The sequence below is a fragment of the Prosopis cineraria genome, unplaced genomic scaffold (assembly GCF_029017545.1).
Source record: "Prosopis cineraria cultivar Desert tree isolate PC_DT_omini unplaced genomic scaffold, ASM2901754v1 PC9, whole genome shotgun sequence".
NCBI classification, from domain to species: Eukaryota; Viridiplantae; Streptophyta; class Magnoliopsida; order Fabales; family Fabaceae; genus Prosopis; species Prosopis cineraria.
Window position 1 is genome coordinate 16,757,961 of NW_026555340.1, and position 72,089 is coordinate 16,830,049.

At 30.4% G+C, this 72,089-nt stretch overlaps 5 protein-coding genes and 5 non-coding genes across 13 annotated transcripts in view; 8 read left to right on the forward strand and 2 right to left on the reverse strand.

Moving 5' to 3' along the window:
* Positions 1 to 15,282: 15,282 nt before the first annotated feature.
* LOC129319603 (auxin-binding protein ABP19b-like) lies at positions 15,283 to 18,198 on the forward strand (the record flags this gene model as incomplete). The annotated part of the gene is made up of 2 exons (XM_054964701.1): positions 15,283 to 15,679; positions 18,098 to 18,198. Coding segments are annotated over 2 exons (498 nt in total), but the record flags the coding sequence as incomplete, so codon positions are not given.
* Positions 18,199 to 20,015: 1,817 nt separating this feature from the next.
* LOC129321061 (uncharacterized) lies at positions 20,016 to 24,068 on the forward strand. The gene is made up of 6 exons (XM_054966789.1): positions 20,016 to 20,325; positions 20,827 to 21,022; positions 21,126 to 21,198; positions 23,064 to 23,113; positions 23,287 to 23,400; positions 23,560 to 24,068. Exons 1-6 carry the CDS (start codon positions 20,031 to 20,033, stop codon positions 23,690 to 23,692), a joined length of 861 nt encoding a protein of 286 aa, XP_054822764.1. The 5' UTR covers positions 20,016 to 20,030; the 3' UTR covers positions 23,693 to 24,068.
* On the forward strand, positions 21,518 to 21,608 carry LOC129321146 (small nucleolar RNA Z122). The gene has a single exon (XR_008595935.1). It is a non-coding gene; the product is annotated as a small nucleolar RNA Z122 (small nucleolar RNA).
* Positions 21,680 to 21,769, forward strand: LOC129321151 (small nucleolar RNA Z122). The gene has a single exon (XR_008595939.1). It is a non-coding gene; the product is annotated as a small nucleolar RNA Z122 (small nucleolar RNA).
* LOC129321148 (small nucleolar RNA Z122) lies at positions 22,162 to 22,251 on the forward strand. The gene has a single exon (XR_008595936.1). It is a non-coding gene; the product is annotated as a small nucleolar RNA Z122 (small nucleolar RNA).
* On the forward strand, positions 22,594 to 22,684 carry LOC129321149 (small nucleolar RNA Z122). The gene has a single exon (XR_008595937.1). It is a non-coding gene; the product is annotated as a small nucleolar RNA Z122 (small nucleolar RNA).
* On the forward strand, positions 22,755 to 22,845 carry LOC129321150 (small nucleolar RNA Z122). The gene has a single exon (XR_008595938.1). It is a non-coding gene; the product is annotated as a small nucleolar RNA Z122 (small nucleolar RNA).
* Positions 24,069 to 30,612: 6,544 nt separating the features above from the next.
* LOC129320123 (prolyl 4-hydroxylase 1-like) lies at positions 30,613 to 39,269 on the reverse strand. Of its 4 annotated transcripts, none has more exons than XM_054965329.1 (12): positions 39,191 to 39,269; positions 38,226 to 38,273; positions 37,186 to 37,254; positions 36,237 to 36,289; positions 35,455 to 35,520; positions 34,840 to 34,914; positions 34,105 to 34,179; positions 33,636 to 33,706; positions 33,497 to 33,548; positions 33,293 to 33,382; positions 32,092 to 32,184; positions 30,613 to 30,870 (listed from the first exon to the last, which is right to left on the reverse strand). In XM_054965329.1, the coding sequence occupies exons 1-12, from the start codon at positions 39,225 to 39,227 to the stop codon at positions 30,763 to 30,765; spliced, it is 837 nt and encodes a 278-aa protein (XP_054821304.1). In that variant the 5' UTR covers positions 39,228 to 39,269; the 3' UTR covers positions 30,613 to 30,762. The 4 variants fall into 4 exon arrangements, with proteins under 4 accessions (XP_054821304.1, XP_054821303.1, XP_054821306.1 ...); XM_054965328.1 differs by lacking the exon at positions 39,191 to 39,269 and adding an exon at positions 39,024 to 39,178; XM_054965331.1 differs by lacking the exon at positions 37,186 to 37,254 and having other exon boundaries at positions 39,191 to 39,250.
* Positions 39,270 to 47,156: 7,887 nt separating this feature from the next.
* On the forward strand, positions 47,157 to 50,997 carry LOC129320122 (cytochrome c oxidase assembly protein COX15-like). Its single transcript, XM_054965327.1, has 7 exons — positions 47,157 to 47,473; positions 47,720 to 48,018; positions 48,304 to 48,529; positions 48,636 to 48,881; positions 48,990 to 49,100; positions 49,459 to 49,590; positions 50,600 to 50,997. The coding sequence occupies exons 1-7, from the start codon at positions 47,300 to 47,302 to the stop codon at positions 50,768 to 50,770; spliced, it is 1,359 nt and encodes a 452-aa protein (XP_054821302.1). The 5' UTR covers positions 47,157 to 47,299; the 3' UTR covers positions 50,771 to 50,997.
* A 19,024-nt stretch (positions 50,998 to 70,021) lies between these two features.
* LOC129319604 (prolyl 4-hydroxylase 1-like) overlaps positions 70,022 to 72,089 on the reverse strand; it is a 22,487-nt gene continuing 20,419 nt past the window's right edge. The window contains exon 11 of the mRNA XM_054964702.1: positions 70,022 to 70,144. Coding sequence (XP_054820677.1) covers positions 70,022 to 70,144 — 123 coding nt within the window. The remainder of the gene's footprint in view (positions 70,145 to 72,089) is intronic.

The following is a 72,089-nucleotide window of genomic DNA, read 5'->3' on the forward strand; positions in this document are numbered from 1 at the left end:
ATATAATTTTGAATGATAAAACTACTCTGATCAAACAATGCACATAATTTAAATTAAAAATTATTCTAATAAATCAGTCAAAATTTGTAGAAAAATACAATCATCATAAATATCCCATTTTGATCCCTCATTTTCATTCTAACAATAATCCTAAGGCTACTTATATCATCTATTAGCATTCTCAAGTCAATAGCACATCAAACATTAACAATTTTCAATACCCTACAAATCCAAAATGGTCAACAAATGAGTAGAAACTTATACAAGAAAAATCAACTAATAAAACAACCCACAACATTTAATAAATCATTCCCATAACCTAGAAATCTATGGATAATGGAAGAAAATGAAGAAAAAAATAAAGAAAGCACGCCTTCAAGTAAAGAGAAATGAAACCCAAAGAGAAAGAACTCAAACAGCAAGTGAAGGTGTCGAAGGGGTCGGCTTTATGTTGGAGCAATTTACAGTGATCGACAACAACAATGGAGGAAGATTTTAAGAGTTTTTTCGATTTCATGTGCAAGTGGAGAAGAGAAGAGAAGAGAAGATGACTGGACGCGAATTGAAAAATGAACATAGAACTGTGTATTAAAAGGAAATAAATGACGGTTGTTTAAATGACAATCATTTTTTCCTAAATACATGATGAGTGTTTCAAACACCCATTATATATTTACAAAGATAGGTGTTTAAACTTTAAATGATAGGTGTTTGAAACACCCTTCATTTAAAGCCAAATAATATATAATGGTTGTTTGAAACACCCATCATTTATTTCCTAACTATCACCCACCTCTCATATGTATGGTGTATTTTCTTTTAACCATCATGGTTTTTGGCATCTTATATATAAATTTTTGTTATAGTGTAAGGTAAGCAAAGAGACTAACCCTAATCAATTATCAAGTTTGTAAAAACTACATAAGTAGGATCATAAGTTTTAAAAATGTAAAAAGCCACAATGTCATTTTATAAGTGCTCAAAGTCAAGCAAAACATGTTTACGGAAGTATAGAATACCAACTGATATCAAAGCATTTGCATAAGGAGTTCAAAACAACATTTTTCAAAAATGAATGAGATGAGCGGTGGCATACACTCAATGCGCCAAGATGTATTGCATAGTTCTAACAGCATTAAAGCTATCAAATGATAGCGCTCGAGGAGAACTTCTAATGCTCCCTTTTTCTCAGTTTGATATCCAATTGAGATGATCTAGATGTCTATATAAAGCTTTCTTCAAGCTTTAGCTAACGGTACTATTTTCATATTTAGATTATTTCCCAATCAAAAATTAGATACTAATTTCCAAACTCACTCCTTTTTCAATCAAAACACAACTTAGGTGTCCTAACTTCAACCCAAATACCATGAGCCTAAATCTCACACTAGACCACGCTCAATAAACTAAAAGGCAACTATGTAATACACCACAATACATATATAGCACACATATATCCTTTAAATGCTCAACCTATGATGCAAAAATAAAAAAGGGAAGCTTCCATTGCCTCATGCATCATACCAATTCATCATTATTCATAATTATGGTCAATCCTTGCTTGTATTAGTATTTTGGCTCTTTCTTAATACTTCACTAATTACACATGCATTTTAGGGTCCAAAATACACTACTTAACTCATATTCAAACAATGCAAGTAAGCAAAATATGGAGTCTCCTAGTTGATAAGATCAAAATAAATTATATATATATATAATTCTCAGATAAATGAGGCTTACAAATTTTTTTAGATAGATATGCTAAGATTCAAGTTATTTCCCTCGATCTTGTCCTAATAAGCTAGCCCTTGTAATTGTTAGGAAAGAGGGGTGAGTAAAACTACTTAGTAACTGAGTTACATCTATGTATATTGCTGCATATCAATTAATTTTAAAATATAAGTGGCATAACATTTCCATACTTATGTCAAATCTCCCATTTGCAAGTTCATTTTCATATTTACAATATTAATCACATAATATCACATGATTTCATCATAAGGGTCATAACACAGACAACTATGTGCCCTTAATAACGATATGCATGATCACACCTCCCTTATATCTTCCTTATACCTACTACATGAAACCATGGGTTATTACACAATGGACTTGTCCATGTCATAAAACTACCCTAGTATTTCATATGTGAGAACCTACCTAACCAATGTTACTTAACCCACTTGTGGGTCATAGTTTTTCCCAAATCTCACATTATGGGGTGTCATTCTCCCTAAACTAGCTTTCTCGTCGGACAAGTGAAAATTAAATTAGGTTCGAGTCCCTCAATAAAAGATGAGATAGTCCCTTATTAAACAAATGAGATAATAAATATGATTATGTATAAGCAAGCAATTGAGCTCTAAATGGTAGCCATACCACATGGATTTAAAATCACTACTCCTCTTCTTAAGTAAACTTCTAGCTCATCAAATCCTATAATGCACAAGTGTAGCAATTCATACTATGCATATTACTCGACATTTTTAACATGCCAAATAACTTCATTGTACTCTACACTTACTCATTTCCTAATTTATCATGGAACCCCATATATCATATACTCACACATTATCATTTCATCATAGAACTTACTCACTATCTCATTCTCTTTGATCATAGCATATACTATATAATCTAGTATATATGTATGTATGTATGTGTATATGTATATATCATTTCACAACTTACAAATTGCCAAAACAATAGTTACTCATTATAACATAGTACTTAACCTATAATACATGCCACAATTGCATTATAAACAATTTTCACAAACTACATTGATAGTTTATTAATCAAAATAATTAACACCCAAAAGCATAAGGAGATTTTTCTTAATTATCTCAAACCTTTAAAAGGTTAAAGGTTTACCCCTCAAACAAACCCTTCCAAGCTATTCCAAGCTTGAATGGTGCCAAATTATTATTAATCTATATTTAATCACATCAACAATCATCAATATCCTCATTAGGATTATTTTCAATATCTAACTCAACACTTCCAAAACTCTCAAGAACCAACTTCCTCATATACAAGGATACCCATAGGGTTTATTAGCTTTCTTTAACTTAGATTAGTTCCAATAAATCATTTAAACATCATTAATGGCCATTAAACACTCCTAACAACCTCTATAACTGCTTATTTTTAGGTATTTATTACTCTACAACTATCAAAACTCATAAAGCCATAAATGCTAAGTTCAAATAACATAAATCCTTCCTATTAACTCTACTTAAGCTAATGAATTCAAACCTATAGCCCCATAATTTCAAAAATCCATCTCTCCCTTCAAACCTTACCTTCCAAGCTCAAGAAAAGTGGAAGAGGAAGGAGGATTTAGGCATAGAGAACTTACCTCTAATATTTAGATGCTTCATAATACTTTCAATACATTAAAACCCTAAGCCTAATAGAGTTTCTTTAGTCTTCTCGTTCCCTTTTGTTCAAACTATTGAACCTTTGTTTTGGTAATTATAAAAATAGAGAAGATTGTTCTCGCAGATAAGAGCCTATAGTAAATTCAAGGAAATTGAGAAGCTATGTGTAAAATTCTCTAGCTTTCCTGATCCTCTTCTATTCTTCTATCCTTGAAATAATTGTTTGAATTATTTCTTATTCATTAATTGGTTTAGCTCAAATCAACCCTTTTTTAATCTATTACTGAACCAATTCTTGAACATACTGGTATGTCTTGATCCAATCGATATATATTCTTTCTACCTGAATGTCTTTGGCATTTGTGCACTTTTTATTCTTATTGATATGTGTGAATTTCTACTTGTATTACTGTCTCATACGCAAAGATATTACTTATACCGATATGTGTTAGCCTTTTTCACTACATGAGTTCTACTGGTATATCCTTATTCTTGTCGGTATGTCCTACTTTTACCTAAAGATTCAACTTCTACCTAAATGTCTTTATTTGCTCTTAGCCTTCTGTATTCTTGTTTCTCCTATCGGTATATCAAAGATCAACCCAAATTATCTTCTTCTTACCTAAATGTCTCTTATCCTTTCAATAGAAATCTTTTTCAATCACCACCTTTTACAAGAAGACCTTTCGATACAACTCTATCCTACCATTATGAATTTACTCTCTTTCTCTCTTTAATCATTCATACTTATACTAGTATATACACATTCCTATTAGTATATCTTTGAAGAATTCTCCTTTGTTTTTTGCTTCCAAAATAAAGTATCTCGAAACCTTCCAATCTCAACCCTTTTTTGCTTCTCTGTATTGTGCTTACTTTCTCATCTATCTAAAGTCTTATTAAACACAATTAAAGGTTAGATTAAAAGCTATCTCAACCTTTGGTTAATTCTTCCTGCTAATACATATTTTCTCTATTGGTATTTCTCTCTTTTACCTTTTGTTAGAGCATTTAATGCATAGTCATTACTTTTCTTAAAGTACCAACAACACACAAACCTGCCAAAAAAACACTGTTTTATTACCTCAAACAATGAAAGTCTTAAAGGAAACACAGATAAAGTATTTAACAACCAATACATGAGTCTAATGGATCTATTTCAAGAATCAACGATAAATAGGACTTATTTATAAAGCAGAAAATACAGAAGTGAACTAAGCTAACTACTCACATTTATTGTATAACTACTTTTTGCTACTACATTCAATATTTTAAGTGTTTTGTTAATTATATAATCACTCTGTAAGAGAGTTGTATTGCAATAGTAATTCACTATTGAATTCACTTTATACTTCTCTATATTTCTTATATGAGATAGAATTACTTAAACTTGAGGAGCTTAAGGGGGATTTAAGATCACTTTTGTAAAAGAGAGAGTTACAGACTCAAGGAAGAGTATAAATTATACTATGACAACTAAGAGCCTGAATCAATCTTGGAAAGTTAGTGAAAAATCTCATATCATGGGAGTTATAGGTAGGCTTAAGTGGTTAGAGCTAAATTAGGATGAAGACTCTGTGCAAAGCTTCTCTTCCTTCTCTCAGTTCTATTTAGTGATATCACTCATTCCTTATAATTAAATCTGCTTAAATTGTTTTAAATTATAACTAGCCCAATTCACCCCCTCCTGAGAAGATTTTACACAAACTCTTTTTCTTTCTCTCATTTTCATGTTAGGCTCACGTCTAATAAATCTAATTTTCTAGCCATGTGCTACGGTGTATGGCACAAAATGGGCCATCCTTCGTGACACATGCTACTTGCACCTTGGTATATGGCACAGAGAGCCACAATCTTGCTTGAGGAACTCATGCTACGACGGACACTACCTGTGCCATAACAAATGGCACAAAGTCCCTCCCTCCCTCACTAATTTAGCATTATGTGCCATGACATATGATATCCACACTACAGCATGTAGCACAAAGCTATACTCCACTATTTTCTCCCTCTTTTTACGCCTATTTGGCCTGAACTCGATTCCAAATCTAATTTTAAGGCTATACCTAAGCCTAAATGGTCCATTAATCCCATCTAATTGTCTTCTAATTAGTTAAACTCAATTATTCTTTGATTAATTAGGGGATTAAAAAAATTTAGGATGTTACAGTCAATGTCAAATGTAGACTTAGGTTCGAATAAAGGAGGAGATAAAGTTTGTGGTTATGCTTTAGTTTTTTGAATTTTGTTTTGAATGTTTGAAAATTGTTTTGTATACCCCACTTAATAATCACATGATTAGTTATATGATATGCATAATTGTATTTTAATTTTGATTATAGAACCTTTGTGTATCATTTCCTATGGTTAATAATTTTTACAAGAGAGGGTCCAGCTGGAGGAGCATTAAAAGCCTAGGTGGTAGGGTTGACATTACCCTTTTGTTATGCTTAGTTTATTTTTGTTAAGGATGTATATTGCCAAATTTAGAGCATATTTCATTGTATTGACCTTTGTGGTCCTATACTTTGATCAAAACTTGTTTACGACATTCTTGAGTTTGGTTTTTGGGCGCCCATGATTGCATCTTAATGATATTTTGAAATGCTTGGGTTGTATGAGAAGAAGTTTGAGAAATATGAAAGTTTTATATGTTGATTTTCTTATATCTTGTGTTGGGTGGCTATAACCTAATTGATAGATTGAAGTGCTTATAGATAAAATGGTGAAGAATATAAGTTATTTTGTGTGTTCGAAATGCGGTCAAGTGGTCCTATGTCTAATATTGGCTTTAGGGTTGATTTGTGAAGATTGTTTGAATTAGATAATATTTTATGACCACAATTATATTTTATGGATAAAATTGTCGTTGGGTAGTACTTTTATGTCAAAGCAAAGCCAATGTAGTAAGTTCTTACCATAAGATTTGTGCGGACACCTGAAGCACTAGATTTGAATGTGTGTGTGAGAAGTTATGGGATTTTAAAGTTGAATTTTACTATTTAAACTATCAAAGTGCTTATGTGAATTGGTGCACTACGATGGATACATTATTGGTTGCTATGCACAACATAGTAAGGTTTGGTAGTGGCAAACATTGCTCTTGGCTACAGCTTGTTGCCTCTGTGTTGTCCACTATAGTGTATAGTACATTAGCCACAATAGACATGTTATTTTGTACAGAATTTCCCCTTTTTGCATGTTTCTTTTTAGAGTGGTCTCTTTGAACCCTTTTACCCTTGTTAAACTTGTCGTTTGGCCAAACTTTTCGTGGATATTTTATTTAATTTTTTTCTTGCCAACACTTTATTTAAATATTATTATGAACAATTTTAATGTTTAGGGATTATAGACTCCTATAATTGCATAGGATCTTGTTTCAGTACACCTTTATTATTTAGTAAACTCCTAATTACTATATGGTAGGCTTTTTTATTAAGTTTAATTCTTTCAATTATAGTAGACTATTTTCTACCATGATAATCGGTTTGAAAATTATTTTATTAACTAAGAAAAAATCTTTGTTACCATAGTAGAGCTTTGTTTTATTAACTAAAAAAGAGGGTTAACATAGTAATAGCAAACTTAAATCTATCAATATTAGCTCATGGTCTTTATGTTTAAAATCATAGAGATTAGTGTTACGGATTGATAAAACTAAATAGACTCAAAACAATGAAATAAAATTTTAGAGACTAACAAAAAAAAATGCAATATAAGTATATATATCGATCTATTATAATATTTTTTCCATTATTTTATCAATCGAGAGAGAGCGTGGTAAAGTATTTTAATATGCTTCATCCTGTGCCTCCAAAGATTTTCTTCAGCCTCTTTACCTCAACACCATTAATGAAAGTGGTGGCTATTATGACTTTAGTGGGTAGATCACTTTTAGTCACTAAATATAATACATGTTCTAATACTACTACAAAAAAAAAACAAAGAAAATATTAGATGGTTCTTTTTGTCTATATTGGACAATTATGAACCGTTCAATATAACACCGTTATATATTGATAAAATAAATATTAGATGGTTATTAGAACCATCCAATATTATAATATTAGACAGTTTAAAGACAGATCCAATATAGTGTTCGAATGAGTGGTAAAGGGGAAGTATATATTGAACATTTATTATCAAAAACATCCAATATAAGTAACATATTAGATAGTTATCATGATAAATGATAATCGTCCAATATATGTTAAAATATTAGACGATTATGGACACAATCGTCCAATATGTTTGTTATATTAGACAGTTCTAGTGAATAATCATCCAATATATTATAATTTTTTTTACTATCTAGGCTGCATTTCTTACAGCCCCCTGCAATAGTATAATACAAAAACAAATCAGTCCAATCATCCAAAATTATACTAAACTAAATTCAATTATTGTAAACTAACAATTTTATTAAAATAAAAAAATTTGTTTCCTATACAATTGTTCTATATAATAATAAGTAAAATAAAATTATTTGCTACACTAAACTAAAATTATTTCAAATTATAAAATATCAATGAGAAAAACTAAAATAAAAATGTGCAATTCACTTATTTATTTATAAGTTATAAATAGTTTATAACATTTATTTTCATGATTTCTTTAGATATTGTATTTGAATGTGTGTATTTGTGTGTATAATCCAAACAACATTAGGGCCAATGTGTTTAAGATTAAAAAAATAATTTTTAAATACTTTAGAGATTTTGTAATAAGTGATTTATTTTGTAGAGTTTTTAAAAAAATTAAGAATTATTTTATATTAGTTACAATCATAAAAAAATCACTTTTTACTCATAATAATAAGTAAAATATATATTTCAATATTGACATTAATATATTAGCCCTACTGTTATAAAAAAAAAGTATATATCATCAATGTATAAAAGTTGCTTTCACTGAAATTTTTCATATTCAAAACAAATAAAAAAATTTGTATAACAAATTAACTTGTAATTTTTTTAAAAAAAAAAGCTTAAACAAAAGAGTCCTTGAAATACTAAACTATTAATTTTAAATGAAAATTTGGTAGCAAAATGACATAAAAATAGAACTTCCTATAGGTTTTTGCCCCCATGTCAATCATAACATCATCATCATCAGCAATATCACATGCTATTTAATGAAAGTTATATATGAGTAATAATTTTGAATAAGCTAAAAGTACTCATATACAATGTCAATCACTATGAAACTTCATATATAACTTAACCATCAATCAAAGAATCAAATGATAAAAATTTTTCAATCAAACTAGTTGAATGTTGTTCAAACCAAAAATACAACAAAAAATAGAAAATTAATTCAGATGAAAACAAAAACTAAATATAACTCCCATCTAATCATATATATAACTTAAACTTCATGTAGGTTTTGGCCAAAGGTTTTTTTTTTTTATGAAACATTTCATCGAACACCTTACATGCAATAATAACAATCCAAAATCAATATATTATAATCTAAAAACCAAAGCCTAATCAAAAATCAAACATGCCCAATGTAATCCAAACAAAACTTAAAAACAAAAACTAGGTTGAACCATTTAGAGAGCAATCAAGAGATTTGAAATAAATGAGAAGAAGAGTCTGTTGGCCTTAAGGAATGACACATGTGAAGACGAAGGAGACAAGAGGGTGTGGGGAGAGGATGAATTGAGATTTTGTGGGGTGGTTGAATTGATCTGATATTGGAGGGTTGGGATTGATATAAAATGACTATATTGGATGGTTATTTTGATAACCATCTAATATAATCAAACCTTATTGGATGGTTATTATATTTTTTTTAACAAAAAACCATCCAATAACCATCCAATATATTTTTAAAAAAAATAAATAGCAGTAAAATTTAAATATATATTGGACAATTCAAATAATTGTCATTAATTAGAGGAGTTGATTATGCTATATGATAATGGGGGGCTAAGTTTATGTATGTTTAGATTAAATGCAATAAATTAATGTAGCATTTGGTTGATAGATTTGAAATTAGATTTTAGATTTAAAATTTCATATTTAAAATTAATATATTTATAATCCTGTATTTGGATAGTTTGAAAAATTTTAAATGAAAAAGAGAAATGAGTTGAGATTCAAATTACAAAATGAAAAATTAAAAGCAATGAGTTTACATTCATTTTTAAGTTGATGAGAGATAAAAAAAAATGTATAAGAGTTATAGAGGTAATAATGAAAAAAATCATGAATAGAACTGAGGATATAAAGTGACTAGCATTTCAAAAAACTAATGTGTGTAATGGAAATTTGAAATTATAAAAAAAATGTAATAAGAAATGGATTGATTTGAAAAATTCATAAATTTTTGTATATCTTAATTAATGAGGTATATGATTCAAATCCAAATTAATCCACTTACACCATAAAATTATTTCAATTAGAAAAAGCAAAATGCATTATTGTAGGTCACTTAGGCTGTGACTTTTTGGAGGTTTGGTAAAGTTCTTAAACTCGATTGAATTTATAGGGTCCACTTGTTTAAATTATGACATTAATACCAATTAAATTAATTAGCTTGTGGACCCAATGGATATATATATATATATATATATTTAATTTTGTGCATTTAATTTACAAAAAATCCCTCGTACTTTCAAAATTATCTTATATCTATCCTTTTTAAAATTGATGCCAAGTCATCACCATAAATTATAAATAGCATAAGAATATATTATTCACAAGTTATTAATCATAATAGTTTTTCACTTAAATCAAACTTCAAACAAACACGTGGGACTCCTTCCTTTCATACATAGAGTTAGGTTAATCTTAAATTTACTGTGCATTTATATTATATAATAATGCCTACTTTGTGTCACTAGGTTACTGTTAAATTATTTCCTTTAAAAGAAAATATACTCATTATTGACTGTGGAGTTAGGCCGGTTCTCTTAAATTACTCTTTATTTATTCTATAAAGTATATATAATAATGCATGCCCTTTGTATTAGGTTACTGTTGAATTCTTTCCTTTAATAGAAAAGAGAATTTTTCTTGTATCATTAAATATTTAATTTTGATTTATCTCATTCAATTTTAAAATTAATAATGTTTCCCTTGTACTTTTTCAAAATTATCTAATTTTTCCTTTGTGTGTTGCTATTTATACATTAATGGCGAATTCCTATCATCTTTATAATGAACATAAATATAAAATACATTGTAAAATGAATTATTCGTATGCCACTCTCATGAACAAAATTTACACTACATCTGATCTCCTAACTTTACACAAAATTTCAATGCTTTAATTTTATAAAATATTTTTTCAATTCTTTTAACACCATCAATTTTATTAACAAAAAATATTAATACTATAATTTTAGATACTCACAAAGAATGATCAAATGATGGTATTACAATGTAATTATTTTTTAAAACTAAATTTAGGATAAGACTTATATACTTAACATACTATTATATTCAATCAAATCATGACAAGTAGATCTTAATGTGTTAATAAAATTAATAACACAAATTTTTTATAGAATAAATAATCTATAAAAGATTCACATGCCTTAATTTAATCAAAAACAAACATATTAAATATATAAAGTTAAGTGTATGAGTATTCCTCATAAATTTAATATATCAGTATTTGGTAATGTGTTGTAAACATTTAAAATCACGGTGTCAACATTTTTTTTTTTGTAGTAAGACTAATAGTATTAGCCTAGGGTTAGATGATTAAAAAGATGCTTTATGAAATGAAAGAATGACAATCAAATCTCATAACAGGGAATTTATGAAAGCTAGGTCTCTAACAAAGTTTCCTGAAAAATAAGCCACAAATATTTATTCAAACAATTGCAAATAGCTATCCTATAAATTGAGAGTTATATTTAAAATTTTTTAAAAAAATTACATCTAGGTCCCATGTAAGGAATTTATTACCAAGGGATCCCATAAAAATTATAAAATACCTCCAAATCTCAAATCCTACACATTGATATTTTGACTAAGGGCATTAACAACTGAGCAACAGTCATTTATAACTTATAAAAAAAATGACAACAAGTAATAACAAGTTATAAATGATCGTTGCCCAATTATCAATGCCCTTAGTCAAGTTGTCAATGTACAGGATTTGGGACTTTGAAGTATTTTGTGAATTTTATGGGACCTCTTGATAATAAATTTTTTATATGGGACTTAGATATAATTTTTTCTAAAATTTAAATGTTTTATTTGCAATTAGAACTCCTAAATTTTTAACTATCTAAATCAATATTTACAATTAATTTTTTAAAAAATTTATTAGGGACCTAAGTATCATAAATTCATCGTTTTGAGACTTTATGTCATTTTTCTTTATAAAACTAGAGAATAAAATTGAAATCTTATATAAAATTAAAGAATCAAATATACACTTTTGCCTAATTAAATACATAAATAACTTTGGGAGAATCTCATCTGGGACCTAAAATTTGCAATTAGGATCCAATGCATTTTAAAATTATTTTGTAGGCCTAAGAGCCCTTTTTGCAAATATATTTTGGAAGGGAAAAAGCATAATTGCCCTTCATGAGAAACAAAGAACTTTATGTTAACTGTCAATGAAAAATTACTTATCAATATGTAAATATAAATTTTAAATTTTGATTATAAATAAATGAACCTATATTTATAAATATTCAAACTTTAAATTGAAAATTTATTAAGTTAGTCAAGATAAACATGTCAACTCTAAATAAAAATTTCACTTTTAATAAACAATTAATTGTTAATATGTAAATTTAAAGTTATGAATTTGTAAATATATAGATGTAAAAATCTGATCTTGTACTTGTTATCTTTTTTCACTATGGGCAACTGTGTCATTTCTCACTAAAATATATTTGCAAAAGTGACTCTTGGGCTTGTAGAACCATTTTAGCATACATTAGGCCATAAATACTGTTTTTCTCTCCTAGATGAGATTCTCCCAATAACTTTTGGAGGTCAATGTAACTTCTAAATTTGTTAAATTTTTAACAAATGACATGGTAAGAGATGAAGTTTAGAGTAAAATACATTGATTTCCTTTTCATTTTGCTAAAATCACAAAAACTTTTCCTTTATTTTCAAAACCTATACTATTAGTCTAATTTTTAACAGTTAAAAATAATCCGTTAAAGATTCTAAAATAATTGTAGTTATGTTGAAAATCTATCTAATTGTCTACTTTTTCTCTCTCCCTCAATTTCAGAAACTTAAATAATTAAGTATGGAGATAATTAAATAAATAATTTTAAAATCTTGTATTAAAATTATAAATTTTCTAATAAATAAAGATAAATTATATTGACTAATTTATCTCATATTACATTAAATTTCTATTTCATTTAGTTTTTTTTCATAAGTTTTTGAAATATTACTTTACTCACCTCATATATTTAACTTTTTTAAAAAAAATACTAAATAAATAAGTTTGCATAACTAAAAAAAATTGGAATAAAAAGGTAAAAAATATCCATTAAATTTTTTTGTAATTAGTTTTAATAATTTTAGATAATATTTATTTTTTTGGTAATTATAAAAGGGAGGTGTATGTCTTGCAACCATTGATTTTAGATGTGGTTCATATGTTTTAAAAATAGAGAGGAATATTTATAATTAAGATAAAATAGAAAGGAATCAACATATTTTATTCTAAATTTTAATTTAACCTTTTTAAGAATTTCAGTTGACGGATAACAAATTCAATTTTTATAAATAAAAAAGTATTCAAATGACAGTTGTATCTGGCCTAGTTAATGCTTCTTCCTTCTAACGGGCAATTAAACTAAAAAATGGGACAAATTTTGGAAAGACACAGTACCTATAGTTTTATCAAATTTTATTTTTAGTTTCTGTAATTTTTTAAATATTTTTAATCACTATAATTTTAAAATGATTAGGTGACTTCTATTTTTCAAGTTCCTATAATTTTTATTTTTCAGCATTTTTAGTTCCTATAGAGATTTTTTTAGGCCATATCTTCATATAACCCCACTGATTAATGACTAAAAACTTTCCAGCCCATTTCTAATGTCTTAAAATTTGGACCCGTCGTTAAATTGTAAATGCCATTCAGTAAAAAAAAAAAATTGTAAAGGCATGTAGACTTCAGTTTTTATAGTTCAACTATTTAGAGTAATAGTTTAATCACTGAAGGAATTAAATCTAATAAAAAAAGCTAGTCTTTCACAAAATGTGGTGAACCAAAATTCAAATACTAATTAGGAGAAGCGTCCACATTTAATACACGACTAGATCTCGAATAAGATTATTTTTAATAAAAAAATACTTATAAACAATAAAAAAATAAGTAATCGATGACTGATGACGTAATAATTAAATAATATATATTATATAAGAAATAAACCTATAATAAGTGTAATTGTTAACATAATAACATCACACAATATGTGAAGTTCTCAATAAAATAGCACCACATAACCCCAAATCCATAACATTATAACTTTATGACTTGTCAAACATATAAAACTAAATTGCAATTAATAAATAATAAAATTTAAAAACATGATTCAAGTCTATAAATATGTTAAATAATAAAATTAAAATTATTTTAATATCTTCAAAGGTAAAACAATTTTAAAAAATATGATTCAAATACGTGAGACTTGCAATTATTTCAACAAACATATTTTAATATCTTCGGAGTTAGAACAAATTTAAAAAACATGATTCAAATATATAAATACATTAAATTAATAAAATTAAATTTATACCAAAGTACAATTTCAGGACAGTTTCGGTAATCTATTAAAAAACATGATAAACATGAAGAAACTATTTAACATTAAAGTTAATAAAATTAAATTGAAATCTTATCAAAAGGTATAAACATATTTACATCATCATCAAAGTTATTCATCATATTCTAGTTCGAGGTGGCTTATATCATTTACAATATTGAGTCATGTAAAATTTGTACAACGCACATGAGCCAATCTAGTTAGGTTCAAAACTCGTTAATTGGTTTTTCAGAAATTGAACAGTTTTAGCTCAATTTTAAGTTTTGACTCATTGGCCACTTAACTCTAATCCAACCATACGCAACCATGATAATGATTTTCTAGTACAAACCAAGTTGTCAATGAGCTGGTCAACAAGCCAATCATCTCACGCAACTCAATTGTAAAACAGCGCCATACCATCTTATAATATATGTGTGTGTGTGTGTATGTACATACATACGTACATATGTACGTATGAGATAAAGAAATTTTTTGTTCCTCAAGTTATTTTTAATTATCGATTTGATCTCTCAAACTTAATTTTTATTAATTTAATCTTTTATTTAAAAATAAAAATACTATAGTCCTTTAAGTTTTAAAACATAAATTTACTCTCAAATTAATCCAATGTGTGTAAAGCATTTTAATAACTTGATATGCATATATAGCTAAATGAAAACAAATTAGCTTTTAAATCAATTTAATTTTTATTAATATAATCTTTTATACTGTGTTTTGTTGTTTTTTTTTTTAAATTTTTGAGTTTTTTTTCCTTATTTAACCAATTACAATTCTTCTCATTAATCTATATAGTTGTCATTAATATTAATTTCATTATCTATGTTAACAGATTTTAACAATGTTATATCCTATAAAATAATATCAAATCAATAGTCGAAGCAAAAATTAAGGGATCAAATTGATAAAAAATTAAATTTGAGAGATCAAATTTGTAACTAAAGCAAACTTAAGATACTAATAAATTATTCATTATCCTTATATATATATATATATATATATTGATCAGTCTCCTCATTATAGAAACTAGACTATCTTAACAAGTCATACATGAAGATGGTTATCCCCATTATCTTCTTCATCTCATGTCTTCTCTTTTCAACTTCGTCCTCTCAAACTTCTACATTTTAATTCTGTGTTGCAGATTATACAGCTCCTACTAATCCAGCAGGATATTCTTGCAAGAATCCTGAGAATGTCACAATAAATGACTTTGTTTTCTCTGGTCTGAATGTTCCTAATGGTAACAATACAAACAGTATCTTCAAAGTTAGTTTCACAACTGTGTTTGTTGCTCAACTTCCTGGTCTTAACGGTCAAGGCCTCTCATTGGCTCGTTTAGTTAATGAAGTTGGAGCTGTTTTGCCAATCCACACACATCCTGGAGCTTCAGAAACTCTTTTGGTTCTTGAAGGAAATTTGACCGTTGGATTCATCTCAACCAACAACACTGTCTTTTTGAAACCTCTCAACCCAGGGGATGGTATCTTATTTCCTCAAGGCTTACCACACTTCCATGTCAATGAAGGTATCTACGTAGTTCTAGATTTTTTGTTTTTTGTTTTTTTAGAAAAAAAAAATATACCTATTTGTCCCTATAGTTTTATCGTGTTTTTGTTATGGGCCGGTCTTTATACTTTTTTTATTGTTACGAATCTTATAATTTTTTTGTCTACAATGTTAGTCGCTCCATTTTTAAATATTTTTATAAAGATAACTAATGTCATTTTACTGTGCATCAAATGGATGTTAGGTTTTATTTTGTTCATTTTTATAGACTTTGAATTCATCTTTTCACCTTTGCTTTGGTTTCATTAGCAACATCAAGATACTATATGTTGACATTAGGAGTTCAATTATTTTGTCTTCATGTAATTGAGTATAGTTTTTCAGTTTCTTCCGTTTGATATTTATTATTCTGTATTTTGTAATTGTTTTATCACTTTTTTTTTCTTTTTATTTTGATATCCAGCACAAGATTTTATATTGTTAGTCATACATCAAATAATTTAACATCGTGGATCCTTTAAAAATAGTCTAATTCACACTAGCTAACCATAGAAATGAGTTTTTATAAGGGATTTGGATCTTTTATATGTGTGTGTGGAGTAGGGCTGTGCAAGAAGCCAGAAAGCCCACAATGCTCGACCCAGCCCGATGGTTTTTGGTCTTGCCCATGCCCGAAAAAAGTTGCTCGAAAACAAATGGGCATGGTCGAGCTAAGCCCGAACTTCGGGTTGGGTAGGGTTTAGGGCTAGGGTGTCCAACTAGTTAGCCTTGCCAGCTCAAGACTATATGTTATTTTTCTAAAAAAAATGGCATCATTTGTTGGCTGAAAGTAGAAGTTTGAAATGAAACTTAAAACCCTAGCTTCAAGTCTTCAACTCTTCTCAATTTAGTTGTCTCCCTTTCCTCTCTTTTTCTCTCCTCTCCTCTTTTCTCCTCTTATCACAGCACACACTCGAACTCGCGTCTTGCACAGTCACACCACCACGCTACTCGCTTGTCGACCACAATACCACCCATGATTTACAGCATCATTCCTCCATTCATCTTGGCTTATCGACTTTGTCTGTCATGTGTGACATTTTAGCGACTTCATATCATGGTCTTAGCTCCTCACCTCCTTCTTCTCACCTTCGGTCGCCTATTAGCTCATGGTCGTCATTGTCTGAGAAGGTATTGCATAGATTATGTCTACCTTTGTTCTATTGCTCGTCTTTCATCACCGTCGAGGCTGCTTCATCTCTTCTTGTGTTCAAACCATGTTGCTCTAATATCTAATTTATGGTTTTATGCTCTGGTCTTTGATTCCTAAGCTCTGGATTTGATTGCTTTATTGCTCCTGATCTCTTACTCTTTGATATTCCAACAATTCAAAGATGCATAAAGACTAAGCATCAGCCTCGTGTTATAATCATTTTGATGGTCACTACATCTGGAAATCTCTCTCTCTCTTTTTAATATGTATTTGGGTATGGCATTTCCAGGTTTATTGATTTTTTTTCATTTTTAGATATATTGTTATTGGAAAAGATTTTTTAACCCATCATTTTGTTATTGGAAATGGTTTTTTAGGGGTTAATTTGAGCCTAATTTTAATATATTTGGTCCAACAAAAAGTTTCTACTTACTCAAAAAAAGGATAATAAATTGAATATCTAACCTGACATGCTCGATCTCTGCCCAACTCTGCCCGCCTGACCCCTTCATGAATGGGCAGGGTTAGGCTTGAGCATGTTTTTTTGGCCCAAAGACATTTAGGGCAAGGCATCGGGTTAAGGGTATGCCCTACCCGACCCTGCTCATGCACAGCCCTAGTGTGGAGGTTGTGTGAGAGAGATGGAGACAAAGACAAAGGGAGATGATACAAGAATAGAGATCCTCATCTCCTTAACATAATATAGTAATTAACAAGGAGTCAATTGGTTGGGAATGTAATATATTAAAAACAATGAAAACAAAAATAAATTAAATTACCTTATCTTTTATAGTAAGTATAATACAATTTAATACCACACATTATAAATATAGGAATTACCACACTTATCACAAACCTCATGGAGTATGACTTTTAATTTATGAATTAAATTACATTTCCCTCTTCATAAACTTGGTTGACTTATCTTCTTTGGAATTAAATTTTCCTTCTTATCAATCCTTCCATCTTCATAAACACAGTTGACTAATCTCTTCTTTATATTGTGATTATTCTATTTTTATCTTTATTTTCTTCATTTATTCTATTCATTTCTTTTACAGCAAGTAAACTAACCTTGAGCTATGTTAATCCCATTGGAACCAATTATTTTTCCAGAATCTATATTATTTAAAGTTTTTAATTTTTTTGTATGGCTGAAATTTTATAAGTAGAATGTGATATGATTTATATTATGGGGGCGCACATTTTCTATCAATATGTTTTATTTATTATTTTTTATTTCAGGTAACACTCCTGCTGCGGCAATTGTACACTACAATAGTCCGAACCCTGCTTTTCAATTTATAGACTTCTCGTTGTTCTCAAGTGATTTAGCCGCTCCTTGATAACAGCCACCACCTTCATTAATGCTTCTGAAGTGAAGTGAGGAGGCTCAAGGCTCTTTTGGAGGGTCAGGATAAAATAAAATATATGCATACTTTAGCAGGCTTGCTAAAATGTTATTATATATATATATATATATATATCTATCTATCTATCTATGTATGATCCACATGTTTAAAATAAAATAAATGTTTGAAGTAATCTATTTTGTTTATAGGAATTGAGTGCTAAGTTAGGGAAATGGAAAAGGTGATGTGGTAAAAATACAATGTTAGACAAAAATCAATTTAGTTGGTAAATATTTGACATATGACCTCCAGGATCATGGCTTCAAGTCTAACTCATTGCCCATATAAGGACTTTGTTGGTAGGCGATATGTAAATACTTTTATAAATGTTTTTTTATACTTTAAAAACGTGCTCTAATCATAGTGGTTAGTGGGGACCAAACTCACATAAACTTTCTCCTTAGAAAAAAATGCAATGTTGGAATTGGTCAATTAATACTCTATTATTTTATTCCTATCGTTGTTTTAAGAACCTAACTGAACTATTAACTGAAGCAGTTAATAGCTCAGTTTGAACCAAAAAAATCATTTTCATAATTGAATTGGGTTGGATTGTAGACTATAGTTGAACCATCATTGAGCTAGAAATTAGAGTTGAGTTGGAATCGGAACAATTTTTAGAGAACTGAAGATGTCTAAATATAATACTAAAAAAAGGCTAAAAAAATAAAGAGCAGAAAATTTTAAAAAAAAAAACCCTACTAAAAGCCAAATTTATTTTTAAATCTTGGACATGTATATAATTATGATTTGGAGCCTTTTCTCTAAGAAGATGTTGATAGCTACAGGTATAAATGCAGAATCTTTAAGTTTGATTTCACTTAATTTGACCAAGATCTATTTATATTTGATAAAATATAAATTTATAATTTATATATTTTTTATTTATACTCATATTATTTTATTTTGTTAACAATTAGACATATTGTGAATTTATTTTTCACATATATATATATATATATATATATGTTTAACATATGCATCTAATATTTTTTAAAATTTAATTTTAATTTAATTATTATGTTATTAGTTCAATCTCAATTGAATCAAGTAAAAATTGAGAAATGCTAGCATTGCCGTTTTGACATCTTGTTCGTTAAGGGTAGGGGAAAATTTCAACATGTCCAATGAGGTATCAACAGTAGTTGACCAATGAGCTGCGTTTTACAAAATTTGTATCATAAGTTTGATGCTCCAATATTTAATAACTTTTTTAATTATATTTGAAAGTTAGGAAGTTGGATTGTGAGGCTTATCAAGGTTAAAATATGGCTTTTGACTCAAATAATATTTATAAAAATATTTACATATTATTTATCAATAATATTTTCATATAGATAATGGGATTTAATTTCACAACTTTATAAATTATGAGTCAAATCTTTATAAACTAAACCAATCTTTATCAATCAAAATTTAGATAAGTTAAATTTTAAGAGCTCTATTAACAAAATTCTCACATTAATAATAAAATATTAACATACGATCTTATAAATTATGAGTTAAATTTTTATCAGGTAAATTAATTTTTAGTATCTAATATAAGAGTGACAGAGTAAAAATAGATGTAAAAATTATAGAATTGTCCTATTAGTATGACTAAAATCAATACTGTTCATTGGAAAAATATTACCGAGGAGTAACTCCATTTGTAAATTTATATATTTGACAAATAATTAAAATAATCATTTTTCCCTTAATTCTCCGAGAGCGGCGTGCCCTACCCTTATAAAATGCAACAATGGCATGAAAAGCAGAGCGCAGCCATGGGAAGCCGGAAGGAGCACGAGCCGCCCAATTCCACACCCAAAAACCCTAACAGTCGTAAAACCCTCGCTCCAAAACTGGCTAAGGCCAAAATCACCAAGAAGAAGAAGAAGAAGAAGAACGGTGGCACAGTCCAAAGCATTGGCGAACCCCAGCCTGGGATCAGCCAAAACAATGGAAGCGTCAAGGAGTTTCAACCAGCATCAGCTTCAGATCAGCTGCGGTTCTTTCTCGATCAATTTCAGTCTGCAAAGGGCGTTCAGATTTCTTCTCTCGAGTTGGAATCGCTAAAAGGTATTCTTTTTTAATCTTTAAGCTGTTTCAGATTTTGATGGGCCACTGGTATGATACGTTATTGTTCTTTTTTGGGGCTGAAATAATGTTGTTTAACATATAGAGTTTGAGGAATAATGCCCTATCCCAAGTTCCCTCTTTCGTTTTGATATTGAATAGGCTTTTCGCTTGTGTATTTTCGCCTTTTGTTTGGGAACGGCAGCATGAAAAATGATTTGTTTTACTAATTGGGGCTATTTTCACTGATTAACCTTTTTGGAGAGCTGACATGATTTCTATACACGCAAAAACCTTACTCAGAATGGACACTTGATGTTACTTTATTTTTGTGAGTGGCCTCTATTGATTGATGATGTTGTAACGTGTTTGTTATTGTTATTATAATTAGAACTACACCCATTGCAGTAAAATTTGAAGTGAAAATTCATTAAATTTCTTCATTCTGGAGGCTTGCTATAGCATTCCGTATTTGAGAATTGAAGCTCTGTTTACATTATGCAGAGACATGCATTTTGGAGTTACATCAGGACTCAAATGAAGATGTTAAATCCTTGGGGAAAAATATCAGAGCGGCTTTTGGCCAATCATGGAAAGAGGTGCTGTGTGAAGGACAGCTTGTGGAAGGAAAAGTTGATGCTGGCAGTCCAGCTGTTCTTATAGTTAGTTCATCTGCCTTGAGATCCATTGAACTTTTAAGGTGTGGTTTCTTCTCTTAAGAGGTGAAATTTTTAGAATTACTTGTTCAATATCTGTTTTCTAATTGTAAGGTTTTACCCAAAAAAGTCAATATACTTGTGTAGGGGATTTCGGTCATTGACAAAAGAGTGTCGAGCTGTAAAGTTATTCTCAAAGCATATGAAGGTTGAGGAGCAGGTAAGCAGGATGACTCTTCTATGTTTTGCTAATTATATATATATATATATATATGAATTGATGATGGGACAAAAATTTCGACTACTAGTTGAGCTTATCTTTTTATAATAAGCTAGCAAGATTAACTTGCAGTTATCTCGCTTTATTCAGGAAAGGGAAGAGAAGCTTGTTACAATATTGATGCTAAATTTGGAATTGTTTGCTGAAGTTTTTGTTATATTTTGCATGTCAGTTTGGTCCATAGTTGACAATGGTGGTTCTTTTCTCATTTATATCATGCACTATTCACATTGAGATAACTTTTCTCAATGTAATAACGTTTGGGAAATGATGCCAAATTTAAAGATAGTTTCTGAAGAACTTGCCATGTTGAGTGGTTCTTATATTTTGCACGTCAGTCTGATCCCAAATGTTCAATAATTGATCTGTTACTTTTATAGCATGTATGATTCAATGAAATGTCTTTCTATTCATGTTGAAATTAGGGAAATGATGCCAAATATGAAAATATTTGCTGAAGCACCTGCCATGCTGAGTGGTTCTCATATTTGCATGTCAGTTTGACCCCGAATTATAAATTGTGGATCTTTAAACTTTGTAGCATATGCTGTTAGTGGAGATGTCCTTTTTCCTTCTGTTGCACATTTCAGCTACTAATTCCAAATTTGAGAGCAGTTCTTGAAGCACTTACCAGTTACCATGCATAGTGATTCTTATATTTTGCATTCTACCTGATCTCAAATTTTTAATGGTATATTTTCTCTTGTCCAATAATACCATTCAGTGGGTTTCAAAATATTTTGGAACAGATGCTAATTCCAAAGTAGCATTTGCTGAAGCATTTTCTGTGACGAGTGGTTTTTGTATTTTGTGTAATCGCAAATTTTTCATTTGTACATTTTTTTCTCTTTTAGAACATATAATTCTGTGAGATGAGATGTCCTTTTTTTTTCCCGGTCACAATTTGGGAAATGATGCTAAATTCAATAACATTTCTTAAGCGCTTGCTATGTTGAGTGGTCCTTATATTTTGCACGTCAGTCTGATCCCAAGTCTTCAGTTGTGGTTTTTCACCATAAATGGTTCAGTGAGCTGTCTTCCTTCATTATGCATGTTTGAGGCTTGTATTCTTACAATTCTTTAGCTAATCTTTGAATGAGATTAATTGGTTTTGGCAGAAAGTTAGCCTTTTTTTAGTAGTCTCCCTTCCCATCAACTTGAAAATGCATCTCTTCAATATTTCTTTTCCAAAATGATCATGGATTATCTTCTGCCAAAGGTAGAAAAAGACAAATAGAGTGATACCCTATCTTTTCTCTTTCACAGCATATGATTCATGGTGAAAAGTCTTATCATTCATGCATTCATTCATTCTATCTTTCTTTTTTGTCAGAATTTGGGAAATGATGCTGAATTTATCGACATTTTCTGAAGCACTAGCAATGCTGAGTGGTTCTTATATTTTGCACGTCAGTCTGATCCCATGTCTTTGTATGTGGTTTTCACGCTTGTATTGCAAATGATTCAGTTAGATGTCTTAATTTGTTGTTACAAAATTTGGGAAATGATGCCAAGTATCAAAATATTTGCCTGAGCACTTGCTATGCTAAGTGGTTCTTATATTTTGCACGTCAGTCTGATCCCTAAATTTGTTTCAAATTTTTTATGGGGGATCTTTTTAGCATGTAGTGTGACTGTTCACAGTGATACACCTTTCTTCCTCTGTTGCAAATATTTATAACTGATCCCAAATTTGAAAGTAGTGGCTTAAGCACTTAGTATGCTGAGTGTTTCTAGTGTATTGCGATACTAACTGACCGATTGAATATCTCTTTCATCTTATCTCGACCCTTTGGTGGCTGCAGGTTTCCTTGCTAAAAAACCGCATCAACATTGCTAGTGGCACACCAAGCAGGTTGGTTATTTTTCATTTCTTTTAGGATGCTACTTAACTTCAACTGAAGATCATCAAAGAGCTCCAGTTTTTCATTCAATGATCTAAATATTTGAACACTTGACATTGTTAAGTTACAGTCTTAAACACCTGTCGTATATAATATAGGTGCATATCTTTCTTCCAATTTTCAGGATAAAGAAGCTCATTGACACTGAGGCATTGGGCCTTTCAAGGTTACAAGTGCTTTTGCTTGACATACACGCAGATGTAAAGGGTTATTCATTGTTTACATTACCACAAGTCAGGTTTGGCTATGATCTATTTGTCCTTAAATTATGCCTCTCCTTCCTCTCACTATTTGTCTCAACCTTAATGACATTAAGAAATTGATGAGATATATTTAATTGACTCTTCTCATCTGACAACCTCAGTGATGGTACTTTCTGTATATAATTTATTGGCAGTGATGAATTCTGGGACTTGTTCAAGACTTATTTGTATCAACCAATGGTCCAAGGTAATCTGCGTATCTGTCTTTTTGGTCCATGTCATCAAGCTGTTCGGTTAAAAGGCAAAAGAAGACATTCTGATAAGTAAATTATTCCCATCATTATGCATTTTTGAGACTTGTATTCTTGCAATTCTGTAGCTAATATTAGGATGAGATATATTGGTTTTGGCAGAAGGACATTTTTTTTTTAATTAATCTCCCTCCTATCAACTTAAAAATGTCTTCCCAAGATGCATCTCTTCAATGATTTTCCCCAAAACGACCATGGATGATCTTCTGCCAAAAAAGACACAATGAATCCCTGTTGTTTCCATAGAAGCCAGTTTTGATCTCTTGGAATGCTTTATTTCTATTGCACACAAGATGAGATATGTAATATTGAGAGAATATAATTTATTCCCTCAATTATCGATTCAAATTCAATCCTTAGCAATGTTTTTATAATTTTTTGATTCGGAATAATCCAGTCTTTATATTTTCTTTACTTGAAACAACTTAGTTTTTATAATTCTTTAACTTAATAAACTACAAGTGCTCAGTTATGCTGAGTCAATGTTCAAGAATTAAATGGATAATTGAAAGAAAGTTTAGGGAATAAAAGTTATATTATCACTGTAACATTTTATACATTGGTTATAATCCTGATTTCATTTGTTTCCTTCTCAGTTTTCATTTGCTAACCACTTTCTAGTTAGACGCCAATAGAAATCCCTTTTGATTCATGAAATGGGAATTAGTCTTTTGAATGTGCCTAGTTTCTAATTTTGATTTAATTTTGGGATTTTATTGATTGTTCCAACCTAGGGTGAACTTTCAAAGAGATGCTTCATGTTGAAACAATATTATTTGATTCTGCTTGAGGCTTGTTGGGTTGGGTTCTTCTAGTTCAGTTGTGTTCTTTCTTTGTTCATGATCAAATTTTCATATTCACAATTTAATCCTTATGCTATATGGTAAGAAGTTACTCCTCCCATCTTTTATAAGACATTTTTGGAGGTGATTTGATGTCTAAATGCAAGACACTTTGATAAAAATAGTTTTATTAATTATACTTGTTCTAATATTATTCTGATTATATTCTCTTTTTGTTTAACCTATCACAAAGAATGTTCTATTTAATGAAGAATATTTTTAAAAATGTGTTTAAAATAATTGTAAAATGTATTTGATGAATTTTATTGATGTGTGTAATTTTGTTTAAAAATGTCTTGTAAACTAGGACAAATAGTGTAACTTTTTACTCACCACCTCTTTGCAACTAAGAGATATAATCAAAATGTGGATGGTTGTAAAAACGCCATGCTATTAAAATTAGATGGGATTGGTTGGTTTGACCTGAAAATAATACTAGGCAACTTGTGGGATTTGTTTTGCATTTAAATTTATTATTGCTGAATTTTTATTGGTATACTATTGTCAAATATATTATTGTAGGCCAAGTAGAAGAGAGATAATCTCTTAAAAATGAAGAGTAGGGGTATTCATGAGATGAGATCGAGACATCCCTGACCCTTGTCCCATCTTGAAGAGTTATAGAGATTGAATTTGTCTTGTGTCCTGTCTTATCTTGAAAGTGGTCTAGTTCCGTTAGGAATTGGGATGGGATTGGGACAAAATCAGGACGTCTTGTCGTCACGATAAAGTGAATAATGTGGGAGAAAAACTTAGATAGTAACATTTATTAATTAAAATTTTAAATTACATAATTTATTAAGTTTAAAATCAAAACAATATAAGTTATTAACCACAATTATATACATGTGACGTAACATATTATGATAGTAAATACAAGTGATTTTAGGTTATAAAAATAACAACAATAGATAAGCTTAATACAATATTAAATCTTTTTTTTAGTTGAAATATGTTAAGCTAGTGATTTTTTTTGAAATAAAGCAAGAGATACAATGAAAATAAGAGTTACTAAATAGGTAGATACAATAGTAAATTATATTAATTTAATTAACATATTGTAAAGAAATATATTAACATGTACTACTTACTTTATATTATTAAAATTATCAATATAAAAAACTTAGTTTTAAATAAAAAATAGAAGAGTATTGAAATTATAATTAATATAAGTATAAATTATATTAATATATTTATTGTATTTAATGTATTTTTTAAATAATATATATTTATATAATATTTGGGGTGGGATGAGACCACCTGAGGGTAATCTTGTGTCTCTTCTTGTCCCAAATTATTTTTCGTACTTTGTCCTGTAAAGTCTCGTCTCGATTATCTGTTAGGCAGGAGGAGACTTGTCTTGATATGATCAAGATGAGATTGGGTCAATCGGGATGAGTACAAGTTGAACATATAAGTAAGAGGTTGAATATAAAATTGGTTTAAGATAGGAAAGTACACCATTTTTCTCAAAGTTAGGCTGTGATATATGCAGACTGAATGACATTACCTATCAGACCCCAATAAATTAATTTAAACATTCTAAGAATGTGTAAACTTTATTATTATTATTATTATTATTATTATTATTATTATTATTATTCTTTAATAAAATGGGCAAGCTAAAGCATGAGAAAAGAATGGTGGTGTAGGGGCCAGAACTATGACTAGTCTTGGCCATAATATCAGCACACGTGGTACTTTCTCTGCAATTAAAATGCATTTCGGATTCTCAGTCTTTATAAATAAGTTTTGGGGGTCAAGTTAATGAAAGTGCAAAATGGATGATCTTGTCCACTATATCTAAACAATAAATTCAGAGCCTTAATAGAGTTAATAGTTGTGTTTGCTAGAAGTTAAAACCTTGTTTTTGGGCAGACCTCCAGACCTGTCATAGTGGCAAATACTTCTGCAATATATTTCTTCCATCCTAATTTATGAGATGTTTAAGGAGAAGATCTGGGTTTTAAAATATAAGAAGCTTTGATAAAAATAAAGATTCATTAATGATGTTTTTTTTAATATTATCCTTTTCATTATATTTTTCTCTCTTTTTAAATATTCTTTTAACAAAATTATTTAAAAAAAGTATTAAATGAAAGGCATTTTAATTTTTTTTTAAAAAATAAAGTATATTTAATGAGTTTTATTAATATATGTAATTTTGTTGAAAGTTTTTAAAATTTTATAGAAAGTTGCCATGACATCTTTTAATTATTGTCATCTAGTCACTTTCAACGATTAAAAAATTAGGTCGAACCATAGTCAGAATGTGGAGTGGTTAGGCTAACAGTTCAATCAAGTAAAAAAAAAAATTATTTAGAGTTTGGCTGGATTGGGCTGCTTTGGATTGAAGGTTAGACTGAAAATTGGGGTTAAGTTGGAAATTGAATCTTGTTTTTAAAAAACCCACCAAATTGCTCAAAAATATTCTTTTTCTTTTCTTTTTATTTTTTATCATATTTTAAAAAATGATCACTTTTTTAATTATTTAATGTTATATTATATTATGTGATTTGTTAAATATGATAAGTTTAAAATATTTAATTTTTTTAAATTAAGTGGCAATTATATATTTATTTTTTATATTTAAAGCATTATATGTGTGTATATAATTTTTTAATTTAATTATTATGTCATTAGTTAACCAATTCGAGCTGTGAATCGCAGGTCTTTTTAATTTAGTATGTAGTTTGGTTTCAAAAAGAAGCTACAGCTAAAATAGATTCTCAAAGAGGGATGAGATATTTCGGTTCCAACACCTACTACTTCAAAGGTTTCATACGTTGTTTCTTCACATTGGATCCCGATAAGGTGACCAAGTCGATTCATGCAAATTACAAAGGTGCATGGATTTAATGAGTTACCTTACCTAACCCCTCTAGATGGGAAGGATTGTATTGCTTCACCATTCCAAAGCACTTGCTTGTTGTGGTGGAGTCAATATCTTGAATCGGGAGATAATGGTAGAGTTAGGATTTTAATATGAGGAATATTTTTTTTTTGTCTCTTTTAAATCCAATATTTCTCTCTCTTTCTTTCCTTTTTTTTTTTGTTTTTCAATTCAATTTTTAATTGTAGACTTGTAAGTATAGCAAAATAGTGAAAGACATTTAATTATTTACTTTTGAGTTTTGAATTTTCATTCATTATATCTTATTATTTGATGTTCCAAATATTTTCACATAAATTAAGAAAAGCTGTTTTGAGTTTATTTGTCACAAAAAAAAATTTGAAGTATTCCAATTATACTCCCAATTCGTTTTTTTTTTTTTTGGTGAAAGAGATCATACAATCTTGACTCAAGTCATGAGATTACTGTTAAAGTTAGGGGGATAAAAAATATCATTTAATACTTTGACACATCCCCTTTTAAATCAAAACAACTTTATCTTCAAAAAACCCACCTTATGTGCAAGACTGGAGTGAATATATTCAAGGAAGGTGATGGCTAAGGGGTGAGTAAAACCTAACCAAAATCAAAAATTGAATTGAATTTTTGTTATTTGATTTTGATCTTTTTGGTTTTTCAATTCAATTCATTTTTTTAAACATTTCAGTTGATCGATTTGATTCAGTAGATTTAAAATCAAATAGATTGAATCAACTAAATTATCATGTATATATAATTTATTAATTTAAAAATATATTTAGTTTATTAATTACTTTATTTTATTTATTATTTTTAATTTTATATTTAAATAAAAGTGAATATATAATTTGATAAGTTGAAACTCTAAAGCTTCATTAAAATGGGCTACTATTACTTTACAAGCTAATTTTATATATAAGTCTTGTCTATTTTAATCGAAAAAAATAACAAAATTAGCCTAAATGCAAGCAGTCTAACATGAAGCTTAAAATGAATTGACTAATCAAACTGAATTGTGAGATTTCAATTCAATTTGATTTATTTTTTTAACATTATTTAATTGAATGATTTTATATATTTTGGTATCAAACCCACTGATGTTCACCCCTAACGATGGTTGCCACAAAGCTCATCCGATCAAGCCAAAGATCTTAGGCCACTAGCGTGTACACTCGATTCTAGGAAAGGCATGCTCGATTGATGCAAGTGGAAGATGCAAAACATAGATGGACTTGATCATAACAATCAGCCAAAAGTGTGCACTGGTGCAAGTTTTAATTATAATGAACAAGTATTTAAGGTTAATAATCATGTGAGATTTAGCGAGTGGGTGAGTGATATCTTGAGTCCATAATCATATATTTTAAATTTTCATGGAGATATTTGTTATTAATTCGTGCATTTTGCTAGAGCATAGAGATTGAAGATGCATGATTTTCGTTTATGATTCATGAATACATCTTATTAGAATTTTTATATCATATATAACGTATATTTTTGTGCATTTCTTAGCGTAAATGTTAAAGTTGATTAAAAAAAAAAGTAAAGATACTTTAAGATTTACAAAGTATTAAAATATTATCTGTAAGTCATGGATTAAAAGTCATCAAACTTTGATGTAAAACACAAGTTCTCCTAACTTGTAAGATACAAATAAATTTCATGTAAATAAGTAGATGATAATAGAGGATCACAAAATATGTTTATTGTTTTGAACTTGCTGAAATTTATCTAACATTAATTTTTTTCCTCAATCATGATGCCTCCAAAAGTAAATGATAATTCCAGAATAATAAATGACTATTTTCATTGAGCAAGTGAAAAAAGTAGTGTAGGAAATTACTACTTTCATTTCGTAAGTGTTGAATCTTAGAGATATATGACAATTTCAAAGTATCATATGATGACTTTCATTAAGCAAGTAACTAGAAAAGCATAGAAAATGACAAATTCTATATCTCAATTTCGAATTAAATAACTACTTCAAAGTAGCAAATGATTACTTTCATTAAGCAAGTAAATAAAACTGCAAGAAATGATTACTTACATTTCTCAATTTTACTTCGCAAGTGTTGAAAGGTAAATAATAACTTCAAAGTAGAAAATGGGCACTTTTATTAAGCGAGTAATTAAGATCATCTAGGAAATGAGTTTCAAACAAACAAAAATTGCCAATTGATAAAAAATCAATTTATAACTTACAAGATCATCAAATTAAATTTCATTACTGACATAAAAACTTATTGATATATAATATATAAATATTTTATAAGTATTCTTTGAATTTAAAATTATACTATAATTTTGATGAACTTACAAAACCTGACTCACTTAAATTTTAGTTTATATAAAAAAAAGTATAAAAAATGACTACTTCCATTCTCAATTTCATTTCACAAGCGTTAATAAAGAAAGCAAGCATTTCCTACATTATTTTAATCACTCATTTTAGTGAAAATAGTCATTTACTATTTTGAAATTGTCAATCATTTCACACACACAAAAAAAAAATTGATGTTGAGTAAGTTCTTAAAGACTTCAAAATAATTATCCAATTTTGTGATCCTCGTCATTAATTTATTTAGGTGAAATTTATGTCATTTTTCCTAACTTTTAAAATGAAAATAAATATACGTGACTTGGGGTCACATCAGGCAGTAAGGGTAGGATGTGAGCAACAGTAAAATATCCAAAGTTCCAAACCTTCCCATATAACCAAAAAGAAAGTTTTTAATACTGTTCTCGAAAGGATAAATTCGCCCACCCACTACAGAAAAAATTATTTTGCCTGAAAAATATGAACTAACTTTTTAAAAATTTTAAAATACAACTAATTCACGTTGATATACAAATAATTTATTATTAATATATAAATAATTTATTATTAAAAATTTAAAAATTTATAAAAATTTATCAATGATATACAATACTATATCATTAACAAATATAATAAATTAACTATAATATAAAAATATAATAAATATTGCACTGTTTGTTTGATTTAAACTTATAACATGAGTTATATATGTAAGAGTCCCTCAAATTCATTTTGATATAATATTATAATTCATTCCAAAGAAAAAATATCTTGAACAATCTTTTGGACAGTATGCATAATGATACCCCATCGCCAGCGTAACTCCACTAGCTACTAATATTAACAAATCAACTAAAGCTAATTTCTTTCTTTTTCTTTTTAATTTTTTAATGAACATTATCATGTGATCTAACTTCATTATGCATTATCAAGAATAATCCAATCAATACAACAATAGTTACAATAGACAACATTAAGGGAAAACTCCATCTATGGAGAACCCTTGTATAATTAATTATATTCATATAATATAAAATATATATTGCAAACCTAAGTTAAGTGAAAGCCCTCTCTCTCATCCATTTTACTGCAGACCATTTTTTCCCAGAAAGTACCTCACATGCTCCATGAAGACTTTTCGGATCTGATTTTCCATTTAGTCCCTGAAATAACACACAAAAACATAATAAATACTTACTTTCACTCATTAAGTTTGCATAAATTGAAATCATTCATACATTTCTCTTGAGCTATAGTCTAGTTGTAACTTCAATGTAAAACACTTAATTACCTTCAATTATTAAAAAAATGAAAATATTATAATTTAAAATTAGCATCCAAAACTTAAATGATTGTTAGTCATTATGTGATACCTTGTGTCTCCATATCACTTTCCTTCCATAATTCAATGCTAAGTATGACGCGTTCAATACAACTAGAATAGTCAGGACATGGAGATAATGCAACCTTAGTCTTTTAAATCGACTTGGTGCCTTAAATTTAATTTTTATAAATCTAGTCCCCTGCATTTTATTAAAATAACTAAGTAGTCTCTAACAATTGAAGAGGGAAAAACACAATTAAAATTTACTGAGCTAAACTTAAGGGGCTAAAACTATTAATTTGAAACTAGCATCTTAAGATTAAATGATTGTCAATCATTAATTATGTGATACTTCATGCTTTACGTCTCCATCATTGTCCTTCCATGATACGCATGGCATCCTCACTACCATTAGGATAGTAGGGATATGCTTTTGCTGAACCAGCTATGGTACTGTTACAACAATCTCATATCCTCTATATTCAAAAAGTAAATGCAGCCAATTAAAATAATCACAAAAGAAAATGACTGTAGTGTATTCTAGGGAAAAAAAACAAAAGAAAGAAAAAGAAAATGGGCATGAAAATAAAATAAGGCCATATGCAATTATTCTGTGTCCATGTCAGTGTTCATGTTTCCTAGGCTACACATATTTCATTGTACCATCAATTTATATTATACACCCTCGGATCTCTATTAACAACTTTATATGGATAAATGAATTCAATTAAAATTAGTTAATGCTTTTAAACTCTCAAAATTACCCTCAATGAAGTTTATCAATTAGAAGAGGTTATTTAATTAGTCATGAGACTGTTTAATTGGTCAAGGAATATGAAAGCAAAGGAAATTTAGAGGAAAAAATTAATGTTTTGGAAGAGAGAGAATTTTATATTAAGGACTATGACAAAGGTCCTCAATCCTATACCTAAGGTCTAAAGGGAGTAAAATCATACCAAATCACATTATTTATTATAATCATAACAAGTGTATTTCTCATAATTTAAAGGGAAAATGTTCCTAGTTGCTCTTATGTAAAAAAGCAAATATGGATACTAACCATACTCCAGAAAAGTACTGCATTTCCTTTAATTGGCTTCACAGAGATCCCTTTGACAATTTTCCCACCACAGTTACATTCACCCGAACCACCCTGCAATGCATTTATGCATATTAACAGCCAGAAGATCCTCTTCCAAGAAATTCTGATCAAAATTTTAGGTGATGCCGGCATAATAATACACTTATAACAACAGTCATCTTAATTACAACAGTCTCATCTTAACAGGTCATTGTATGTTTCAAGTAAAAGATAGAATATAGGTAAAATAATACTCCCTTCGTTCCACTTTATAAGACAATTTTAAACAAAATGATGCATACTAATAAAGTTTATTAAATACACTTTATAATTTTATTTTTTCAAATAAAAAATATAAATTTCTAAAAATATTCTTCAACTAATAAAACACTAAACAGAGATAAAGACAACATAATACGGAGTGAAGGATAACATTGGAAAAAACATATTTAATGAAACCCTTTTTTTTTTTATCAATTTGTCTCATACTTTTTGAACATCAAATCACTTCCAAAATTATGTTATAGTGAGACAGAGGGAGTAAAAACAACAATAATAACTTTTTTTTTATAAAAAACCAAAGGCACTGATTAACTTAACTGATTTGAACAATAAAGAGATAATTTACTGAGACTTGTAAATGCAGAATCCAGAATTGGTTCTTTGAGACACTGGATCAGGACAGGTTTAAAAGAGATATACTTTTGACGATGATTTTATCAACCCAGAAGCCACTAAGAAAAATTTTAAACAATCAGACAAGTACAGTACTTATTGAAATAACATAATTTAAGAGTGTTTATGAAGCAATGGCAAAAGATGACTCAAACGAAGGACCTGTCCGTGTCAGCCACTCATCAGTAACAGACACTGAATATGACAAGAAATAAATGTTGAAAATCCTTCCTGCCTATGCTGTGTCATCTCTATATCCACGCTTCATTCAACATTTAACTACTGGTCTCCTTATAAAGTTAGGAAAGTTATATTAGGTAGAAAAGTAACTGAAAAACACAGACACCACCATTTGTTTTAAATCAAGCCTGACTCCTTATCTCAGATAGAAAGGAACCTATATTTGTGACACTTTAGACAATCTAAAAATCTGCACACAACTATCATCCAATAATTGACAAATGAAATAGTCTAAATGAAAGACTTCAGGAAGCAAGGAGTTCACCGCTGGGAAATATGTTTCACCACCCTCAACATTGTCACCTATATACATGAGCATTGTTGCTATTCGCTGCCCACCTTTTTTCAAGTTGAACTGTAATGGAAGAACAAAAGCACAAAAAGGTGCAAATTGTTTGATCAAAGCCACTTCAAGGAAATTCTTACCCTTATAAAATGGAAAAGACAGCAAGGTGGGAGTCAAACTCACATCATCAAAAAAGTAGTCATTATGGGGTTCATAATACTGATTCTTCTCGTATCTGTGATTCTGCAGATGTTAGCCTTGGTCGCTGGAATATAATTCCTTTGTGTTTGAAAAGGATGGAGAAAATAAAGGCACGTCCTACCTCAAAATTTGAATAGCCTCTCCATTTTCAACTGGTACTTGAGCATAGATTGAAATTCTTTTCTCAATTGCCTGCATGTGCGAGTTGAACATGCTTTATCAAAGTGTTTAGTTAATCCTCACCAAAAAGAAAAGGTTTTCCATCATAGGGCTTATCAAAAAACAAAGATAAAACTCCAGCCCAAACATAAAACAAAACTAACTAATGATTTTAAAGGAACATCAAATTTATCATGTGATAATGAAAACACTAATAATTACAGAAGTTGCAGAAGAAGAAAGGCACATCAAGATGATAAATACATAGAAATCAGAATGTGGGAGTGTAGCATTTTTTTTTAAAAAATCTTTGGGCGGTGGGCAATAAGGTGTTTTGTGTTTGTGCCATAAATATGATATTAAATTTGAGGATAAAAATATTAAAACAATAAACTATTCTCCAAAACAAATTGCAATATAAACAAACATACCTGCACCATTGGGTGTTTTCTATCTTTCGAACTCAGGAACATACCAGAGCTTGTCCTGACATTGCTCATGAAACTCTATGAAAGATGAAGAAAAAACAGATGAGAGGCTATTTGGTAGGCTACAAACTACAATTCTTATTTGGAGGACATAGACAATAGAGAAGTTGACAGGCTAGAAAAGACTTCTTGTGGAAAGCGTATACTCACTTCTTTTATTTGGGTCATGTTACAATAGCAGCGGACACAAGCTAGGACTGTGAAAATGTGGTGTTACCTAGTTATATTCCAGCTGCATTACCGGATGGAGTGTAAATTTGTATCCATTTTAACTCTATCTACATCTACAATAATTGTGCAGGCTAATATCATCAGCGATGCAGATTGTAAAACAAAAGGTTTCCCCACCTTTATTACAAGCTTCACATGTTACAAGAGATTGGAGAGGGAAGGAAACCCTAGTTCCAATGTTAGTGTCACTTTTTCAAGTGGCATTTGACTTTCAAAATCCAATCATAGTGTCCTATGGTTTATTGGAGTACCGCCCAAGGAAACATACTGAACATGCCTCACGATACACCTTCCTAGTTTAAACATAAAAAATGTAAAGCTAACCTCATTTCTCACATCTAATGAATAAAGTATAATAGAAAACCACCAAAGCAATTATAGGCATCCAAGTTCATGTTTTGGATGGCCTAGATAATGAAAACCAATCAAAATAAAAAACCAATGTACCTTTCCTGTTTTTGAATCTACCACATGTGAATTTTGAAGGTGAGGGTACCCTATAGCCTTCAGATACTCACACTCCTGTAAAGGAAAAATAACTTCAATTCCAATTAATATGTAAATGGCCTTCATCCACAAAGTTGTAATGATCAAAAACTTTATTTAGAAGCTAAATTTGTTACAAAATATTAGTATTAATGTTATTGTGTTAGTAGTTATGATTTTTTCTTGTCCCGCATCATCAGAAGACCTCATATGGGGATTGCTTGACAGAACAACAAAAACAGCCTACATTACTTCACAGTTCACAACTAGCAGCACCATGTGAGAAGTACCAGAAAAAGATTCACCAAAATTATACTTTATCACGAGAAACCACAGTATGTACAGATGAATAGAGAGTGCAATATGGTGACAGCTGATGCTTGGCACCATTTGCCAGAACTGATTTAAAATGAACTGAGTCCGCTGGCCATGCCAAAAAAACATGCAAATTTGTTGGTGAAGGCAAAAAAACAATAAAACCAAAACTTGGCCGTAATCTTGATCCTCTGTTATATAATATGAGTCCAAATCTACCATGTTAATACAGAAAATTTGGCAATAGGAAAGAAGGCATACCTCCATGCTTAGGAAATTATGCAATAAAATGATTCGAGGAGACCAGCTAAGAACTTCAGGTTTGATCTACAACAAGAATTAGGAGCACAGAAGGATAATCAAAATCAAAGTTTCCTTCAAGCAAATCAATTCTACACTTACAACAATGAGAAATGATTTAAACCAATAAACAAGTTTGAGAGGGAGTGTATAAGCTAATTAGGAACTAGAATAAATGAAGACATGCGTTTGATTAATTTTAGCTTAGCAAATTATTACATCAAAAGGCAAAAAGATAATAAAATGGATCTCATGTGCATTCAATCCACATCAACACAAAGAGCATCATCTTATTTTAACTATATACTAGCCTAAAGTTCATTTCCACTAATAAAAAAAATAAGTTATTCTACTTCAATAACAAAGTGCAATCATGACCAAATGGTGTTTTGGACTTTATTTGACAAAAATCAGAAGCTGTAAAAGTAACAAACATCATAATGTAAAATCTCAAGATAATAAATTGTTGACAGAGAATACAGGATTGTTGATCTGAGACAAATTATCCAACAGAAAAATATATCATAACCATTTTGAATATGACAAGCTATCTATCCATGTACAGATGATAATTAAGGAATATAAACAAAATTCTCTTCCTAGTGTCTAGACAATAAACTCCAAAATACTTCCAGCACTTGCGTTGGCCCTTTACTTTATCTGAGATTGATAGTTCTTTTAGAGAGACTGGATAGCTTTCAAACATGAAAAGTTTAGCGGAAACAAATGTGAAATCTACATACATATCCAAGACGTAAGGTTTCAACTTCCTTGTCATTTTTCCAAAGTGGAAATCCTGAAAATCAGAAAATATAAATTAAGAAAAATGAAGAAAGAGTTCTAATTAGAGAAGGACTGCATACAAGCTACACATATTTATATCAAGAAAAATGATTTCATGTGAATAGTAGCACAAACACTGTCAGTGTTGACACCTTCTATAGCATTTAGTATTTACACATATTGTAACTGTAACACTGTAGTAAGAAACTCATTACTCCTGACATGGCAGATAAATACATTATTTAGTCACTTTATGGTGCAGTGAGTGCGTCTAGCAAACTCATACCTTTTCTCAGCCATTAAGTTCAAGGGTTTTTGGGCATAACAAGGAAAAAAAACTGCTTTTTCAGATTACTGTGCTTGCAGGCTGTGATCTTCATAATTAGAACTGATCAACTGAATGCATCTTTGAGGGACCTGAACTTATTCAACCTATAGTGTTGAAGATGAATGAGAGGAGAAGAATGGAAGAGGGACTCAAACAGTGTCTTTACCGATAAATAAAAGTTTCAAACAGCTTCCCTAGGTGCTTCTCCCATAAGTCTTCTTTAATGGAAACATTATTTTCTTGGCCACTCCATGGATCTTAAAAAATGATCTTATTTTATTTTTTGGGAGCTACCGTCATAGATTTCCAATAGGGATTTTTTGGCCATGAATTGCAAACCAATTGTAAAGTTGTATTGAGCTAATGTTTCATTGTCTTGATTTTCTTATTAATGCTATGCGATGATTACTTATGCATCACGGGATTTCTTTCTTTCTTTGTGCATCAATACGTATCTGTTCTGCTCAAAAAGAATTAAGAATATTGATCCTAAAACCCTGACAGGCAGCAAAATTTTCCATAAGGAATAAAACAAGAAATCACGTCAGGAAATAAAAGTTTTATACTTCTAAGACACTGACCTCTGGGCAATTGAAGGACACCGTCCCTCTGATGCAGTCTTCTAAATCTTGGAGACTTTGTGCTTGTGCCTAAAATGAAACTGTCAGGCTACAAGGAAGCTAATGCTAAAATACTACCAGACACTAACCAACTAAATTTTAAAACCCAGTTTACAGTCACATCATAAATTAGTACAATTATCATCATTATCTTCTTTTATTCATATAAATTTCAAGGGGCCGGAGTGTATAGCAGAATCAAGCGCCTTCACTATCAAATCTCCGAGATCTATCAAAAAGTCAATAAATGTCTCCCCACCTATCACCATATTACTGCTAGAAGTTACCATTACACCACCTCAAAATTCACCTATAGAAGGCCAAAAGGCCTCCCAAATATGGCTTCCACTCTCTAAACTCCCCTCATTGCTGAAGACGTAATAACGCATTCATTAAAACATTTGCAAAGTCCCCTGCCTTCATTGGGATCGAGCTGAAAAAGCCCTCAAGCAACTACTACAACTCCAGCTCTGCCTTAAGGACTACACTAATTATTCATCATCATAATCCAATGTGACTTTTAAGATAACTTGGCACTAGCAGAACAGTGTTTAAAAATCCTTGGAAGCATTTTCTCATCTAGATTGTTTCTTGTTTTATTGAAATGAAATTTCTACCATAAATCTTTCTGACATTACATCTGTTGTATCTATCCTTGAAAGGTCATCGAATTACTTGATCTAACCTCAGTTAAGAAGGCTAACAGTTTCAAACCACAAATCATTGCAGTACAAACCTGAGGCATGCTCATTTGCTATGAGAATAATCAAAATCATTTAAAAAAAAAAAAAGAAAACCAAGAAAAGGTAAGCAAAACTGGTATCTCAGTTCCACTTAAACAAACAGGGTTGGGCAAACATTTCGATGGTTATAGCCACAAAGTGCCAAACAATAATGTAACGATGGAGAGTCTATATTATATACGAAAGAAGACAGAATAGCTTCAACATCTTCAAAATTCTTGCACCCCAATGTGACAGAACATGACTGCATGTGCTTACCAGGGGAGTCTTCCAGTTGTCGTAAAAGTGCCAGTTGAGAGACAGAACCTGTAATTCCAAAACAAAAAACAATCCGTTAATAAGATCGCATTGCGCCAAGCTTTCTTGAAATTGCTAATCAATCATCCAATATTTTTTGACATATATCATAGTTCTATTTCTGTTATCAGCTCTACATCAAAGTAGAAGACATCATTCTCCTGTTGAGAAAAGGAAAAAAAAAATCACAAACAAAAGTTGGGATTTTGAATTCTGTTTGTTGGAAGCTGATAAATTTGCCAGGAAGGCAGGACAGACAAATTTCTAAAAGAACAGAGTCCCCCCAGTTCTGGAAGTTTCATCAACATGGATTCCGGACTTTAAACTTCACCCCTTTCATTGTTTTGTTCTGTTGGTGGACGACAACAAAATCAGGAAAAGTTTATTACGAAGGAACAGGTTGTGGGCCTATCAAGCGGGGCCCACTTCTTGTTTCTTTCTTCTCTCTCTTGTCTCCCTTTTTTTCAAATATATTGTTTCCTTCCCTTAGGAACTTCACAAATCACAGTGAACAATACCGCTGAAGAACCAAAAACTGAGAAACAACCCTTCAAAAATAAACTGAATGTTAAGAAGCTCTGATGAATTCACGATCATCATCCTGGACTTGTAACGCACAGAGAAGACAAATAAAACAGAATGTACTATTTCTTGTTTCCTAAGAAAACAACATGATACTCAAATTGAAAATCACAAGCAAAAGTCACACCAAACTACCCAAACTCATATGATTATAAATTTTTTCCCTTATTTCACTACCGATGATCAAGCCGACGGTGACAAATGAAAGAAGCCCGAAGATGAACTTCATGGAAGGAACCATGTATTACTTGCCAATGTAGAGTTGAGAAAGACGGGGGCAAAATGAAGAATGAAAGAGGGGTGAAAGAAACGAAAACACAGATTCAATGGCAAACGTTGTGCGCCTTTTAAAAAGACAAAGAAACCGCTTTGATCGCCCATTGCTTGTATTGAGTCAATTGGCTTGTCTTCTTTCTTTCCTTTCCCAACTTTGAATTGTTCTTCGTCGCAGTATCGTACCAATACCAGTATTGAATCCTGTCGAACGCCAACGGATTTTGTGCCTCACTGCCACTCACCATATATATGTGAACACACACACTTGTCATATATATTATGACACTTCTATATTTTATTATTTTTTACTTCTACAATTGTATTGGATGTTCCCTAGTCAACATTTTTTTTTATGTTTAAAATTTATATAAGTATAATTTTTTTTTAAAGGGTGTAACTTTTTTAAAAACTAAAAATAAAAGAAAAATTGCTCTAAAATCTTGACCACAATATTTAAGAAATTTTGGAGTTTGGCTCCCCTCTCCTTTCATATTGCTTGCGTCCAATTTGAATTTATTTGGGAGAATGATAAATAAAAGTGTTATAAGAGTACTAATATTAAATTAATAGTTTTTAATATTTTTAAATTTCAATACTCTTTCTATCATATTTTAATACTAAATTTTTTAATTTAATATTAATATTTTTACAAAGTTTTTATTTGGCATTCTCCCATTATTTTTTTGGCTGGGATCTAAAATTTCGGATGATTCTGCCCTAATTCTGACTAACTCGTTTCTTGATGGCACTCTTCCACCGTGGCAACCACTGCCTATGGAACTCCTTTACTTCGCGGGCAAAAAGAACAGCTCAGCCAGCAGCAACTATTCACATTTTAAAATTAATTGAAGCAGAAAATAGAGATCAGATTACAGTACCTTGGCGAAGACAGAGAGTGAGAACTGAGAGTGAGCAAGGGAGAGAGGGCGAGGAGCTGAGAGAAGGAAAGCGACGGTGCCGCTTGCGAGGTGAGACAAAGCATGATGAAGACGCAACACAATGAGATTGATGTCTGATGAGCGGCACTGGGAATGGTGATGATGATTTTGTAAAGCGACACGGTGGATTATTTTTTCTGAAGAAGAGATTCTAAAGCATGAACATAAATATTAATTATACTAGAGATTTTTTGTTGTCAACAAAAAATATTTTAGCCATCCTTGACTCATGAGCCTTTTTTTTCTTCTTTTGTATAGTTACCATTTTTTGTAGAGCTCATAGTTTAAATAAGCTAAGTTTATATAGGTCAAATTTAAATTGAGCTGGATTTATTTAGATTGATTTAAATAAACTTAAATTTATAAAAAAGTATAAATAATCAAGTTTGACTTGAACTTTTTAGGATTTTAAATTTATTTAGGCCAATTTAAATATTTGAATTATCAATTTTTATTTTTTAAAATTAATTTTATTTTAATTTTTTAATCTAAGATTAATTATTTTATTTTATAAATAAATTATATTTTTTGAGATATTTAAACAATGTAGAAGAGTCAAACTTGTTTTTATAAAAATATGTGGGTTTTGAAATTTAAAAATTAATATTAAAAGACATTGTAAATATTATTTTGAGATATTTTAAACTTAACAAAAATATGACAATATAAATATTTTTAATTTTTTTTAAAATATTTATAATAATGTAGTTAAATATATGGTATCTTAGTATAAAATGACTTAGGATTAAAGAAATAATTAATATTTAATATATTCTATATATTTGTAAAAATATAATTTTTTAATTCAGGTATTTGTGCTAAGCTCAATTCTGATTGAACTTGGTGTAAATTTTTTCAGGCCTATTAGAAATCAAATATTAAAAAAATACAATTTTTTTAAAATAAGTTCTAAATTTTTTAAAACTTATTTGGATTAATTCATTGGGTTTAATTAAAATTACCAACTCTATTTTTTTCACAATTGCTTGCTAATATACATGGGTATAAGTAATGTTATATATGAATATAATAGTAAACTAACTATTAACTTTCCTCATTTCTCATTATAAACTAAATAAAAGTTCATTAAAAATTCTTTTATTCCCTTCTCCTCCAACAAAATTAAATAAAATAACGTAAAAATATTATCCTCCTCCCCTCCCCTCCCAAAACTAAATATAGCCTAACCTTAATTCCTTTTATATGGAATCTATGGGTGTCCACATGACGCGTCTAATGATCTACCTGAAGTAAGGGCTCAATAAACGCCACACTTCTTTTCATTTTTTATTTGATGGTTTTCATTCATAAATCTAACATCTTTGTCTTCCTGTATCCTTCTTTTGTGAATTTTGTAGCCTTTTACCCTTTACACACGAGTTAAAGAGACATTGCATTATTGTATACCCTTTGACATGAATTTTATTGTGCATTTAACAAGAAGTTATTTCTAATTAAATTCTGTAGCTACTTTCTTTAATTGTTTTAAATTGGCACGTTCAAAAACTTATGGAATAAACCACCGTAATGACCCATTATGTTTTTGAAATTAGTAATTTAATTGTACTTTAAGGCCATCCAATGTTTAGCTAGTTTGTGCTTATAAATTTGAGGGAGTGCTATGAGATGAGTCTAGTGTTAGCTTTGAGTTTAGTGTTAGACTCTTGAGTTTTTTTGAATATATTCTCTTCTTTAACTTTGTACTATATTGTTAGTCTCTATTGCTCTGTGTTATTGTTAATTTTTGTTTAATTTTGGAGAGTTATTGTGTGATTGATACAATGTGATGAAATAATTTTTAAAAATAATGTTTTTAACACAACTCAAATTTAAAATCTACTCATTAATTCTAGCAAAGTTTGAATCACTAGAATATACACACACATGAGTGTCAAACACTGTTTTTTCATTCACTAGATTAAGGAATGAAGCTACGACTTCTAACCATGCATATGTTATATTGGGCAAAACTTGTCTTTTGGAACTAGAAGACATTGATAATCTTTGAGCAATTAAGTTTCTTTTGCCCCTTTTTCATTTAGTAGTAATATAGCCACACAATATCACAGCTATATATTGGTAGAGTTTGTAAATTAAATGACTGGTATTGTTTACGTTGATATGAATTTCTTTTCTCCAAATTTCAGGGATTATTGGGCAATGAAATTTGTAGTCTTCATACTAATTTTCCCTAACTTATTTTGATATAACTATTTTTAATAAATTAATAATTAAAGACACTGAACGCTGTCATTCTGCAAGAAAAAGGAGACGCTTGATGCATCCCCCTTCACTCGCAATCGCAAAGATAGAGACCATAGATAAATATTTTAAAAACCAGTCCGAACGTGAATTAGAAAAATAAACAATTCTTGATTTTTATGACTTTAACTGTAATATAATAATTCAATAAGAATAATATTAAATATACATATATATAAAATAAATATAAAAAATAAATTTATAATATGTATAATTATTAATAAAATGATACAATATGATTGTAAATTAATAATATTATAATGATAAATTATAATTTTAAAACTTATAAAAGTATAAATGAATTTTTATCAAATTAAATATGAGTGGAATTAAAAATATCTATATTTAAACATATAAGATGATAGTTGTCAACATTTTTTATTTAAAAAAACTGATTTCAAATTATATTATATGTCTGAGAATTGTCGGGAATGAAATTATCTTTTAATAAGAGTTTAATTTTTTAATTTTTTAATATTATATTTATTTTTTTGAATTAAATATTATATTCATTTAACTATTGAACTATAATTGAATTAACTTGAAGGGACCCTTTAACTTTTTCAACGTGATATTATCCCTTGGACAGGGAAAATTCAACAATAATCAAAATTCGATGGTAAGCCCAAATTAAATTTGTTTCATCTAAACAATGTTTTTTTTTTTTGTCCCTGACAACAATTCTGTGGAGAAATAATTGGATTGCATCCTCAACTAATCTTTTGATTAATGTGTGGAGAATTAAATTTGTTTTGATTTGTTGATGGAGAATTAATGAAGAAGATTATGACACAAAAAAAAAAGACTTAATAGATATCCTTTCCCGTTGAAAATATAAGCAGTTTTTTAAAAAATCCTCATACTAATAAATTTATCATTTTTATAAAAATATATATTATTTTTTGTTTTTACCCTTAATCCTAATTGTCAATGTATTTCATGATGAGTGAGAAATAATTGCACACAAAGATCTAAATTGATAAATAGATGGGGTAAAATGAGAAAAAATTTACATATACTAAATTACTTATATTTTGAATCAAAATTAGTTGAGAGAAAATATTTATATTTTGAACCAAAGGAAGTAGTATGTTCGGAGAGTAATACCTTGAAGTAATAATATGAAATTTTCACAAATTTAATCAGCTAATAGGCCACATGCCACCATGGAAAAAAAAAAAAAAAAAACATGCAGCTCACATGGTTTTATAATATGCCGGCACATGTGCATTTGCATCTAAGTTAATATATGTGTGTGTATATATATTATATTATATTATATTTTTCATTAGGCCTACATTAAATGAATTTACGGGGTTAATAGCAATAATTGAAATACTGCAATTTATTTCCCAAGTTTCATACCAATCTATATTTATATATAAAATTATATGTTAAGAAATAGCTGAGAAGGAAATTACCCTATGTATTTTATATCAAGTAAGATTTATATCAAGGAAGTTTCTGTAAGTCAATCACCATATCAATATATATAAGTTGTTTTAGTGACAGTATTTTCACATTCCAGATAGTTATAATATGTTTTTTCAACATTATAGAAAATCCATATCTCAAACAATGGTTTAAACTTGACCTGATTTCAATTAGATTGCAATCAAAATTTAATTTCCTCACAAATTTATCTTATGATTACAATTTCGCTAAATTAAAGAATCAAATTACAAAATCAATTCATTGCATTCTCACCATTAAATGCATGCATTGTATTTCCAAATGATGAATAAAAATTTATTGTCGAGAAATTATTGAGCCCACATGCACGTGTCAGCATAGTAGGAGATTATATTATGTTCTTCTCAACATTAAAGAAAATCCATATCACAAACTAGGGCTGCACAAAGGACTGGACGGCACTGGACTTCACCCTAACCCGAAGTCCGGTCTCTTTCATGAAAAAGACTGGGTTAGGCAACCCGTAGTCCAGTCTTGTCCAGTGATAACTCGAAGATTAACAGGACCGAATTTGGTCCATAGGACTGGGAGACTGGTCCTGTCAGTCCAGTACTCACTTAGCTTTTTTTCCCTCTTTTTATTCTATGAGAGGCAATAATCCATTCCAACATAATAAACTCAATTAAGATAGTAAAAATACTTATAATAATAATAAATCCATAATAATTTCTAACAATAAGAAAAAAAATATTTTTGTTATAGTCTAAATTATTTAAATTTATAAACTTTAATAAAAACAGTACTCAAAAAAATTCAACAACACTATATTACAATAACAATTTAGAAACAAACTTAATAAATCTTTATGCAATCATCTCCTTAGCATCAATTACACTTTAAAAATTTGTCAAAAATAAATTAATTATAATTATAATAAAAAAAATTAATAGGACTGGACTGGACCAAGTGGTCCGGATGCCTGGTCTCTTGTCCAGTCCAACCCGAAAAAATAGTCTGGTCTTTTTAGTCCTTTTGGTCCTGAAGGACCAGTGACTATACAGACCGAACAAGACTGAGACCATCTCGGGTTGGACTGGACCAGACAGGACTGGGAGACTTTTGCACAGTCCTATCACAAACAATGATTTAAACTTGATTTGATTTCAATTAGATTGCAATCAAATTAATGGATTCATGCATTTAATTTCCTCACAAATTTTTTCCATGATTATAATTTTCCTAAACTAAAGAATCAAATCATGAAATTAATTCATTGCATTCATACGCATAAATGCGTGCATTGTATTTTCAAAGGTTGAATAAATATTTATTGTTGAGAAATTATTTAGCCCACGTACATATGTTAGCGCAGAAGGAAAACATGAAGATGATATGGATTCTTAGTACCTTGGCACGTGTGCTTGGAGTCCTAGTTTTATATATATATATATATATATATATGTTAGAACTTTATTTGTCAAAAAGATATAAAACATTGCTATTTCTTTTTTGACATTAAATCACTTTAATTTTAATGAGTTTTGCCAAAAAACAAAAAAGGTTACTAAAGGTAAAGGATATACCACATTAATATGATATTTACCTAAACCTTTATTTTCTTTATTTGAAGAGTCCTATGGTTGTTTATAATGTGGTTGCATGTCTTCATAACAGAATTTAGCATGAATTTGATCTTTTTCCTCATTTGAGATTTGTTTAAGTTATTCTGAGTTTAGGCACCATCTTAGGCTTAAGTGCATGATGACTTGTTTGTCATGATTTTTACAAATATTAGGAATAAATTGTTGTACAATGTTAAGATTAGTACAAGCTTGCAATAAGTTTTTATTTTGTCGATTAGAATGCTTGAAAGACTTATACAACTACAACAGAAGTTTATGACTAATTATGTTACTTGAAATTTTAATCTGATTTCTTTCAGTAATATATTATCTTATTATATGTGTATATAAATACATCTATGCAATGCATTTCAGAGGAAGTTTGAAATATGGTTTTATAAATGTTCTGTAGAATTTATGTATTTATTTGTTTATTTTAAAAGAGAAATTTTTATGGATTGAAGGTGTGAAATTTCATATATAATTGTGAAACTGTATGGAGGGACCAAATGTTGCGCCGATTGTTTGAGTCTTTATACTTGTGCTTTTTTTTTTTCATAGTTTCAAATCGTGTTGAATTTGTTATTTACCCTCATAAGTTATATGTCAACTCATGTTATTTGTGGCCTATGTGCTGCACTTATTATTTGTGACTTTTGAATTGTGCCTGTTATTCATGACTTTTGAGTTGCACTTATTATTTATGATATTTGAGTATGATTGTTATACATGGCTTGCTATTCATGGCATATGTTGGTCTTGATTGGTAATTTTCCCATATGAGCTGATTTCTCATGACAAGTATCGCGTGCCATATCAATTCTTCTGAAGAAACTTGTTTTTGAGAAAATGCTTTATTCAAACACTTATTATCGAGTAGAAATTATACATTAAAAAAAAAAAACCTTGTTTTGATTTCTATTTTTGATACTACAAATATTTATCCATGTGGATTTATATGTACATATACTTTAAGTGTTTTAAAAATTTCAAATCATCAAGGTACGACTTCTTGAGAAAATTAAGTAGGATTTCCCTATTGGATAGTTGTAATAATTGCTATGGTAAAGCTACATTTATAGTAACTTGTTTTTATGATTTGCCATAGTTAACACTTACTTCAAAAGAATAAAAATTCATTTTAAGATTGCTCTAAACATTTTCATTTTAAAATAACAATTATCCAACTCTTGCAGTAGTTGATTATGAAATTCATACAAATATTCATGAATGAACATTATAATATTAATTGTCATTATATTAGTAAAGTGGATTTTTTTCAAAGTATAATTACAAAATTATAAATTAATTAAACTTACGAAGCGAGATTCACCTTGTACTTCACACCAATCTTGCTTGCTTTGGTGTGGCGTAACACTAAAATTATTCATACGGCAGGCATTGTTAACTTGTTGCAACGTAGTTTGGATTTATTGAAGGTTTTTATGAATTTTTATTATTATGGATTGTAACTTGAATAATTTGAATGGTTTTCGTTATTGTTGAATCGTGTTGGAGATTGTTATATATTTATTATGATTAGTTATTAATATTTTATCTTAAATTTTATATAATTATAAATATTTTTCACGTCTTAATTGGATACAGAGGGGGGAAAAAACAAAAGAAAAGGCAAAATTGAGGCACTGGGTTAAAGAGATCAGTTTCCCAATCCAATGTACAAAGTCTGGTCTAGCTTGGCCTCGAGTTCTTTCTTTTATACTATGGGCTGCCAGGCTGCCAAACTCAAAACGTCATGCCAAATTGATTTCACCAAAAAAAAAAAAAAAAAAGACAGAATCAATCTGGAATTACCCTCAAAACGACGACATCACAGGCTCGCGGAAAGGGATTAGTGCATCGTCGTCTTGCTTAAACCCTGGCTAAGCCCCTCACAGCGTAGAGTAGCTAGAGAGAGAGAGAGAGAGAGAGAGAGAGAGAGATGTTTCGAAGCAGAGTGGCCTGGTCACTTTTGAGGCGCAGCAAAGATGTAATTGGGACTTACAAACTGAGAGGAACAAGGCCAACTTCAGATTTTCCACTTGAGGATTCATCTAGGCTGTTTTATCCGACCATCGCTCGGCAATATTTGCATAATTTCCGATCGCAGCCTAAGGTCTTGTCGTGTCTCTTCTTCTGACTTCACTATCTTTTGAATTTAGCCCATTGCTTTCCTTTCTTTGGCAATTCAATTTTCTGCATTCAACAGGTTGGAGAGATTGGGTTTTGGTTTTGTCTGGGGTCTAGTAGTTATTATTGTATCATTTCCCTTTTGATTATGCAGCTCTTCAGGGTGACGAAGCTTTCTTTATTGTGATGCTTTGTATAATTGGTTTGAAGGAAAATGTTACGATACTTTTAGGGTCATAACGTGTCATACACGAGGAGCTTTTGCAATGTGGCATCTGCTGAGGTGACACAGAAAGAGGGCGTGAAGCTACTAGTAACTTCGGGACCTCATGCCCAGAAAGCCGTTGGAATATGGCTTTTTGGCTCAGCCGCATGGGTTTTTAGTATGGTGGTACTTGGGGGTGTTACTAGACTGACGCGATCTGGTCTTTCAATGACTGATTGGAAATTCACTGGCAGTCTCCCTCCTTTGTCTGATGAGGAATGGCAGCAAGAGTTTGAGAAATATAAGCAATCACCTGAATACAAGCGGTAAGTAACAAGTGCAAGCATCACTGCGATTCTTGCAATGTTAATGTAATATTGCATTGTTAGTGTTATTAGTATTAGTAGCTTGTACTACACATCAAATTTTAAAGTATTATCTAAGACTATCAAATTTTGGCTAAAAATATTGTAATATTCAATAAGATTAATATGTCAATGGGGTAGAGTAGTCCGCAAAATGTGATGGATTGACCAGAGTTTAAGTGAGTCAAGCTTGGTTTTGATGGGGTAAAAAAATTCTGATGGATGGCAGATGATACTTCCCTGCAGAGTTAACAAAGGAATGAAGATTGAAGATTTCAAATTTATATATTGGATGGAGTATGCACATCGCATGTGGGGAAGGGCATTGGGGGTTATGTTTGCTTTGCCCTTCTCATATTTTCTCCGTAAGGGGTACATTACCTTAAGATTGGGACTCAGACTCTCTACTCTCTTTGCCCTTGGGGCTGGCCAGGGTTTAATTGGATGGTGGATGGTTAGAAGTGGTTTAGAGGTAGGCAAATTCCTCTATTGATTTTGACGTTTTGTTGGTTAACACTGAACTGCATCATATTGGTTAACACTTAACAGTATCATATTCTAAAACTAATCTTCTACAGGAACCAGCATCAGAATATTCTCAACCAAGGGTCAGCCCTTATCGCCTTGCTGCTCATCTTACTTCAGCATTTGCTATTTACTGTGGTCTCTTCTGGACTGCTTTGTCTGTTGTTATGCCTGAACCACCAGCAGAATCACTGGCATGGGTTCATGAGGCTGCTAAAGTGAAGAAGCTTGCACTACCTATAAGCTTACTTGTTGGTTTGACAGCTATTTCAGGTGCATTTGTTGCTGGAAATGATGCTGTATGTTAGTATGTCTTTTATTTCAATGCTTTTCGTATTTCTGTCTCTGTTATAATCAAAACTTTGATGAGTAAAGAAAAATCGTTCTGTTTGCTTGTGGATTTCCAGGGGCATGCATTCAATACTTTTCCAATGATGGGTGATACATGGATACCAGATGATATTTTTGAAATGAAACCTCTGATTCGGAACTTCTTTGAGAATACATCAACTGTACAGGTGACTGTCCATGATATGGATGCCACTTGAACGCCTATTTTCTCATGGTTTTCTTATTTGCTTTCAAGAATTGAGGGATTAAATGGAAATGAAGGGTAATTAAGATAAAGATGATGCATCCAGTTTTGGAATGGGTACTTACTGATAGGCTGATATTGCATTTTGGTGACAAATTTTTAATTTCAATTAGAAGCAACTTTTTTATTCGATAATTTCTCTAACCAGATCAGCAAATGATTTTTTTTTTTTAAATTCTGTAGGACTATTTGTAAGTCAGCAAAACCACTACATTCCAGTGTTTATTTTTAGCGTCATGCCTATATGGAATTTAATCATGAGTTTCAAATAAATGTCACAGCTTGATCATCGCATCCTTGCAACTGCAAGTCTGATTTCAGTATGTGCTTTATGGTGGTCAACTAGAAAGCTGGACATGCATCCTGCTGTTCGGTCTCTGATCGGAAGCATTGTTGGGATGACTGCTCTTCAGGTTTTATTTCAATTTGAACGCTACATATTTGTGTTTCTTTTTTGTTTTCTGTTGGCTATCTTTCCTGCTCATATATCACCTCTTTAGCTGAGCTGCATGTTCAAACTTCAGATGTTTTAGGTCTTGTTTGATTGCTAAAAAGGATGAGAACGGAATAAATTGAAAAAGTTGAAATAAAAATAAACTAAACTACCTTCCTCTTATTATAAGTATAATAAAACTCAATACTACATATGACAAATGTGGAAATCATCACACTTTCACAAATTTCATGGATCATGATTCCCAACTTCATGAACTAAATCATCCATTTCTCTTGAAAATATGGTTCATTTATCGCTCTTTACATTTTGATCATTTTATTTTTGTTTTTATTTTTTTCACTCCATTCCATTCCATTCTAACATCCAAATGGGACCTCAGTTTTCTTTAATGTGAGCTGTATGTTTTCTCAATTGCCATCGTGTCATTAGCTTCTATACCTTGACATATTCACATTTCAGACTCCAAAAATTTGAGGTAGACCCTTTTATGAAAGATAAGTAAACTAAGCTGATACACTGATATTTAACACAAGGCCATGGAAAAACCATGCAAACAGACAATAATCAGTTCATCTTTAAAACCATAAGATTTTTATAGTTGGAGGTGGGCTGTCGAAAATCATCATATCAAAATTATCACTTGAAGTCTTGTGAGTCAATAGATTGGTGCATTGTTTTCTTTTCTACAAATATGAAATTGCAGTCCTTCACAGTAAAATCTTTGATAGTTTTGATAATAACTGAGAGTGGATGGCTTTTGGAGTAGTTGCGTTCAATGAGCATATTGAAGCATATTGTGGATATAGAAGCGTATTGTGCATATCTTTTCAGTGGATCCATCTCAATGTTTTTACACGTTACCTCGTGATCAGTCTAGTCCATGTCTTTCGTAGACTGAATTATTCTAGAATACCTGCTTTCTTGTCTGAGGTATAAAATATAATTGATTTTATGTTGTCTTGTAGGTTACATTAGGAGTTTCAACACTTCTTTCATACGTTCCTGTCTCACTGGGCGCTGCACATCAGGCTGGCGCTTTAACTCTTATGACACTTGTGATACTGCTGACTCACACTGTTCGAAAGCCCTCATTGTCCCTTCTCAAATCTCTTCCTCAAGTTGTGAAAGCAAACTAATTGCTTCCCATTAAAATTTTACTTCAAGGATAAAAAAAAATAAAATTTGTTGGCTTGTCAATTTTCTTTATCGATGTTGAAAGCAGACAGTTAACATATTGTAATTTAGTTTTGGCCTCATTGGCCAAATTTTTGTTGGTGGAAAACATGTTATATGTTCATGATGATCAAACAAGTGATCTGTTAACGACATGATGAAGTTTTATTACGGGAAGAATTATTCTCAATCTGATGTGTCATCTTCATTATTTTTTAAACAAGAGTTGTCTCTCAAGCAAAATGACATTTCTGAACTTGTTAGCTGCGGAATTGGTGTTTGTTTTTGTTAAAATGAAACAAAAGCTTTTTCATTATTATTATTATTTTTTCATTTTCTAAAAATATTGATTTAAATTTATATTCTTAGTTAAGCTTAATAATCATCTCCTAATTAATTTAGTTATCTTCAAATATTCATTTTAATTTTTATTAACTCTAATTAACTTTTAAAATTTAAATTGAGATGTTATATTAGTTGTGAAAAGGGACAAATATTGATTATGTTTTAACAAGTAATCATTTGTTAATTAACAAGTATTAATTTGCATTTAATAAGAAATTATTTATTGATTAACAAGTTTAAAATTAAAAAAGGAAAATAGTTGTATTATAGTTTTTTTCTATTTAAAATTATTTTCAAATTAGTTCCTTGGTAATATTTCATAATGTTTTGGTTCTTGATTGTATTAAATTGTTTCAGTGCTCCTTAAATGATATTCCCCCGCCCCTTTTTTCTTTCTTTGACCAACATGCTTCTACAGAGTTTAAACTACATCTTATCATGCATGACTTATAAATAATGGTACAATTTATTAAGTACTTTATATTTTATATCTACATTGAATTATTCATTATTTTAAAATATAAGGAAGAATTAATTAATCAATCATTAACGAACTCAGTTAATTTCTATTTATTTCAAAAAAAAAAAAAATCTATTGCTCATCATCTTTCAATCTCTCCGCAGGTGACTCCGACGGTGTTAATTATGCGAGTTGGAAAAAATTGTCCATGTGCAATTATGCATGTTGATTCAATACCTGCCAGTTCATTAAAAAAAAAAAAGGCATTAGATAAAAATAAAGGGGAAAAAAAAAACCAAGAAGTAGCCAAGATCAGCAGATAGGGGAATGTTCCAGTTTTTCCAAAACATTTCCAAAAATTTATTTTATTTTAAAAAAAGAACATAGGGGATTACTTCTTGAATAAATGTTCCCAAATGTTTGTTTGTTAATTTAAAAGAGCACATAAATTTTGTCTAATTAAAATCTGAAATTTTTATGACTTTGACCTTTTGAGTGTGAAGACCAAGCCAAAATTTTTGTTGTCATTTAATATAATTAAAATTATCATTTTTTAAATTAGTGGCCATTGATTTCCATATTATCAGGTATCGCTAACACTAATAGTTGTCATTATTAAAGATTTTGTTATATTTTTTATAATTAAAGTTATTGTTTCTTAAAGTGAAATAGTCTATTTTTTTAAAATAATTCTTCAACGGCCAACTATTAAGTGTGTTTAGTTTTTAGTTTGTCAAAAATTTATTTAATAAAAGTTCATTTAATGAAAGTTAGTTACTGTAGTGATTTTGTATTTGGATATATTTTTTTAAATATCAGTTTGATACATTGAAAGTTGTTTGGATTATGATAATGAAATATATTTTTAAATATATAATTACAAAAAAAGCATTGATTTATGATAATTTATAATTTTTATTATATAAATATAATATATTTAAAATATTTAAAAATATGATAAAGATTTTAAATGACATGAAATTTGATCTATAATACTAAAAACTTGATCTCTAATTATTTGCACATTTTTAATTTGTAATTTTAAAAAATGTGATAAAAATTTATAATTTTTATTATACATTAATGCCAAAAATTAACATAATTAATATTCAATTTATAATGCTAGAAACTTGATACCTAATTTTTATTATTGAAATGATAATTATATTTTTAATAAATTAACTATTTTTTAAATAAAAGCGTAAGAGATTAAACTTGAGGTAGTATAATCAAATAACATTTCACTTTTCAAAAGTTTTAAATAGTTACACTTCTTAGATCTGCTTTCAATTACTATTTAGATATGCTTTTAGGATGTTTTTTTTTATAAAATATTTTATCTAAATAACTTTCAACATTTTAAAAGTAAAATTTTATTTTTTGAATGTGAAAAGTAAAATTTTAAAGCGGACGATGGGACTCCCGTGGTTGGCAACATTTGAGCTTTAGCAATTGGCAATGGTGAAAGGTTTTTTTCTTTTACATAAAGGTAATAAGATTATTTTTAAAATAAAGATCAACACTAATGGAATATAGAATAGTATGTACTCTCATATGATTTGGTGGCTAGTTTGGTTTTTAAATCTTTGATTAACTAACATTAACAGATTGAATTAAAGGTTGGTGGGAATAAGTTGTTACTTTTGAAAATAAAATAGAGATTAAGTTATTTTAGATAGTTATTACTAAGAAAAATTATGAGTACTCTTACGTATATTTAATTACAAATAAGTCTGTAAAATTTAGAAACCACGATATTTGAGTAAGCCCAAATAATTTCAAAGCTCTAGATTGTTAGGGTTGGACATAATCATGAGTTATTTTATAAATATTTTGAGCCTAATGTAAATAAATTTGGCCTAATTAAATTGAATTTGGTCCAAATTGGTCCATCTTGCTTGAATTATCATCTCTCATATATAGATATATGTGGATGATAAGTGACTAATTGATTAATTTCTTAAAATTAAATTTATTAATATTAATTCATGTATTAATCGCATGCTTGTCTTGTATGACGACCAAAGAGTAAAATGTTTTGTCCTCCGTAATGTAAGATGGATAAAGGTTTGAATTTTTTTTTAAGAGATATGATTATATTTAATATCATATCACACTTTAAACAAGATTATACCTGTGCTCAATCAAAAACAAAAAAGAAAAAGAAAGTAAAATGCTGTCTTATTATGTTGTTTGGAAACAAACCAAACTTCGAAGAAATGGAGAAGGTGGTGATGACAGATGATCAAGCAGATATTCTTAGGCTTTGTTTCGAATTGGAAGAAAATATGAAATAGAAAATTAATAAAAAAAACCTGAAAGAGAAAGACATATTTTGTCTTTATTCTTTCTTAATTTTCTCCACTCTAAGAAAAATTAAAAGAAAATTTTAATTTTAAAAAGGAAAAATATCTTTTTGCGTTGCATTGACATTGTAGACTGAAATATCTAATATGGTAAAAAAAATAAAAATTCAATGGAAGTCAAATTGATTTTGCAATGGATTGTTTTGTCCTGAATGAGTGTTGCAAGAATTTTTCTGATGAATATGCGAAATTTTTATCAGAAAATCTATATACTGTTCTTAAGTTATATAAATAGTGTGATTTAAAAAATATGACTGTTAGAGTGATTTTTTTTTTGAAGGAAGCATTACACACAAGCTTCACATAATATATTTAAATACTACAAGATCCCAAAAAATGCCAAACAGGTTCATCAATTCGCAACAATTGATTATGGTAAAATTTGATTAGCAGAATGTAATGATGTTTGGATAATATTTTTTTTGAAATTGATTTTAATAAAATTATACATGTTTGGAAAATTTTTCAAAATCAATTAAAAATCTGCAAAATTATAATAAAGGACATTCCTTTTTATAATGTAATATTGATGAAATTAATCTTTATGAAGGGGTAAAATGGAGAAAAATGCTCGAACAGTGAAAATCAACTCTCAGATGGAAAAATCGAAAGCTTATGCTAAAATGGAATTTGAAGGTAAATGAGAGTTTGAGAAAAGATGGGGTATATGAATATATATATATATATATATATATATGTATATTTTTAAAACCATGGCATGGGGCTCCGCAATTGATTATTTGTAGGTATCCAAACAGCCCATAGATGTACCACCCCCCCCCCCTCAAAAAAAAAAGTATCTCATAGTTGACAATAGTTGGTAGTTATAAGATTAATTCTTTAAGAAATCTTGAAAAGTCTGAACTCAATCTAGATTTTATCATTTTCATTATACAATCAACAAACAAAAATAATAGTTAAAATTAGAGTAATGGCCCTTTATTTGTTTTCAAATAGTGGGATTCTGATTTTTTAAAATATATATTCAAATAAGAGGATTAATGAAAGCATAAATACAATCAAATGACTTAAAAAGCTATAACCTCTCAACCCCGAAAAAAGGCCATGCGCCACGACGTGCAATACGTGCGCCACGACATATGACACAAAGTCACACACCTATTTTCTCTATGTCATTCTCCGTGGCGTGTCAGTCCAAAATTTTTGCTTTCATTTATTAACAAAAATGACAAACTTCAAGCATGTACCGTTTTCACATTTGACGTCTGATTGGAGTGATTCAAGTACCTACATGAAACTTATATCATATACTAGCTAATAGAATAAGTTTGGACCCGATCTGATGGTTCAATCTAAAATTGGATACCCGAGATGCAAAAAGTCACTTTTTTTTTCAAAAACTTACACCCTAAGTTCTCAATTCTCATTCCTTGTTCTATTAGATTACTTCGAGCCTTGAATCAAGTCCAAAAGGACCACATATACCTAATTAACATCACAATACATATATATAACATCAATAGCCTATTTTGGCCTCTCAATGCCATATTACATAATTGTGGTCTTATATGAGGAAAATACATATATAATACTAGACTTGTTTCACTTTCAACCCTTCGACTTTTACATATGGGGCTCCATCTCACCATATGATCAGGAATCATAAATGTACTTGTCATACTCAAAAATGCGACGCCAGCGGTGCTCGAAAGTAAAGGTTCCAGCCTTTAGGTCAAGAATCGGCAGAATGAGAATCGCCACCAAAATTTTAAGAAAATCTTGGGAAATCAATCAAAGGAGATAAGGATGTCTGCGAAATTAGAAAATAGATTCGGGAGTTGATTGAACGTGAGAAAGGTGTTAGGCACCCCACAACACCCGTTCGTAAGAACAGTTACTAAAAGTTTGTTGTGCTAAATTAATATAGCTTTAAAATTCTTTTAATTATCCCTTTCTTATTCATATGTTTGATAAAAAATGATTGTCATTAAGTGAAAGATATTTATTTATGCACAAGAAAGAACTTGACTCAGAATCAAACTCTGATGCTTACATACCTTGTGATGGGGATCAAAGTCCATGTAGTTCGAGATTATAAATTGTTGGTAAAAATATTTTTTGAAGAGAAATTAATTAAGATAATTTACCATTTTACAAATAAAATAATTTCGGAAATTTTGATATGTATGTTTTAAATTGCAAAAATTAATTTAATTTTAAATATTTTCTCAATTTTGAAATTTTGAAATAAGAAAAAGGTAAAGATTTTAAATTATTTTTTTAATATTTTACTATTAAAAATTTAATCGTTATACCTGCAAAGCCTTATTGGTTCATACAATAATGCAATTATTCTAAATATTTGCGGACATTCTAAAATCTCACATAGTAAAAGATTTTAATAACTTAATTTATTTATTTATATTCTTATGTATTAATAGTAATTTCTTTAAATGTGTGTGTATATATATATATTTATATTTTTTAAAGACTCTTAATCATTATACTTGTAAAGCCTTATTAACTTATATAGAGTATGATTATCCTCAATATATGAGGAGATTCAAAATCCTCACACAATAAAGAATTAAATAATATATTTTAAATATATTTTAATTTATAATTATACAATATATATTTTTAAATATAGAAATCTTAATCGCTATACCTGTAAAGTCTTGTTGACTTACACGATAAGATGATTATTCTAGATATCTATGGAGATTCAAAAATCTCACATGACCAAAAGATTTATAGTTTATTATTCAAATACATTAATTTAATTAATTAATTTTTTAACAAAATGTTTATTATTTTTTTTACAAAATTCATTTATTTATTTTTATATAAATTGAGAATCACGATATTTGCAAGAATTTATTATCTCACACTATGAGGCAATTAATTTGAGCATTTGTAGAGATTCTTTAAATCTCACACGATACTGTTACATATTTTATTAATTTTTAAATTTAAAAAAAATAATTAATTTAAATAATGGGCCATTAGAACCCCGTTAATATATACAAGTTTGATCCTTATACCTGTAAAACCTTATTGATTTATATGATATGAGATTATTTAAAATATCTGTGGAGATTCTTAAAATCTCGCAAGATGAACTTTGAAAGAGTGGTGTGAAGAGTAAAAACAAACTTTGACATTAATATGACTATATTAAGCTCTACTAAATGTGCATAACATATAAATTTGAAATTTCATGGCTATAGAAAAATGGCTTACCTTTAGAAGCAACTCTAGATTGATGAAGTGATATGAATAATATGAAGACTAAGTTAATATCTTGTAACACTTGCCTCAAGTGTTATCCAAAAATCACACAATTCAAATAAACTAAGTGTGATTAAAGAGTTAATCCTAAAACTAACTTAGGAAACAAACCATTTAAATCACTAAGTAGATACACGATTGTAAAATAAACATTTAAAACCTTTTTTAAATAAATAATTTATAGGTTTTACCTATAGCACACAGAAGCAAGATAGGTGAAAGCACGATAAAAGATGCTGTCATGATAGCCCTCTCGGGCTAACTTTGATAATTTTTTTCATAGTTAAAAATAAAATAAAACCCAACTTTTGCTTAGTAAAATTCAAACTCTAGACTTCTATCACCTTATTCTTAATTTTAATTTAATTATATATATTTTATTTTATTTTTTAAAAAATAAATCCAAGTCTTAAAATTTCAGGATGTTAGATTCTCCCCTCTTTTAAAAAGAATTTTGTCCCTAAAATCTAAGTTAATTCATGAATCAAAGAGAGAAACATACCTAGGGAAACAACTGTGGATACTCCTTTCTTATTTGATCTTTAGTCTCCTAGGTTGCATCTCCTAGAACTGTCCTTTTCCAAATCACTTTTACCAACCGGATTGTCTTATTTCTGAGCTGCTTATCATTAGCATCCACAATATGATCTGGTTCAGTCTGGTAGGTTAAATTCTCTTAAATTTCAATCTCCTCAAGTTTTATCACATGCAACAGGTCTGGCTGGTACTTCTTCAGCTGTGACACATGAAACACATTGTATAGACTCGCTAACTGAGGCAGCAATGCCAACTGATAAGCCACCAGCCTAACTTTCTTCAAAACCTCAAAAGGACCTATATATCAAGGAGACAATTCTTAGCCCGAATTGAGTGTCCAACGTCCGTCAATGGGGAAATCTTGAGAAACACATGATCCCCAACCTCAAAAAATAGGTCCTTACGATGATTGTCTGCATAACTTTTCTGTCTACTCTGTGCCATAAGAAGCTTTTGTTAGATCAATTTGATTTTTTTCATGGTCTCATCTACCTCATTCGGTCCCATCATTGTCCTCTCACTCAACTCATACCAACAGAGAGGTGATCTGCACCGTTTTTCATACAATGCTTCATAAAGAGCCATTTGAATACTGGCATGATAATTGTTATTATAAGCAAACTCCGCTAGAGGCAAATGCTTATCCCAGCTTCCCTGAAGCTCTAGGGCACATGACCTCAACATATCCTTTAATGTTTGGATCGTTTGCTCAGTTTGTCTATCCATCTGTGGATGATAGGACCTACTGAACTTCAGATCCGTGCCTATAGCCTTTTGCATAGCTTGCCAAAAATTTGATGTAAACCGAGGATCACGGTCTGAAACAATATCTCTCGGTACCCCATATAGTCGCACAATCTCCTTAATGTAGATTTCAGCATACTTATCAACCGTATAGGTGGTCTTGACCGATAAGAAATGTACTGACTTAGTCAAATGATCTACAATTACTTAGATAGAATTAAAACTAGCTTGGGTTCTCGACATACTAGATACAAAATCCATCAAAATACTGTCCCATTTCCATTTAAGAATCTCTGAAGGCTATAACAACCCTAATGGCTTTTGGTGCTTTATTTTGACCTTTTGACAAGTAAAATACTTACTAACATACTCTATGACATCCTTTTTCACACCTGACCACCACCAGTGACGCTGCATGTCATGATACATCTTAGTAGCATCGAGATGAAGGGTGTAGCTACTACGATGCGCCTCATCCAACAATTTCTTTCGAATAGACTCATTGTTGGGAATACACACTCTATCCTTGAAAACCACATACCTATCATCACTAAACTAATAGTTTATTATCTCACCATTCTCGATGTCTTGACTTATTTTTAACAAAGTCGGATCTTAAAGCTGAGCATCTCGCATTTGTTTCCAAAATTCATTAGAAATAATCGTAGTCTTAAGACCATTTAAGGAGAACTTAGTCATACCCAGAGAAGTCTCAACCAAAGACTCTATCAATCTATGCTCCCAAACCATTAAATAGGCTACATGTAAGGTCTTGTGACTAAGAGCATCTGCTACCACATTTGATTTCCCTAGATGATACTTAAATTTAAAATTATAATCTTTAAGAAACTCCATCCAATGTCTTTGTCTGATGTTTAGCTCTTTTTGATCCACCAGGTACTTGAGACTTTTATGGTTACTCATAACCTTGAACTCTGTTCCATAAAGATAATGATGCCAGATCTTCAATGCAAAGACCACCGCAACTAACTCGAGATCATGCGTCGAATAATTCGCCTCATGTGGCCTAAGTTGTTGAGATGCATATGCCATTGCCCTCTTATCTTGTATTAGAACACAACCAAGACTCTTATGAGAGGCATCAGTATACACGTCATAAGGCTTTTGAGGATCTAAATCACCAACATTGGAGCTATCGTTAACCTTTCTTTCAACTCAAGAGAAGCTATCTCGTACCTATCATCCTAGATAAATGGCCTATCCTTCCTTATGAGCCTAGTCAAAGGCATAGAAATTGAGAGAAACCTTTAATAAAATGCCAGTAGTAACCTGCTAACCCCAGAAAACTACGGATCTCTATTATTGATTTTGGTCTCTCCCATTGCAAGACCGCCTCAACCTTACACGAATCAACTGTAATACCATTTGTTGACATGATATGTCCTAAGAATCTAACCTCTCTCATCTAAAACTCGCACTTATTGAGCTTGGCATATAGCTTATGATCTCGCAAAAACCTTAGGATAGTCCTTAAGTGTTTGGCATGTTGCTCCTTATCTTTAGAGTAGATCAGTATATCATCAATAAAAACCACCATAAATTGATCCAAGAAAGGCTGAAAGATGCAGTTCATATAGTCCATGAAAACCGCAGGCGCATTAGTTAGCTCGAATGGCATAACCAAAAACTCAAAATGACCATATTGAGTTCTGAAAGCCATCTTCGCCACATCCTTCTCACTAACCCTTAAATGATGGTACCCTGAACGTAAATCAATCTTAGAGAAAATTGTGGCACCAACCAACTGATCCAAGAGATCATCGATGTGAGGTAGTGGGTACTTGTTCTTCACTGTAACCTTATTCAACTGCCTGTAATCGATATATAATCTTAAACTACCATCCTTTTTCTTCACAAATAAGATAGGGGATCCCTAAGGAGAAATACTGGGTCTAATAAATCCCTTATCTAACAGCTCCTCAAGCTGCTTCTTCAACTCAGTTAACTTTAAAGGAGCCATTCTATAGGGAGCCTTTGAAATTGGTTGAGTCCCTGGTACTAGGTCAATCGAGAATTCAACCTCATGCTCTGGAGGTAATCCTGACACATCCTTTAAAAACACCTTCAGGAACTCCCTAACAACCTCAATTTCATCCACTTTACCTGTTTTAGACCATTGGGTAGCGAGCACTACCACATAAGCCTCACAACCCTGTTCAATCAACCCTTCAGCTTGTAAAGAAGAAAGAAAACAAGAATGATCAGGGTATTCCTAGATAACCTCCAATACTTCTACCAAAGTCACTGTCTTAGCCACACAATTAAGATAGCACTATAAGCTGTCAACCAATCCATACTGATGATTAAATCAATCCCCTGCATAGGTAATTTGATCACATTCACCCAAGTCAATCGCCTATTAAAAGTCATCTTAGTCCTACACATCACACTATATCGACCAACTAAATTAGAAGTAGAGGAAACTTCTATATCATGTGGCAATCGGTCAATAAGCATACCCATTCCATCTAAGTGCTTAGCAGAAATAAAAGAATGCATCGCACCACAATCAAACAAAGCTTTTAAATCAAGGCCACAGATAGAAACCATACCAATAATTAGATTTGATGACTTCCTAACCTCCTTCTGGGATACTGTATACACTCTATCGAGAATCATGTTCCTCCGGCCTGAGCTCTCATGCAAATTAAGGTAGTCATGGATCAAATGGCCTAACTTTCTATACTTGAAACAAGCAAAGCAATAACCAGAATGAACCCTACCACATCTATCGTAAGGTGACCTCGCTGTGCTCAGAATGGGGCCCTGACTGGCCTGTGAAGAACGTGCTGGAGCATTCCCAGAGAAATGAAAACCCCCAGATCTCATATTACCACCCTGATTACCTTGAAATCTTAAACCCCTATTTAAATTCTGATTACCAGAAGTAGAAGAAGACCTGACTCTAAAGGAGCCATCGAAAGAAGAACCAGAGCTAAAATCCATTCTCTTGGATACACCACCAGTAGGAGCCAACCCAGAAGAAAATCGACCTCGTGTATCCCTACTTTGGCTACTTTTTTTGTTTTGGCCTCAACGAGTAGCAATCCTCAGACGATTGCACATCTCATCATATGTCACCTCGCTCAACAAAGACAACTACTGGCGGTATTTTGGCCTTATCTTTTCCAATAACCTCTTTGCTTTCCACTTGCTATCATTAAAAGCCTTCAAATATGTTGAGAACTTAGACAGCTGATTGAATTTTCTTATAAAAGTCTCCTCGTCTAAGTCTCCCTACTGAAATGCATGAAACTCTACCTCTTTCTTGTCTCTAAAAGCTGGTGGAAAGTGAAAATCATAAAATCTTTCTTTAAATTTGGCCCAAGTCATAGATCTTCTATCTGTGAGCTTAACAGAATCCCACCTATGCTTGGCTTCACCAATAAGTTACATCGTAGCCAAGATAACCCTTTACTCAGATGTACACCTCACTACAGTAAATAACTACTCTATCCGATCTAACCACTCCTCAGCTTTCCTATCAAGCATACTACCATCATATGTGATTGGATTAGAGTAAGAGAATTTCTTTCAAGGTCTGGATATTTTCGGTTATCAGTAATTGGTCCATTAGCTCCCACAGCACTAAAAGATCCTTGCCCAGTACCTGGGTCAACATGCTAATATGAAACAGCATGACCTCTAAGATTTTGCTGTATATCCACCATCACTTTAAGCAACCTAGCCATGACTGCATCCATTCCCTGTGGTGGTGGTGGAAGTAGAGGCGGATCCAGAGGAGATGGAGGTGGTGGTCATTCCTATTTCCTTAATCTACCTCTTCCCCTTCAAGCCATATTACAATTGAAAGGTGTACGGTACAAGCATACGAACCTTTCTCCCCTCTTAAAGGAACAAGCTAGAGAAAGAAAAACAATATTAGTCCAGGTTAGTGGTAGAAGAGAAAGAACATAAGAGCAATCTATTTTAAGGTGCCAAGTAGAAAAGAGGAATCATAAACCTAAAACTAATACCAAATGTAACACTTGCCTCGAGTATTATCCAAAAATCACACAATTCAAATAAACTAAGTGTGGTTAAGGAGTTAATCCTAAAACCAATTTAGGAAACAAACCATTTAAATCATTAAGCAGATACACGATTACAAAATAAACATTTAAAACCTTTTTTAAATAAATAATTTATAGGTTTTACCTATAGTACATGAAAGCAAGCTAGGTGAAAGTGGAGTAAAAGATACTGTCATGACAGCAGTCCTCCTGGGCCAACTTTGGTAATTTTTTTCATAATTAAAAATAAAATAAAACCTAACTTTTGTTTAGTAAAATTCAAATTCTGGACCTCTATCAAATTATTCTTAATTTTAATTTAATTATATATATTTTATTTTATTTTTTAAAATAAATTCAAGTCTTAAAATTTTGGGATGTTACATATATGATGCAATAACTATAAAATAAAATACTCTAATGCACACCTTATATTCAAAGCCATTTATAACTAATTTGTGTTGGGGCTCATCTCATTAACAACACAATTTCAATTCTCATGACTCTACCTAAACCAAACCTCTTGGAAAACCCTAAAGCACCTAATAAAATAATTAAAATTTTTTTTTTTAACAAGCATCATCTTTGCTTTCAAAAGAAAGCCTAATCTTATGTTAAACAAAAACAAGTCTCCAAAGTGATGATTCTTAGCTGAATGTCAAGTTTGGCAGTATCACACCGTTTTCAAGAATTTAAGAGAGGATTTCATATAAGAAATAAAGACAACATTAAATCAAAAGCCACTTCTAAAAACAAGTCACATACTGGGGAAAAACGTAGCCACTAGGATACTTGACTAGCGTGTATAATTCAAACCATTGAATGATGAAGGAAAACCTCAAAATGCAAAACCAATAAACTCATAATGATGAAGCCAATTGATGACTTGTATATTCCACTCAAGTGGTATCATGACAACACTCCGTGCAAACTCAACACCTGTTATGTCTACATTTTTGGCCTAATCCCAACATGGCTTTGGAGGAGAGGATTCTATCCACCCATTGAAGCTAAGGCCAGAAATAATAATTGAAGCCTTTGAGATTGACCAAATGAAATAATATTTCCATCGCGTATAGGTACATGGCCATACAAAAGCCAGCTTGTAGAAGCGCTCGAATAGTTGCCCCATATAGTGATGGTCCTTTTGTTGATGGGCTCCAAAGACCGTTTCCTTTAGCCCAGTCTAGATAATCCTTCCTTCCAAAAACTGGACCAATAAAATAACTCTCACAATAAAGGCAGTAACCGAGAACACAATAGATGACCCAGCTCATTCTTGCCGTGAAGCCACGGTGAATGACCAATTTTTTTTTGCTTTCTCTGCTTCAACCTTTAGTACACACCCACCTCCTCTTTCTGCCTTTGTTGACCTCTCTCTCCTTCTACATGCATCTCCCTTTCTTTTTCTTTCAGTTCCCACTTTTCTCAAACCCAGATCACCTCTTTTTTGTAGCTCTTTTGATCTCTTCCTTGTTCTAGCTGCCACTGCTCTCCCACTCTAGGTTTCTCTCTCACTCCAACCTCTAAAAATCTTTACCGTTGCTCTCCTCCTCTCGGTCTCTTTCTCGCTCTAACCTCCAAAAGTAAATACCAGTTCCTTTCTCTTCCTTTTCATCTGCATGTAAGTGCTACGTCTGTGCTCTGTTTTTCTTTATTTTCTACAACGTGCATCTCTCCCTTACTACCAGCTTCAACTTGGTTCTAAGATCCGACTCCCTTTAGTCTTCTTGGTTCCAAGCTTTTGGTCCTCAAAGTAGAAGTAAAATACTTGGTTTTTCTCCTCCATCCTTATCACTGCTCTTTCACTCTTTGTCTCTCTCTTTGAGTCTCCCTCTGTTTTTCATCCTTCCTTTATAAAAGCAAATACTAGGTCCTCTCTTTAAAGCAGATGAAGCTTGTATGTGAGAGATGCTTGCGTGCTTCCCTCTTCTTGCTCTGCTGTTCGTATGCTCTCTCTGCCTTTTGTGTGTGTGGCCAAAAGAGTTTTGGGGCTGTGCAACTTCAAATTCATTTTAATTAATATTCACACACCCATATGTATATACTTTCAAAATGCTACTGCTCTATCAGTTTATAATACAATACACATAGTTATATTAAAATACTTGTAAACAATTTCATAAATAAACAAGTAAAAGGGTTATTCCAGTTACTTTCAACCCTTGCTATTAAGGGTTACCAACCACATTAAGCTCCTTGGGGTATAGATTTTCATAAGCAACTTTACATGTGCTCAATTTACATAATACAGTGCCCTTCAGTCAATTCTCAACACTTTTCACAAGTTTTGATTCAACTAAACCAAATCCTTTAATACATAAAATAGTTTAATTGAATCCTTTTCAATTCACTTATCTATTATTTTTTATCATTAGCCCTATAGGCTACTTAAACAATCATAACAACCTCCTAATCCATTCATTCATCTAAATTCTTACTGTTAACCAAACTTTTAGGCCATTTTGAGCTTAAACTCTCAAAGTTCAATCATTCAACTCCATACTACTCACAAAACCTTATTTTTGTATTCGATAACCCATTTTAACCCTTTCTTTTAGATTACAACACCTTAAAATCTCATGATTTGATTTCTCAATCGATAAAATTCAATAAAAAAGGGATAGAATTGAAGCTTGAGATTGCGTAATACTTACCCAGCAAGTTGTCAATCGAAGCAGACTCTTGAGCTCCAGTTATTGCAAGCCTTAGCAGAGATAGACTCCTCCTTCTCTTTAAATGTGTTTCTAGTTATTTTCATGAACTATTTACGTCAGCTTTAAGTGATTCCTGAATAGTGCATCGTGGAGCATACAGCTTCCACCGCGGCGAGTAGCACAGTGAGAAAATACTCACTTATACTCATGGATTTTGCCCCGAATTGTCTTTTAACCCTTTAATTATATCATTACAACATCCAATCAACACAAATTATCAACTCAACATTTAAATCACAATCAACCCTCTAATTATTAATTTATCCCTTATTAGCAACTAGTTTTTGTGACTGAAATTTAGGATGTTACAAATCTAATCATCATTTAAGGGGTTGTCCACTCCTAAACCATACTTTTTATACATACATTTAGGAATTAAACTTTAAAATGATGCTTAATAGGCCAGTCCCCTATTAGGTGGCTAATAGTCTGGCCTGGTTAGGAGCTGGCCTAGCTTGGCCTGGTTAGCTAAGCCTCTTTAGTTAAATATGCCTAATTTTAAAGACTGTTTGGCAAAATAGGTTAATTCTATTTTTCCTAGGCTTGGGCTATTTAGGCTTTTTATATTTAATTTTTTGTATAAATTATATTTTGTTTATATATTAAATACATTTAATTTATATTATTATATTTTAATTTATGTTCTTCTGGTTGAATGATTTAACCTTGTTGATGATTTAGCTTATTTCTTAAGCCTTTTTAAGGGCCCATGCTTTTAAACAAACTTCAAGTCTAGTCAGGATCGTAATAAGCTCTAGCCTAAGCTTGAAAAAAAAAGCATATATATAAGCTTAAGACTTAAGCCTTCATTACAGGTTCATGCTTTTTTAATTGAGGCCTAATTTGACCTATTCCCATTTCTACCTAGATTGTTGTCATTTATACCACTCTTACTTGGTACCTATAGATGTACTTCATCAATGATCATTATAATTAACCACGAGTGATGATGAAGATGACTTTAAGTTGATCTATTAGTGTGCACTAGTACAAGTTTTAATTATAATGAACCAATAGAAGTGATTAAGAAAAGTACTACTCGGTTTGAGTCCATTTCTAGGGTTAATAATCATGATGAGTGATTTCTTTTACTTTAATCAATTCTTCCTTCTCTTTTAGGAGATTTATTTTGTGTTCTTATTATATGACAATATGTAATAATATATTTAAAATTTCATAAAAAAATGTGCTATTAATTTATCATTTTGTTAGAATATAGTTGGTTTTACCTATTCAAGTTGACATGAGTAATAGAAATTTCTATTACTTAAACAAGTGGTGGTTCAAGATTCAAATCACAGCTCTTATATACACAACAATTTAATTAAAAGATATCTACTTTTTTGCACTCAATACTTGAAAGTGACAATCCTTACCATCAGCGAGATATGTTATTTGTACTTACCAAGGAAAAAATACTGTAGGTTTTGCCGCACAAAAGCTTAGAAAATGCATGATATTATTTGAAATATGAATGTCTTTAGATTCAGATCCTTTATGACAAATATGCATGTACCCACTTTCCTTATGGTTTACTAGTACTTGTAGAATTTGGGAAAAATTTATAGTCAATTATTGGATGGAAAGTTGATAAAGGAAACAAAATATCCTTATGGTATGATAGGTGGTAGGCCCTTCCTAAACCTTTCATTGATTATATGTTTTTCCCAATGCTAATATCATCCTTCATGTTAAAGTCTCACATTTTTGTTCGACCATTGGATGATGGAATAGTAACATGATGAGCCTTTGTCTTTACTCTGGAGTGATTATAACCATATTATTTAGGCAAACTTTTGATTCCAATGGAGATGATGTTCGCTATTGGAGGCTTTCTTATGATAGTAATTTTTTCTATCAAATCTACTTATAAAGCTATTGAAAATAATGTGCCAACAACAAATTTGAAATTTGATCCAAATTTTGGAAGTGGCTCACTAATGAAAAAAATATTAAAACCTTCTCATAAAAAAAGAAGAAAAAATTAAAACATTTCTTTAGAAAGCCACTTGGGATTGCCATCGTACCAAATTTGTCAATTGATGACATGGTCCCTATAATAAAGTTTACCCCCTTAGTTGTAATTCACAAGATTCTTCCATCTCCATCTTATGTGACTATTTTAAATCTCAGGAGGTATGGATGAGATTGATCAAACATTCTAAATTTAATATATTCTTTTCCCTTTCCTTGTAGGATTTGATACTCTAAAATGCTAAGAATGACATGGGCGACTTAGGTATAAGAACTCCTTAGCAACAACTCTTTGCTCATTTATGCTGGAATATTTGGAAAGAAAGATGCAAACTTATATATTTTGAAGAACACAATTCTATCAAAGACTTCTCTTTCACTTGCACACATGACATCATCAATTATCTCAAGGAAAAATGATAATTAAGGACCCCTAAGGGTATTAATCTCAATTAAGGACCATGATCCTTAATTAGGATAAAAAAACATACCTAAATTTACAAAATTTCCCTTCACTAAAACACTAAAATATAATATACTATGTATGTGTTCTCTATTTTTTTAGGTGCAAAAAAGCTGCTCTCATGTGCTGTCGGGAGCAAAAAATCTAGGCAAAATATTAGTGGAGTGGATCATTATCTTCTTGCCCTTTGGTAATAGGTAATTACATGCATTACTTCTTTTACATCTTCTCCCCTCTTGTGCGCAAAAAATTTGCAGTTTTACATTTTTTCTTTTTTCTATGTTTGACATCTTCTCCTTTGTCATCTGTGAAAGACATCTTTTATATCTTTGTAAATGTTATTTTACACCGTTTTTCTTTTTTAGCAAAGAAAAAATAATGTCATTAATGATTATATAGATTATATATATATGCACAAGAAATGATTTTTGATAATGATAATGTGCAAAAAAATTGAGAGAAAAAAAGAAAGATAAAAAAAATTCAGTATTAGCACACTTTTCATGTGAAAATAAAAAAATTCAGCATCCATATTACATCTTTCTTGTTTTTCACTCAATTTTTTCCAACACTATTATTCTTAGAAATCATTTCTTTTTGTGTGTGTATGTGTATCAAGAAGATTACTTTTTTTCTTATTTATAAAAGAGAAATAGTGTAAATAGCATTTATAAATATATAAAAATTCTTTCATGCATGATAGAGGAGAAGATGTAAAAGATGAAGAAGAGAAAACTATAGATTTTTTGCACATGAGAGTGGGAGAAAAAAGTAAAAGAAGTAATGCATGTAATTACCTATTACTAAGAGGGGAGAAAATGATGACCTAAATGACGATCCATTCCACTAATTTCTCACTTAGATTTTTTGTACACGAGAGCACATGAGAGCAGATTTTTTCTACCCAAAAAGAAGAACAAAGAACACAAAAATAAGTTGCTTTCTTTTAGTGTTTTGTGAAGGAAAATTTTATAAAGTTAGATATATTTTTTATCCTAATTAAGGACCATGGTTTAGGATTTAGTGTTTTTATAATCCTTAATTAGGATTAATGTCCTTGGGGGGTCCTTAATTGTCATTTTTCCTTATCTCAACCTTCAATTAAACTCAATCATATGTCCTTAGATAGGCATCCACTTGATAGTGGCCTTATTAAAACTCAACTTTCACTTGCACCAAATATATCATGATAGAGCCCTTACAAGATAATACTTACTTGAACTTGGATGAATTAGACTTGACATTGACAGTTCTATCTAAAACAATGGCATTGCTACTTATGGAGGCCTTATTCATAATGACTAAGGAAATTAGATCAAATACTTTTCCAAATACCTTCGCTATTACCTTAGCACTGCCAATGAGTTTTTGGGCACTTTAGAGGGCCTCAACATTTGTTGGAATGATAAAATCACCAAAGTCAATATGTACTTTGACTCTGTTGAAGCCATCATCCTCATCCAACATGATTTCATAATGAATCACCATTCTTACCGAAACCATCAAAAAGAGTAAGGAACATTCTATGAGAAACTAGATTGTTACTTTTGACCATATGTTTCAAAAAGTTAACAAGCGTGTGGACTAGCTTGCTCGTCAAGCTCTTAATGATAACTTAGGAATTAAATTTTTTTAGGTAAAGGTGTACTTTTGTCCCTAAAGTATTTTCTGAGGAGCACCTAGCACCATTACATTTTTGTTGGAGCAATTTTTTCCTTAAAGTAATTAAAACGAAGCATTTTTGCCCTTTTTGTCAAATTTCCAACATTGACCATTAGAAATATTAACTGTGACTTGAATGTTGATCATTAGAAAATTTGAAAAAAAGGAAAAAATTGCTCTATTTTAATTACCTTAAGGGAAAAATAGCTCTAACAAAAACGCTAAGGTGTTGGGTGCTCCTTAGAGAATATTTCAAGAGAAAAATTACACTTTTAATTAATTTTTTTTTTTTGACAATCCACCTTTAAAGTGCAAAAGCCTTATGAGTTTTGATATGACCTCATCATTATCCTTTACATGGTTTTATGTTGCCTTGTACTAAAAAAAAAGAAAATAAATGAGTTATTTACATCTACCTTGGGTAACAAGAGTAGGCAAGTAAAAGTAAAATATCCAAAACTTTTCTATATAAAAAAGGTATAGAAGCTTGTTTATTGTTTTTAAAAAATATAAATTCATTGTTTTAACAACTTAAAGCTCATTTCATTTTGTTTCTTTTTTCTTTTTCTTTTAATTATCAATCATTTAGTTGTTATATGACTATATACAACATTAAGGGAAGACTCCATTAATGAAGAACCCTTGTATAGTTAATTATATTTATATGAGATGGTGAAAAGTGTAAGGTCTCTCTCTCATCCACTTTACTGCAGACCATTTTGTCCCAGAAAGTACCTCACATGCTCCATGACGACTATTCGGATCTATTTGTCCATTTAGTCCCTAAAATAACAAAGCAACACATAAAAATGTGTTAATCATTTTCACCCATGAAGTTTACATAAATTGAGATCATACATACAACAAAAACAAGAAACAATAACAATAAGCTTTATCCTAATAAATAAAGTCAGCTAAATGAATTGTACGACACAATTGAGTTCTATCAATTATATCTATGTGATATTCGATATAATTATACATTAGCTGTTGGGCATTAAACACAATCATCCTACCTTATTTAGACTTGAAATCATATATATATATATATATATATTTCACTTAAACTATAGTCTAATTGTCCTTAGTAAAACTTTAAGGCACAATACCAAATTCCTTAAACTTTTACAAAAATGAAAATATTATAATACAAAATTAGCATCTAAAACATAAATGATTATTAGTCATTATATACAATACCTTATGTTTCCATCATTTTCCCTCCATAACTCTACTACGTATGACATAATCAATGCTATTAGAATAGTATGGATATACTTTTACAGAACTAGCTAGGGCACTACTATAATCAATTTTAAGTCCTCTATATATAGTCAAAAGGAAAATATGGCCAGGAAAAAAATACCATTGTTAGTCAATGTACTTTTAACAGCATAAATTCTTATATTTTTTTTTGTTGTTTCTAGTCTCCTAAGTTTCATCTGTTCACAAAACTAGTCTCTATATTTTTCAATATGACCATAAGGACTTCATGGTGGTTGACATGCACATAAACTTTGTTACTTTTCATGTTGACTTGTTAAAAGTATGATGAGTTGATAAAAAAAAGTAGAAGGCACAAAAAAAGCACAACACTAAATCATAATCTTTAAATGCATGGGGCTAAACATAAGAAGGAAGAACATGATGGCTATGGAAAAAAGATAGAAAGGTTAGTGGCCATTTTGTTCATACAATATTCAACTCATCATAATTTTATCAACTCAAGAACATAATTAACATAATTATGTATAAATCACTAGATTTAATTGTCAGTAACAATAAGAACTAACGTTGCAATAGCTAAAAGTTGAGGGACTAGGAACAATGGAAAAAGTATAGAAATTAATATCAAAACATGCTAAAATTACAAGGACCACCAATTGTATTTTGAAGAAAACTCACAAAAGTAAATGTCTATAGTGTGTTCAGATAGAATGAGGAAAAAACAAACCAAAAAGAAGGGAAAAGAAAATAGCCATGAAAATAAAATGTGAGTTCATAAGAAATTTTTGTTAAAATTTTTATGCCACTCTTCCCAAATACATGGATGTACGAACAAGAAGGATCTTATTTGAATTTCAATGGCTAAAAGGAGTAGAAAGCTAAAAAAATTCAATGAGAAAATGCAGATGGTAATCCAAACCAAGGATGGTCCAAATGAAGTTGGACTACATAACCTCTACCTATAGTAAATAAAGGGTAAATGTGTAAATTTAACCATTTATTATTTTTTTCTAGGAGCACCTGATAGGCTAAACTATTAGATGGTGTGAAATAAATTCTCAATTTTAAAAAAATGGAGTATCCAATAGCCCACCGTTAACTTCATATAACAGTTGTTATGTGAGGCCTGCAATGATATGTGGCACTCCACATTAGCATGTGTAAAGGTACAAATTTATTCACAAACTATTTTTTTTAGAAGCATTAGGTAGCCTTTATTATAAAAAATAGACCATCCAATATCTTTCCATCAATTTTGACCAAACATAATTTATTTTTAGACTTATTAAACCCACAAGGCATCAATTTTTTCAATCTTTTTATCTTCATCCTCAATCCCAACTTGAGAAGAAGAGGTTTAAAGAGTTCTTATCTGAAGACATTCATAAAGACGATGCCAACAAAGTAGAAGAAATAATTTATGGCTAAATTAAGTTGAAATTAAGCTTCCCATATGTACTAAAATCAAACTTATACTTCATTAGTACTGTCATCGTGAATG

Excerpts from the sequence above, each read along its gene's own strand:
- LOC129320123 (XM_054965328.1), bottom strand. The coding sequence starts at position 39,087 with ATGGTTCCTTCCATGAAGTTCATCTTCGGGCTTCTTTCATTTGTCACC. Across the intron at positions 37,255-38,225 it reads ACAACTGGAAGACTCCCCTG|GCACAAGCACAAAGTCTCCA; the intron begins GTAAGCACATGC and ends GTTTCATTTTAG. Across the intron at positions 33,383-33,496 it reads ATGACTACTTTTTTGATGAT|TTCAACTTGAAAAAAGGTGG; the intron begins GTGAGTTTGACT and ends CTTCCATTACAG.
- LOC129320122 (XM_054965327.1), top strand. The coding sequence starts at position 47,300 with ATGTTTCGAAGCAGAGTGGCCTGGTCACTTTTGAGGCGCAGCAAAGAT. Across the intron at positions 47,474-47,719 it reads ATTTCCGATCGCAGCCTAAG|GGTCATAACGTGTCATACAC; the intron begins GTCTTGTCGTGT and ends CGATACTTTTAG. Across the intron at positions 48,882-48,989 it reads TTGTTGCTGGAAATGATGCT|GGGCATGCATTCAATACTTT; the intron begins GTATGTTAGTAT and ends GTGGATTTCCAG.
- LOC129321061 (XM_054966789.1), top strand. The coding sequence starts at position 20,031 with ATGGGAAGCCGGAAGGAGCACGAGCCGCCCAATTCCACACCCAAAAAC. Across the intron at positions 21,023-21,125 it reads AGATCCATTGAACTTTTAAG|GGGATTTCGGTCATTGACAA; the intron begins GTGTGGTTTCTT and ends ATACTTGTGTAG. Across the intron at positions 23,114-23,286 it reads GCTAGTGGCACACCAAGCAG|GATAAAGAAGCTCATTGACA; the intron begins GTTGGTTATTTT and ends TCCAATTTTCAG.